Source organism: Bufo gargarizans, unplaced genomic scaffold, assembly GCF_014858855.1.
Source record: "Bufo gargarizans isolate SCDJY-AF-19 unplaced genomic scaffold, ASM1485885v1 fragScaff_scaffold_100_pilon, whole genome shotgun sequence".
NCBI classification, from domain to species: Eukaryota; Metazoa; Chordata; class Amphibia; order Anura; family Bufonidae; genus Bufo; species Bufo gargarizans.
Window position 1 is genome coordinate 27,081 of NW_025334054.1, and position 72,089 is coordinate 99,169.

The 72,089-nt window shown below is 52.2% G+C and overlaps 1 protein-coding gene across 1 annotated transcript; it reads right to left on the reverse strand.

The window, feature by feature from the left end:
• Positions 1–2,204: 2,204 nt before the first annotated feature.
• On the reverse strand, positions 2,205–28,102 carry LOC122922274 (MAP/microtubule affinity-regulating kinase 4-like). The gene is made up of 13 exons (XM_044272833.1): positions 27,786–28,102; positions 23,040–23,237; positions 22,906–22,959; positions 7,009–7,057; positions 6,864–6,929; positions 6,717–6,787; positions 5,061–5,117; positions 4,747–4,983; positions 4,441–4,560; positions 4,258–4,357; positions 3,938–4,047; positions 3,704–3,854; positions 2,205–2,503 (listed from the first exon to the last, which is right to left on the reverse strand). Exons 1-13 carry the CDS (start codon positions 27,825–27,827, stop codon positions 2,205–2,207), a joined length of 1,554 nt encoding a protein of 517 aa, XP_044128768.1. The 5' UTR covers positions 27,828–28,102.
• Between the last annotated feature and the right edge of the window lie 43,987 nt (positions 28,103–72,089).

A 72,089-nucleotide genomic window follows, 5' to 3' on the forward strand; every position in this document is an offset into this window, starting at 1 on the left:
CTTGCAGCGGCATGCTATTCCATCCGGTTTGCGTTTAGTTGGACCATCATTTATTTTTCAACAGGACAATGACCCCAAACACACCTCCAGGCTGTGTAAGGGCTATTTGACCATGAAGGAGAGTGATGGGGTGCTGCGCCAGATGACCTTTCCGGTTCAGGTCCAGTGACTGTGGAGGCCAGGTCATCTGGCGCAGCACCCCATCACTCTCCTTCATGGTCAAATAGCCCTTACACAGCCTGGAGGTGTGTTTGGGGTCATTGTCCTGTTGAAAAATAAATGATGGTCCAACTAAACGCAAACCGGATGGAATAGCATGCCGCTGCAAGATGCTGTGGTAGCCATGCTGGTTCAGTATGCCTTCAATTCTGAATAAATCCCCAACAGTGTCACCAGCAAAGCCCCCCACACCATCACACCTCCTCCTCCATGCTTCACGGTGGGAACCAGGCATGTAGAGTCCATCCGGTCACCTTTTCTGCGTCGCACAAAGACACGGTGGTTGGAACCAAAGATCTCAAATTTGAACTCATCAGACCAAAGCACAGATTTCCACTGGTCTAATGTCCATTCCTTGTGTTCTTTAGCCCAAACAAGTCTCTTCTGCTTGTTGCCCGTCCTTAGCAGTGGTTTCCTAGCAGATCTTCTACCATGAAGGCCTGATTCACACAGTCTCCTCCTAACAGTTGTTCTAGAGATGTGTCTGCTGCTAGATCTCTGGGTGGCATTGACCTGGTCTCTAATCTGAGCTGCTGTTAACCTGCGATTTCTGAGGCTGGTGACTCGGATGAACTTATCCTCCGCAGCAGAGGTGACTCTTGGTCTTCCTTTCCTGGCGCGGTCCGCATGTCAGCCAGTTTCTTTGTGGCGCTTGATGGTTTTTGTGACTGCACTTGGGGACACTTTCAAAGTTTTCCCAATTTTTCGGACTGACCGACCTTCATTTCTTAAAGTAATGATGGCCACTCGGTTTTCTTTACTTAGCTGCTTTTTTCTTGCCATAATCCAAATTCTAACAGTCTATTCAGTAGGACTATCGGCTGTGTATCCACCTGACTTCTCCACAACGCAACTGATGGTCCCAACCCCATTTATAAGGCAAGAAATCCCTCTTATTAAACCTGACAGGGCACACCTGTGAAGTGAAGACCATCTCAGGTGACTACCTCTTGGAGCTCATCAAGAGAATGCCAAGAGTGTGCAAAGCAGTAATCAAAGCAAAAGGTGGCTACTTTGAAGAACCTAGAATATGACAGATTCTCAGTTGTTTCACACTTGTTTGTTATGTATATAATTCCACATGTGATAATTCATAGTTTTGATGCCTTCAGTGTGAATCTACAATTGTCATAGTCATGAAAATAAAGAAAACTCTTTGAATGAGAAGAAGGTGTCCAAACTTTTGGTCTGTACTGTATGTGTGTGTGTATATATATATATATATATATATATATATATATATATATATACTACAGCGGACAGAATACTGTGTATATATACTACAGAGGACAGTATACTGTATATATACTACAGCGGACAGAATACTGTGTATATATACTACAGAGGACAGTATACTGTATATATACTACAGCGGACAGAATACTGTGTATATATACTACAGAGGACAGTATACTGTGTATATATACTACAGAGGACAGTATACTGTATATATTAGAGAGGACAGTATACTGTGTGTATATATACTACAGAGGACAGTATACTGTGTATATACTACAGAGGACAGTATACTGTATATATACTACAGGGGACAGTATACTGTATGTATACTACAGAGGACAGTATACTGTATGTATACTATAGAGGACAGTATATACTGTATACACACACACTACAGAGGACAGTATATACTGTATACACACACTACAGAGGACAGTATATACTGTATACACACACACTACAGAGGACAGTATATACAGTATACACACACTACAGAGGACAGTATATACAGTATACACACACTACAGAGGACAGTATATACTGTGCACATTTCCGATCTGGCAGCACCCTCCTGTAAGATGCAGTTTGGGCGCCAGTGATCCCGAGCGCTCCTGTAGATGTGGACTCCGGTCGCAGCGACGTTTCAGTCCCTCTCGGAACCTTTTTCAAGCCAAGTGAATTACAAAGTGCAGGGTGTGTGTGACAGGTGTGCGTTCACACTGTTTGCGTCTCTCACACACATCCATTCACAGCTGTAACGAGGGGCGCAGAGACATCCGGCAAAAAATATAGCCCCCCCCCCCAACAATAATGGAGCACCATGTGCTTACCGTTGTGGGTGCAACCTCTTTGCGCGGTTCAGGAATCTCTGCCTTGTTGGGGTTGTGGGCATGGCTAACCATGGGGCTGGTGGGCGGGGGAGGCCGGCTACCCCCACTTACAGATCCACTGCCCCTCCTGGGGGCAAGACGCTCCCCAACTGTTCCATCATCAGCTGCCCCAGGAGGGCTGCGCTTGGCTTGGGAGGGAGTGGGCGCAGGGCCACCTGTGGAGGAGAAATGACATCATCAGAAAGTAGGCTCCTCCCACTGACACTTGTTATCTGATTGGTCACCACAGACTAGATCTATACCTGTATATATAAATATATATCTGTACCCCGAGTGTCAGCGTCATTATCCCGTACCCCGAGTGTCAGTGTCATTATCCCGTACCCCGAGTGTCAGTGTCATTATCCCGTACCCCGAGTGTCAGCGTCATTATCCCGTACCCCGAGTGTCAGCGTCATTATCCCGTACCCCGAGTGTCAGCGTCATTATCCCGTACCCCGAGTGTCAGCGTCATTATCCCGTACCCCGAGTGTCAGCGTCATTATCCCGTACCCCGAGTGTCAGCGTCATTATCCCGTACCCCGAGTGTCAGCGTCATTATCCCGTACCCCGAGTGTCAGCGTCATTATCCCGTACCCCGAGTGTCAGCGTCATTATTCCGTACCCCCAGTGTCAGCGTCATTATCCCGTACCCCCAGTGTCAGCGTCATTATCCCGTACCCCCAGTGTCAGCGTCATTATCCCGTACCCCCAGTGTCAGCGTCATTATCCCGTACCCCCAGTGTCAGCGTCATTATCCCGTACCCCCAGTGTCAGCGTCATTATCCTGTACCCCCAGTGTCAGCGTCATTATCCTGTACCCCCAGTGTCAGCGTCATTATCCTGTACCCCCAGTGTCAGCGTCATTATCCTGTACCCCCGAGTGTCAGTCTCCTGTACCCCCGAGTGTCAGTCTCCTGTAACCCCGAGTGTCAGTCTCCTGTAACCCCGAGTGTCAGTCTCCTGTAACCCCGAGTGTCAGTCTCCTGTAACCCCGAGTGTCAGTCTCCTGTAACCCCGAGTGTCAGTCTCCTGTAACCCCGAGTGTCAGTCTCCTGTAACCCCGAGTGTCAGTCTCCTGTAACCCCGAGTGTCAGTCTCCTGTAACCCCGAGTGTCAGTCTCCTGTAACCCCGAGTGTCAGTCTCCTGTAACCCCGAGTGTCAGTCTCCTGTAACCCCGAGTGTCAGTCTCCTGTAACCCCGAGTGTCAGTCTCCTGTAACCCCGAGTGTCAGTCTCCTGTAACCCCGAGTGTCAGTCTCCTGTACCCCGAGTGTCAGTCTCCTGTACCCCGAGTGTCAGTCTCCTGTACCCAGAGTGTCACTACCCAGTACCCCCAGTGCTGAGCGCCTTCCTCTGGGGTGCCCAGGACTCACAGAAGTCGCTGTGCCTCCTCTGCCTCTGGTACCCCCGCTGGTTCTTGCTGTGGGCGGACGATGACTTGCTGGCGCCATTGGTGACATCAGAGGTGACTCGACTGCGAGAGAGGGAGAGCGTGCTGTCTGATCGAGACTCCCCTGCTTCATTCTGCAGGAGACAGAGGGGACATGTCAGCGCCGTCTCATGTGGGAGAGGCAGGAGGCAGCAGCGCAGCCTGTGTCTGGCCTCACCTCAGGTTTCCGCCCCAGCAGCAGGTAGGTGGCCATAACCTCATTGTACTTATTAGAGTTTAAAGCGTCTTTAATCTCCTCCCTGGAATATCCCATCTCCAGCATGACCTCTGAGGAAGACAAGAGACACTGAAGGCTTCCACACACCCCCATGGAAAGTTCTAGAAGTTCAGTGGATGTCGGGGAACCAACAAATCAGCCCACCCAGACAAAGACTTGGGGTTCACTCAGGGGGTCCCCATGTGTCTGAAACAATGATGTCATCACTAAGCAGACATCTGAGACAAGATCATGGGAGGAGTAGTTTGGTGGTATCTCACCGATGCGCTTAGGGTCAGCGTGGTCTTCCTCCGGCTCCTTGTATGGCTTCAGATCGTCACTGTCAAACCCGATATTCATCCATTTGTCATTCATTATTTGCTGAGGAAAAAAAACAAAGAAATTGAGGAGACGGGCAGCTGGACACAGGCGTCTGGGGTGAGAGGCGGCGATTGTGGGGTCACCTCTAGAGTGCAGCGTTTGGTGGGGTTCAGCACCAGAAACCTGCGCAGGACACTCTCACAGTCTGTGCTCATGTAGAAGGGGACTCTGTATTTACCACGAAGAACACGTTCCCTCAGCTCCTGATGAAGAAGAAAATAAATCATCATTTTCTGGTCCAGCAAGACCATCATGTACCCCCAAGGGACAACCATGCACCACCCAAGAGACCACCGAGCCATGCCCCAGGAGACCAATGTCTACCACCCAGGAGACACTGAGCTCCTCCACACTACAGAGTTCCAGGCAGGACCTCATCACAGCCTTACCTTGAGGTTCTGTCCATCAAATGGCAAGGAGCCACTGACCAGAGTGTACAGTATGACCCCCAGGCTCCACACATCCACTTCAGGACCATTGTACCTCTTTCCTTGGAACAATTCAGGAGCCGCATACGGGGGACTCCCACAGAATGTGTCCAGCTTTCCACCAGGAGTAAATTCATTACTGAACCCAAAGTCAGCAATCTTAATATTAGCCTCAGAGTCGAGCAGGAGGTTCTCAGCCTGAAAGAAGAAGCAAGATGGGACCAGAGGGACATCACACAACAGAGAGCAGGCTGTGCGCCATGGAGCCTTCTCACCTTAAGATCCCGGTGGACAATGTTCTTCTGGTGACAGTAGTGAACGGCGGATACAATCTGTAAGGAGAAGAGACATGGTCACCGATCAGAGCGGTCACAGAAGCCTCCTCCCCATACAACTGGGTCTGACTGGGAGGGAAGGAGGCTAGGACTGGGTCTGACTGGGAGGGAAGGAGGCTAGGACTGGGTCTGACTGGGAGGGAAGGAGGCTAGGACTGGGTCTGACTGGGAGGGAAGGAGGCTAGGACTGGGTCTGACTGGGAGGGAAGGAGGCTAGGACTGGGTCTGACTGGGAGGGAAGGAGGCTAGGACTGGGTCTGACTGGGAGGGAAGGAGGCTAGGACTGGGTCTGACTGGGAGGGAAGGAGGCTAGGACTGGGTCTGACTGGGAGGGAAGGAGGCTAGGACTGGGTCTGACTGGGAGGGAAGGAGGCTAGGACTGGGTCTGACTGGGAGGGAAGGAGGCTAGGACTGGGTCTGACTGGGAGGGAAGGAGGCTAGGACTGGGTCTGACTGGGAGGGAAGGAGGCTAGGACTGGGTCTGACTGGGAGGGAAGGAGGCTAGGACTGGGTCTGACTGGGAGGGAAGGAGGCTAGGACTGGGTCTGACTGGGAGGGAAGGAGGCTAGGACTGGGTCTGACTGGGAGGGAAGGAGGCTAGGACTGGGTCTGACTGGGAGGGAAGGAGGCTAGGACTGGGTCTGACTGGGAGGGAAGGAGGCTAGGACTGGGTCTGACTGGGAGGGAAGGAGGCTAGGACTGGGTCTGACTGGGAGGGAAGGAGGCTAGGACTGGGTCTGACTGGGAGGGAAGGAGGCTAGGTCTGGGTCTGACTGGGAGGGAAGGAGGCTAGGACTGGGTCTGACTGGGAGGGAAGGAGGCTAGGACTGGGTCTGACTGGGAGGGAAGGAGGCTAGGACTGGGAGGGAAGGAGGCTAGGACTGGGTCTGACTGGGAGGGAAGGAGGATAGGACTGGGTCTGACTGGGAGGGAAGGAGGATAGGACTGGGTCTGACTGGGAGAGAAGGAGGATAGGACTGGGTCTGACTGGGAGGGAAGGAGGATAGGACTGGGTCTGACTGGGAGGGAAGGAGGATAGGACTGGGTCTGACTGGGAGGGAAGGAGGATAGGACTGGGTCTGACTGGGAGGGAAGGAGGATAGGACTGGGTCTGACTGGGAGGGAAGGAGGATAGGACTGGGTCTGACTGGGAGGGAAGGAGGATAGGACTGGGTCTGACTGGGAGGGAAGGAGGATAGGACTGGGTCTGACTGGGAGGGAAGGAGGATAGGACTGGGTCTGACTGGGAGGGAAGGAGGATAGGACTGGGTCTGACTGGGAGGGAAGGAGGATAGGACTGGGTCTGACTGGGAGGGAAGGAGGATAGGACTGGGTCTGACTGGGAGGGAAGGAGGATAGGACTGGGTCTGACTGGGAGGGAAGGAGGATAGGACTGGGTCTGACTGGGAGGGAAGGAGGATAGGACTGGGTCTGACTGGGAGGGAAGGAGGATAGGACTGGGTCTGACTGGGAGGGAAGGAGGATAGGACTGGGTCTGACTGGGCGAGGAGGGCGGGACTGGAAGAGTTAGCACTAAGCCATATAAACAGTGGTGAGGAGACATGAGGCACGATGGAGCGGGAGGCACGGGCTTACCTGACGGAATTTGGCACGGGCTTCTTTCTCCTTCATCCGCCCGTGAGACACCAGGTAATCAAACACTTCACCTGAGAGTGCAAGAGGATGGTTATATACTGGGGGTGTCTGGAGGGGGTTGGGGTGACATTCAATGAGGGGCTGTACCTCCACTGGCGTACTCCATGATCAGGTAGAGGGTCTTCTCTGTCTCAATCACTTCAAAGAGCTTTACTGTGAGAAAGAGTGAAGACAGTGAGTGGAAGAAATACATGGAGGCTGGAGGCCGCATCTCATCCTCGCGCTGACTCACCAATATTCGGGTGGTTCAGGCCCTTCATGATCCGAACTTCACGGAAAAGCTGAAAAGACACAATTCACATTTATGATGGCTGGACTCCACGTCCATGGTCTCCTAGAAGAGGCCGGACTCCACGTCCATGGTCTCCTAGAAGAGGCCGGACTCCACGTCCATGGTCTCCTAGAAGAGGCCGGACTCCACGTCCATGGTCTCCTAGGAGAGGCCGGACTCCACGTCCATGGTCTCCTAGGAGAGGCCGGACTCCACGTCCATGGTCTCCTAGAAGAGGCCGGACTCCAGAGTGAAACATGGTGAAGGGGGCATCATGTGGGGTCAGGAGTGAAGGGAAGTTGGAACGCAGTAAATACCGGTGGGCGAAAAATACGGTATGTATATGTATATGTATATATATACATACACACACACACATATACATATGTGTGATGTAGATGTGAGACTGTGGAGGAGGTTCACCTTCCAGGAGGACAATGATTCTATAGATACGGCAGAAACTGGACTGAAGGGTCTAATTTATGGGAGCGGCCGAGTCACAGTCCAGACCTCAATCCAATGGAGAATCTATGGCATGAAGACTGCTGGACACAACATCCACCAGAACGGGCACAGATCCCAAGGTCTAGATGTCCTGACCTATAGAGACATCCCCGAGAGACTGCTGGACACAACATCTACCAGAACGGGCACAGATCCCAAGGTCTAGATGTCCTGACCTATAGAGACATCCCCGAGAGACTGCTGGACACAACATCCACCAGAACAGGCACAGATCCCAAGGTCTAGATGTCCTGACCTATAGAGACATCCCCGAGAGACTGCTGGACACAACATCTACCAGAACGGGCACAGATCCCGGGTCTAGATGTCCTGAGCTAAAGAGACATACCCTGAGAGACTTCTGGACACAACATCTACCAGAACAGGCGCAGATCCCGGGGTCTAGATGTCCTGAGCTATAGAGACATACCCTGAGAGACTGCTGGATACAACATCTACCAGAACGGGCGCAGATCCCAGGGTCTAGATGTCCTGAGCTATAGAGACATACTCCAAGAGACTGTTGGAAACGACATCCACCAGAACGGGCACAGATCCTGGGGTCTAGATGTCCTGAGCTATAGAGACTGCTGGACACAACATCTACCAAAACAGGCAAAGATCCCGGGGTCTAGATGTCCTAAGATATATAGACATCCCCGAGAGACTGCTGGGCACAACATCCACCAGAACGGGCACAGATCCCGGGGTCTAGATGTCCTAAGATATATAGACATCCCCGAGAGACTGCTGGACACAACATCCACCAGAACGGGCACAGATCCTGGGGTCTAGATGTCCTGAGCCATAGAGAGACATCCCTGAGAGACTGCTGGACACAACATCTACCAGAACGGGCGCAGGTCCCGGGGTCTAGATGTCCTGAGCTATAGAGACATCCCCGAGAGACTGCTGGACACAACATCTACCAGAACGGGCGCAGATCCCGGGGTCTAGATGTCCAGAGCTATAGCTGTACCCAGAGAGACTGCTGGACACAACATCTACCAGAACGGGCGCAGATCCCGGGGTCTAGATGTCCAGAGCTATAGAGACATACCCTGAGAGACTGCTGGACACAACATCTACCAGAACGGGCGCAGATCCCGGGGTCTAGATGTCCTGAGCTATAGAGACATCCCCGAGAGACTGCTGGACACAACATCTACCAGAACGGGCACAGATCCCGGGTCTAGATGTCCTGAGCTATAGAGACATCCCCGAGAGACTGCTGGACACAACATCTACCAGAACGGGCGCAGGTCCCGGGTTCTAGATGTCTTGAGCTATAGCTGTACCCAGAGAGACTGCTGGACACAACATCTACCAGAACGGGCGCAGATCCCGAGGTCTAGATGTCTTGAGCTATAGCTGTACCCAGAGAGACTGCTGGACACAACATCTACCAGAACGGGCGCAGATCCCGAGGTCTAGATGTCCTGAGCTATAGCTGTACCCAGAGAGACTGCTGGACACAACATCTACCAGAACGGGCGCAGATCCCGGGGTCTAGATGTCCAGAGCTATAGCTGTACCCAGAGAGACTGCTGGAAACAACATCTACCAGAACGGGCGCAGATCCCGAGGTCTAGATGTCCTGAGCTATAGCTGTACCCAGAGAGACTGCTGGACACAACAACATCTACCAGAACGGGCACAGATCCCGAGGTCTAGATGTCCCGAGCTATAGAGACATACCCTGAGAGACTGCTGGACACAACATCTACCAGAACGGGCACAGATCCCGGGGTCTAGATGTTCCGAGCTATAGAGACATACCCCGAGAGACTGCTGGACACAACATCCCCCAGAACGGGCACAGATCCTGGGGTCTAGATGTCCTGAGCTATAGAGACATCCCCGAGAGACTGCTGGACACAACATCTACCAGAACGGGCGCAGATCCCGTGGTCTAGATGTCCCGAGCTATAGAGACATACCCCGAGAGACTGCTGGACACAACATCTACCAGAACGGGCACAGATCCCGAGGTCTAGATGTCCCGAGCTATAGAGACATCCCCGAGAGACTGCTGGACACAACATCCACCAGAACGGGCACAGATCCCGAGGTCTAGATGTCCCGAGCTATAGAGACTGCTGGACACAACATCCACCAGAACGGGCACAGATCCCGAGGTCTAGATGTCCTGAGCTATAGAGACATACCCAGAGAGACTGCTGGACACAACATCTACCAGAACGGGCGCAGATCCCGGGGTCTAGATGTCCAGAGCTATAGCTGTACCCAGAGAGACTGCTGGACACAACATCCACCAGAACGGGCACAGATCCCGAGGTCTAGATGTCCTGAGCTATAGAGACATACCCCGAGAGACTGCTGGACACAACATCTACCAGAACGGGCACAGATCCTGGGGTCTAGATGTCCTGAGCTATAGAGACATACCCCGAGAGACTGCTGGACACAACATCTACCAGAACGGGCACAGATCCTGGGTCTAGATGTCCTGAGCTATAGAGACATCCCCGAGAGACTGCTGGACACAACATCTACCAGAACGTGCACAGATCCCGGGTCTAGATGTCCTGAGCTATAGAGACATCCCCGAGAGACTGCTGGACACAACATCCACCAGAACGGGCGCAGATCCCGGGGTCTAGATGTCCAGAGCTATAGAGACATACCCCGAGAGACTGCTGGACACAACATCTACCAGAACGGGCACAGATCCCGGGTCTAGATGTCCTGAGCTATAGAGACATCCCCGAGAGACTGCTGGACACAACATCTACCAGAACGGGCGCAGGTCCCGGGTTCTAGATGTCTTGAGCTATAGCTGTACCCAGAGAGACTGCTGGACACAACATCTACCAGAACGGGCGCAGATCCCGAGGTCTAGATGTCTTGAGCTATAGCTGTACCCAGAGAGACTGCTGGACACAACATCTACCAGAACGGGCGCAGATCCCGAGGTCTAGATGTCCTGAGCTATAGCTGTACCCAGAGAGACTGCTGGACACAACATCTACCAGAACGGGCGCAGATCCCGGGGTCTAGATGTCCAGAGCTATAGCTGTACCCAGAGAGACTGCTGGAAACAACATCTACCAGAACGGGCGCAGATCCCGAGGTCTAGATGTCCTGAGCTATAGCTGTACCCAGAGAGACTGCTGGACACAACAACATCTACCAGAACGGGCACAGATCCCGAGGTCTAGATGTCCCGAGCTATAGAGACATACCCTGAGAGACTGCTGGACACAACATCTACCAGAACGGGCACAGATCCCGGGGTCTAGATGTTCCGAGCTATAGAGACATACCCCGAGAGACTGCTGGACACAACATCCACCAGAACGGGCACAGATCCTGGGGTCTAGATGTCCTGAGCTATAGAGACATCCCCGAGAGACTGCTGGACACAACATCTACCAGAACGGGCGCAGATCCCGAGGTCTAGATGTCCCGAGCTATAGAGACATACCCCGAGAGACTGCTGGACACAACATCTACCAGAACGGGCACAGATCCCGAGGTCTAGATGTCCCGAGCTATAGAGACATCCCCGAGAGACTGCTGGACACAACATCCACCAGAACGGGCACAGATCCCGAGGTCTAGATGTCCCGAGCTATAGAGACTGCTGGACACAACATCCACCAGAACGGGCACAGATCCCGAGGTCTAGATGTCCTGAGCTATAGAGACATACCCAGAGAGACTGCTGGACACAACATCTACCAGAACGGGCGCAGATCCCGGGGTCTAGATGTCCAGAGCTATAGCTGTACCCAGAGAGACTGCTGGACACAACATCCACCAGAACGGGCACAGATCCCGAGGTCTAGATGTCCTGAGCTATAGAGACATACCCCGAGAGACTGCTGGACACAACATCTACCAGAACGGGCACAGATCCTGGGGTCTAGATGTCCTGAGCTATAGAGACATACCCCGAGAGACTGCTGGACACAACATCTACCAGAACGGGCACAGATCCTGGGTCTAGATGTCCTGAGCTATAGAGACATCCCCGAGAGACTGCTGGACACAACATCTACCAGAACGTGCACAGATCCCGGGTCTAGATGTCCTGAGCTATAGAGACATCCCCGAGAGACTGCTGGACACAACATCCACCAGAACGGGCGCAGATCCCGGGGTCTAGATGTCCTGAGCTATAGAGACATACCCCGAGAGACTGCTGGACACAACATCCACCAGAACGGGCGCAGATCCCGGGGTCTAGATGTCCCGAGCTATAGAGACATACCCCGAGAGACTGCTGGACACAACATCTACCAGAACGGGCACAGATCCCGGGTCTAGATGTCCTGAGCTATAGAGACATCCCCGAGAGACTGCTGGACACAACATCTACCAGAACGTGCACAGATCCCGGGTCTAGATGTCCTGAGCTATAGAGACATCCCCGAGAGACTGCTGGACACAACATCTACCAGAACGGGCACAGATCCCGAGGTCTAGATGTCCTGAGCTATAGAGACATACCCCGAGAGACTGCTGGACACAACATCCACCAGAACGGGCGCAGATCCCGGGGTCTAGATGTCCCGAGCTATAGAGACATACCCTGAGAGACTGCTGGACACAACATCTACCAGAACGGGCGCAGATCCCGGGGTCTAGATGTCCTGAGCTATAGAGACATCACCTGAGAGACTGCTGGACACAACATCTACCAGAACGGGCGCAGATCCCGGGGTCTAGATGTCCCGAGCTATAGAGACATACCCCGAGAGACTGCTGGACACAACATCCACCAGAACGGGCGCAGATCCCGGGGTCTAGATGTCCTGAGCTATAGAGACATCACCTGAGAGACTGCTGGACACAACATCTACCAGAACGGGCGCAGATCCCGGGGTTTAGATGTCCTGAGCTATAGACGTACCCCATTAGACGGCACTGGAACTGCAGCAAAAGGGGTTCAGAAAGTAATTACTTACAGGGCATGAATACTTATGCACATTGAAGTTCTGATATTTTGTCTAAATTACAGTTTTTGTCACCATAATAATACTTGAACCTTCAGCGGTCGACGGTGTGACCTGCTGCAGACCCCAAAATCCATTGAATGCAATAAAACTGAAAACCTCTACGGGGATGAATACTTCCACAAGGCCCTGTGTCAGCGCTCTGAGGCCGTCCTGCTCCTAGGCAGGGAATTTCGGGGGGCTGAGGGTCACCCCACTGCTGTACACGAGACACGAGTCCCGCTCAGACACATCACGAGGTCCCACAATCTGATCACACAGCAGAAGACCGTGACCTTAATGTCCTACAGATCTGGAACACATCCCAGATATTTACCAGTGATGGTCAATAAAGCAGATGAGGTCCGGAACAAGCACACGAGAGACACAGGCCATGAAATTCTGGAGCAGGAAACTTCAGCTACACAACCAGCACCTCCATCATCCACCTGTCAACAGCCTCACAACCAGCACCTCCATCATCCACCTGTCAACAGCCTCACAACCAGCACCTCCATCATCCACCTGTCAACAGCCTCACAACCAGCACCTCCATCATCCACCTGTCAACAGCCTCACAACCAGCACCTCCATCATCCTCCTGCCACCAGCCTCACAACCAGCACCTCCATCATCCTCCTGTCAACAGCCTCACAACCAGCACCTCCATCATCCACCTGTCAACAGCCTCACAACCAGCACCTCCATCATCCACCTGTCAACAGCCTCACAACCAGCACCTCCATCATCCACCTGTCAACAGCCTCACAACCAGCACCTCCATCATCCCCCTGCCACCAGAATCACAACCAGGACCTCCATCATCCTCCTGCCACCAGCACCTCCATCATCCTCCTGCCAACAGCTACACAACCAGCACCTCCATCATCCACCTGTCAACAGCCTCACAACCAGCACCTCCATCATCCACCTGTCAACAGCCTCACAACCAGCACCTCCATCATCCACCTGTCAACAGCCTCACAACCAGCACCTCCATCATCCTCCTGCCACCAGCCTCACAACCAGCACCTCCATCATCCCCCTGCCACCAGAATCACAACCAGGACCTCCATCATCCTCCTGCCACCAGCACCTCCATCATCCTCCTGCCAACAGCTACACAACCAGCACCTCCATCATCCACCTGCCACCAGCATTACAACCAGGACCTCCATCATCCACCTGTCACCAGCACCTCCATCATCTACCTGTCACCAGGCTCACAACCAGCACCTCCATCATCCTCCTGCCACCAGCCTCACAACCAGGACCTCCATCATCCACCTGTCAACAGCCTCACAACCAGCACCTCCAGCATCCTCCTGCCAACAGCCTCACAACCAGCACCTCCATCATCCACCTGTCAACAGCCTCACAACCAGCACCTCCATCATCCACCTGTCAACAGCCTCACAACCAGCACCTCCATCATCCTCCTGCCACCAGAATCACAACCAGGACCTCCATCATCCTCCTGCCACCAGCACCTCCATCATCCTCCTGCCAACAGCTACACAACCAGCACCTCCATCATCCACCTGCCACCAGCATTACAACCAGGACCTCCATCATCCACCTGTCACCAGCACCTCCATCATCTACCTGTCACCAGGCTCACAACCAGCACCTCCATCATCCTCCTGCCACCAGCATCACAACCAGCACCTCCTTCATTCACCTGCCAACAGAATCACAACCAGCACCTCTATCATCGACCTGCCACACTATCAGGACCTCCATTATCCACCTGCCACCAGCTGAAAAAAAAACAGCACCTCCATCATCCACCTGCATCAAAACCAGTATCTCCATCATCCACCTGCTACAAAAACAGAACCTCCATCATCTACCTGTAACCAACATCACACCCAGCACCTCCATCATCCACCAGCAACTAGCAACACAACCAGCACTTCCATCATCTAACTTCCACCAGTAACTCCATAATCCACCTGCTACCAGCTACACAACCACCACCTCCATCATCCACCTGCCATCAGCATCACTACAGCACCTCCATTATCCACCTGTCACCATCAACACTACCAGCACCTCCATCATTTACCTGCCACCAGCCTCACAGCCAGCACCTCCATCATCCAATTGCCACCTGCTATACAACTTGCACCTCCATCATCCATCACCCACCAGCTACACAACCAGCACCTCCATCATCCACCTGTCAACAGCCTCACAACCGGCACCTCCATCATCCACCTGTCAACAGCCTCACAACCAGCACCTCCATCATCCACCTGTCAACAGCCTCACAACCAGCACCTCCATCATCCTCCTGCCAACAGCTACACAAACAGCACCTCCATCATCCACCTGCCACCAGCATTACAACCAGGACCTCCAACATCCACCTGTCACCATCAACACTACCAGCACCTCCATCATTCACTTGCCACCAGCCTCACAACCAGCACCTCCATCATCCAATTGCCACCTGCTACAAAGTCAACACCTCCATCATCCATCACCCACTAGCTACACAACCAGCACCTCCATCATCCACCTGTCACCATCACTACCAGCACCTCCATCATTTACCTGCCACCAGCACCTCCATCATCCAATTGCCACCTGCTACACAACTTGCACCTCCATCATCCATCACCCACCAGCTACACAACTTGCACCTCCATCATCCATCTGTCACCATCCTCACATCCAGAACCTCCATCATCTAACTGCCACCAGAATCACAACCATCACCTCCATCATTCACCTGCCACCAGCCTCATTACCAGCACTTCCATCATTCACCTGTCCCCATAATCACAACCAGCACCTCCATCATCCAATTGCCACCTGCTAAGAGACAACACCTCCATCATCCATCACCCACCAGCTTCTCAACCAGCACCTCCATCATCCACCTGTCACCATCCTCACAACCAGAACCTCCATCATCTAACTAGCACCAGCCTCACATCCTGCACCTCCATCATCCACCTGTCACCCGCATCACTACCAGCACCTCCATCATCCACCTGTCACCAGCATTACTACCAGAACCTCCATCATTCACCTGTCACCAGCCTTACAACCAGCACCTCCATCATCCACCTGTCACCATCCTCACAACCAGAACCTCCATCATCTAACTAGCACCAGCCTCACATCCTGCACCTCCAACATCCACCTGTCACCCGCATCACTACCAGCACCTCCATCATCCACCTGTCACCAGCATTACTACCAGAACCTCCATCATTCACCTGTCACCAGCCTTACAACCAGCACCTCCATCATCCACCTGTCACCATCCTCACAACCAGAACCTCCATCATCTAACTAGCACCAGCCTCACATCCTGCACCTCCATCATCCACCTGTCACCCGCATCACTACCAGCACCTCCATCATCCACCTGTCACCAGCATCACTACCAGCACATCCATCAACCACCTGTCACGGTGGGGAGTAGGGGGGAAACGCCTACCGAAAAACGATAGAGAGCGGGAACAGAAACTAGGTCTGGACACTGGAGACAGGGAGCAGGTCACCTCCTAATGCCACCCTAATCCTATCCCTGACTCCTAACACTATGAGCAAACCCAGAAGGTAGGAGGGCTCATACACAGGAACCTTGGGCCCTACTAACCCTAAAGATACCTGGAAGTAATGTCAGGACTAGGAACGACCTGTTCCTTCCCAGATGAGTGAACAAGCACCTCCCTAAGGCCTAGTTACCAGCGACAACAAACTTACTGTCCTAGAGCGGGTCCACCTGACCCGTAGCACCTTACACCACGCTCACATAGAGAGATGACAGTGACAAGCAAACTGGATCAGCAGGTAAGAGTCCAGTGTCAAGAATAACCACTGACACAAGAACATCGGGATACTTGGTCACTTACCTGCTGCTGGAAGGCAGACGAGCAGTCCACACCACAACAAACTGGAAACCATGACTATGTACTGGAACCAAAACACCAAACAGGACACAGTACAAACACAGGATCCAGCACATTGGTAACTGCCCGGACCCCCCTGCGGACAGGATGAAAGGCGGCCCCCGGCAGAGCTGCTCACTGACTTGTGAGCTACACAACCTCCATCATCCACCTGCCACCAGCATCTCCATCATTCACCTGCCACCAGCTACACAACCACTACCTCCATCATCCACCTGTCACCAGATACACAACCAGTACATCCACCTGCCACCAGCTACACAACCACTACCTCCATCATCCACCTGTCACCAGATACACAACCAGTACATCTATCATCCACCTGCCACCAGCTACACAACCACTACCTCCATCATCCACCTGTCACCAGATACACAACCAGTACATCCATCATCCACCTGCCACCAGCTACACAACCAGTACCTCCATCATCCACCTGCCACCAGCTACACAACCAGTACCTCCATCATCCACCTGCCACCAGCTACACAACCAATACCTCCATCATTTACCTGCCACCAGCTACACAACCAGTACCTCCATCATCCACCTGCCACCAGCCTCACAACCAGTACATCTATCATCCACCTGCCACCAGCTACACAACCACTACCTCCATCATCCACCTGTCACCAGATACACAACCAGTACATCCATCATCCACCTGCCACCAGCTACACAACCAGTACCTCCATCATCCACCTGCCACCAGCTACACAACCAGTACCTCCATCATCCACCTGCCACCAGCTACACAACCAATACCTCCATCATTTACCTGCCACCAGCTACACAACCAGTACCTCCATCATCCACCTGCCACCAGCTACACAACCAATACCTCCATCATCCACCTGCCACCAGCTACACAACCAATACCTCCATCATTTACCTGCCACCAGCTACACAACCAGTACCTCCATCATCCACCTGCCACCAGCCTCACAACCACTACCTCTATCATCCAATTGCCACCAGCTACACAACCACTACCTCCATCATCCACCTGCCACCAGCCTCACAACCAGCACCTCCATCATCCACCTGCCACCAGCCTCACAACCAGCACCTCCATCATCCACCTGCCACCAGCCTCACAACCAGCACCTCCATCATCCACCTGCCACCAGCCTCACAACCAGCACCTCCATCATCCACCTGCCACCAGCCTCACAACCAGCACCTCCATCATCCACCTGCCACCAGCCTCACAACCAGCACCTCCATCATCCACCTGCCGCCCGTGTTATGATGAACTCGTCTTGTATGTATTTGATATTTTGTAATCTTTATTATGTTCTATAATCTCCTTTTTTATGGCCCAAGTCACTTCGGGCCCTCGGCCTGGGACGCCGGGCGCACACCCTCGCCCTCTCAGCTAACGTCTGGGCACTCACAGGCCGTTACCCCTGAGGATGCCTCTGACGTAGGCCCAGATACATGTCCGGGGTCAGACTACCGCTCGCTATCCTCTGCGGGTAGCCTTCTTGATGCTACATTATTATTTATGACTTTTTCTTTTTTTTGCCATTTAATTGGACTTTAAATTCTCTCGGACGGCACGTGTCTGTGGACCTCGGTGGGCTCCGTGTCGGTCTCGCCTATACCGCCACATGGTTCACTCCATACTGTCTTTACAGTGCATGTCCGTCCTGTCCAATAAACGGGCTTTACCGATTATCTCCGGGACGTGCGTCTCATGGCGGTTTTCTCGGCTCTCTGGCTTCTTGGTTGTTTATCCTCATTGAGATAACATTGGGGGGCTCCAGACGGAGGCCTCTGGGGTCTCCATCGTGTGGACAACCAGTGGGAACCCGCTGCTGCGCCTTTTACCCGTATATCAGGTTCCAGGAATTCTATAGGTTCTGATTGGCTGGTGCACCCGGGCGCCGTCCACATACCCAGGAGGCGGTCACACCTGGTGCCAAACCTCAGCCTCCACCGCACACACAGGCGACACGATGGAGCGCCACGTCTGTCCTAGAGAACATTAGCAACAGCTGGGGGGCCACATGCAGGGGCCCGAGAGCCACATCTAGTTGATGCGCTAGAGAAACATCATTAACGATGACTGCAGGACGGTCTGGGAGAAATGGACCTGTACAGTCTCTACAGGCTTCTATAGGTCTCCTGTACGGTCTCTACAGGCTTCTATAGGTCTCCTGTACGGTCTCTACAGGCTTCTATAGGGCAGTCGTCTCCTGTACAGTCTCTACAGGCTTCTATAGGTCTCCTGTACGGTCTCTACAGGCTTCTATAGGTCTCCTGTACGGTCTCTACAGGCTTCTATAGGGCAGCCGTCTCCTGTACGGTCTCTACAGGCTTCTATAGGGCAGCCGTCTCCTGTACGGTCTCTACAGGCTTCTATAGGGCAGTCGTCTCCTGTACGGTCTCTACAGGCTTCTATAGGGCAGTCGTCTCCTGTACGGTCTCTACAGGCTTCTATAGGGCAGTCGTCTCCTGTACGGTCTCTACAGGCTTCTATAGGGCAGTCGTCTCCTGCACGGTCTCTACAGGCTTCTATAGGTCTCCTGTACGGTCTCTACAGGCTTCTATAGGGCAGCCGTCTCCTGTACAGTCTCTACAGGCTTCTATAGGGCAGCCGTCTCCTGTACGGTCTCTACAGGCTTCTATAGGGCAGCCGTCTCCTGTACGGTCTCTACAGGCTTCTATAGGGCAGCCGTCTCCTGTACGGTCTCTACAGGCTTCTATAGGGCAGCCGTCTCCTGTACGGTCTCTACAGGCTTCTATAGGGCAGCCGTCTCCTGTACGGTCTCTACAGGCTTCTATAGGGCAGCCGTCTCCTGTACGGTCTCTACAGGCTTCTATAGGGCAGCCGTCTCCTGTACGGTAGCTATAGGGCAGTCGTCTCCTGTACAGTCTCTACAGGCTTCTATAGGGCAGCCGTCTCCTGTACGGTAGCTATAGGGCAGTCGTCTCCTGTACGGTCTCTACAGGCTTCTATAGGGCAGTCGTCTCCTGTATGGTCTCTACAGGCTTCTATAGGGCAGTCGTCTCCTGTACGGTCCTCTACAGGCTTCTATAGGGCAGCCGTCTCCTGTACGGTAGCTATAGGGCAGTCGTCTCCTGTACGGTCTCTACAGGCTTCTATAGGGCAGTCGTCTCCTGTATGGTCTCTACAGGCTTCTATAGGGCAGCCGTCTCCTGTACGGTCTCTACAGGCTTCTATAGGGCAGCCGTCTCCTGTACGGTAGCTATAGGGCAGTCGTCTCCTGTACGGTCTCTACAGGCTTCTATAGGGCAGTCGTCTCCTGTATGGTCTCTACAGGCTTCTATAGGGCAGTCGTCTCCTGTACAGTCTCTACAGGCTTCTATAGGGCAGTCGTCTCCTGTACAGTCTCTACAGGCTTCTATAGGTCTCCTGTACGGTCTCTACAGGCTTCTATAGGGCAGTCGTCTCCTGTATGGTAGCTATAGTATCTATGTTCTAGACATCAGCGCGGTATATGTTTGCCTCCCTCAGGCTGCAGTGTGAACAGTATCTTGCCCGTCTGGTCAGTGTCCCGACGAGGGGCAGCAGCAGGACCCTCCACCTTGGCTCACCCCTCTGGGCGTTATATTACCCCCCCCCCCCCCCCCCCCCCGGGGCAGCCGTCTCCTGTATGGTCTCTACAGGCTTCTATAGGGCAGCCGTCTCCTGTACGGTCTCTACAGGCTTCTATAGGGCAGCCGTCTCCTGTACGGTCTCTACAGGCTTCTATAGGGCAGTCGTCTCCTGTATGGTCTCTACAGGCTTCTATAGGGCAGTCGTCTCCTGTATGGTCTCTACAGGCTTCTATAGGGCAGTCGTCTCCTGTACGGTCTCTACAGGCTTCTATAGGTCTCCTGTACGGTCTCTACAGGCTTCTATAGGGCAGTCGTCTCCTGTATGGTAGCTATAGTATCTATGTTCTAGACATCAGCGCGGTATATGTTTGCCTCCCTCAGGCTGCAGTGTGAACAGTATCTTGCCCGTCTGGTCAGTGTCCCGACGAGGGGCAGCAGCAGGACCCTCCACCTTGGCTCACCCCTCTGGGCGTTATATTACCCCCCCCCCCCCCCCCCCGGGGCAGTCGTCTCCTGTACGGTCTCTACAGGCTTCTATAGGGCAGTCGTCTCCTGCACGGTCTCTACAGGCTTCTATAGGTCTCCTGTACGATCTCTACCGGCTTCTATAGGGCAGCCGTCTCCTGTACAGTCTCTACAGGCTTCTATAGGGCAGCCGTCTCCTGTACGGTCTCTACAGGCTTCTATAGGGCAGTCGTCTCCTGTACGGTCTCTACAGGCTTCTATAGGGCAGCCGTCTCCTGTACGGTAGCTATAGGGCAGTCGTCTCCTGTACGGTCTCTACAGGCTTCTATAGGGCAGTCGTCTCCTGTACAGTCTCTACAGGCTTCTATAGGGCAGTCGTCTCCTGTATGGTAGCTATAGTATCTATGTTCTAGACATCAGCGCGGTATATGTTTGCCTCCCTCAGGCTGCAGTGTGAACAGTATCTTGCCCGTCTGGTCAGTGTCCCGACGAGGGGCAGCAGCAGGACCCTCCACCTTGGCTCACCCCTCTGGGCGTTATATTACCCCCCCCCCCCCCCCCCCCCCCGGGGCAGCCGTCTCCTGTACGGTAGCTATAGGGCAGTCGTCTCCTGTACGGTCTCTACAGGCTTCTATAGGGCAGTCGTCTCCTGTATGGTCTCTACAGGCTTCTATAGGGCAGCCGTCTCCTGTACGGTCTCTACAGGCTTCTATAGGGCAGTCGTCTCCTGTACAGTCTCTACAGGCTTCTATAGGGCAGTCGTCTCCTGTACAGTCTCTACAGGCTTCTATAGGGCAGTCGTCTCCTGTACAGTCTCTACAGGCTTCTATAGGGCAGTCGTCTCCTGTACAGTCTCTACAGGCTTCTATAGGGCAGTCGTCTCCTGTACAGTCTCTACAGGCTTCTATAGGTCTCCTGTACGGTCTCTACAGGCTTCTATAGGGCAGCCGTCTCCTGTACGGTAGCTATAGGGCAGTCGTCTCCTGTACGGTCTCTACAGGCTTCTATAGGGCAGTCGTCTCCTGTATGGTCTCTACAGGCTTCTATAGGGCAGTCGTCTCCTGTACAGTCTCTACAGGCTTCTATAGGGCAGTCGTCTCCTGTACAGTCTCTACAGGCTTCTATAGGGCAGTCGTCTCCTGTACAGTCTCTACAGGCTTCTATAGGGCAGTCGTCTCCTGTACAGTCTCTACAGGCTTCTATAGGTCTCCTGTACGGTCTCTACAGGCTTCTATAGGGCAGTCGTCTCCTGTATGGTAGCTATAGTATCTATGTTCTAGACATCAGCGCGGTATATGTTTGCCTCCCTCAGGCTGCAGTGTGAACAGTATCTTGCCCGTCTGGTCAGTGTCCCGACGAGGGGCAGCAGCAGGACCCTCCACCTTGGCTCACCCCTCTGGGCGTTATATTACCCCCCCCCCCCCCCGGGGCAGCCGTCTCCTGTATGGTCTCTACAGGCTTCTATAGGGCAGCCGTCTCCTGTACGGTCTCTACAGGCTTCTATAGGGCAGCCGTCTCCTGTACGGTAGCTATAGGGCAGTCGTCTCCTGTACGGTCTCTACAGGCTTCTATAGGGCAGTCGTCTCCTGTATGGTCTCTACAGGCTTCTATAGGGCAGTCGTCTCCTGTATGGTCTCTACAGGCTTCTATAGGGCAGTCGTCTCCTGTACGGTCTCTACAGGCTTCTATAGGTCTCCTGTACGGTCTCTACAGGCTTCTATAGGGCAGTCGTCTCCTGTATGGTAGCTATAGTATCTATGTTCTAGACATCAGCGCGGTATATGTTTGCCTCCCTCAGGCTGCAGTGTGAACAGTATCTTGCCCGTCTGGTCAGTGTCCCGACGAGGGGCAGCAGCAGGACCCACCACCTTGGCTCACCCCTCTGGGCGTTATATTACCCCCCCCCCCCCCCCCCCCCGGGGCAGTCGTCTCCTGTACGGTCTCTACAGGCTTCTATAGGGCAGTCGTCTCCTGCACGGTCTCTACAGGCTTCTATAGGTCTCCTGTACGATCTCTACCGGCTTCTATAGGGCAGCCGTCTCCTGTACAGTCTCTACAGGCTTCTATAGGGCAGCCGTCTCCTGTACGGTCTCTACAGGCTTCTATAGGGCAGCCGTCTCCTGTACGGTAGCTATAGGGCAGTCGTCTCCTGTACGGTCTCTACAGGCTTCTATAGGGCAGTCGTCTCCTGTACAGTCTCTACAGGCTTCTATAGGGCAGTCGTCTCCTGTATGGTAGCTATAGTATCTATGTTCTAGACATCAGCGCGGTATATGTTTGCCTCCCTCAGGCTGCAGTGTGAACAGTATCTTGCCCGTCTGGTCAGTGTCCCGACGAGGGGCAGCAGCAGGACCCTCCACCTTGGCTCACCCCTCTGGGCGTTATATTACCCCCCCCCCTCCCCCCCGGGGCCACCAGCGCACATGTCTCACCTTTTGGAGGCTGCTGGGGTTCAGCTGAGTTTTATCAATTATCTTTATAGCGACCTGAAAGTGAGAAAAGAGGACGCATGATGAGTGACACGCTAAGCACACGTGTAGACTGCCGCACACGCCAGGACTCTCACCTCTCTCCCGGTTAGGACATGTCTTCCCAGCTTCACTTTAGCAAAGTTTCCCTTCCCAATGGTCCTCAGGAGCCTGTAATTGCCCACATGTGGCTCATCGGGGGCGGAGCTCCGGGACCGGGCTCCTGGGGGGCGGGACGGCCAAGAGACAGAGGAGGAGGAGGTGGTTGAGCCTTTTTCGGAGCGGGCAGAGCCAGTCTGAAAGAGATATAAGGCGTTAGGTGCGTGGGGGCCACAGCGTTGTGCCCAGCATGAGGGCCCCTGAGCAGGCATCGCCGGCCTCCATCCACCCCGTGTGGAATAAGCCCCCCGCTCTAATTAAAGGAACAGGTGCCGCTATTCCCTGCATCGGTAAAAACATCCAGGACCACAAAACGCCAACTGGGAACCAGCAACATCTGTGATCACACCCACAAAGTGACACCCTGGGGCGAGCAATCACTGACACCCACAATGTGACCCCCCGGGGCCAGAGCAATCACTGGCACCCACAATGTGACCCCCCGGGGCCAGAGCAATCACTGACACCCACAATGTGACCCCCCGGGGCCAGAGCAATCACTGACACCCACAATGTGACCCCCCGGGGCCAGAGCAATCACTGGCACCCACAATGTGACCCCCCGGGGCCAGAGCAATCACTGACACCCACAATGTGACCCCCCCGGGGCCAGAGCAATCACCGACACCCACAATGTGACACCCCGGGGCCAGAGCAATCACCGACACCCACAATGTGACACCCCGGGGCCAGAGCAATCACCGACACCCACAATGTGACCCCCCGGGGCCAGAGCAATCACTGACACCCACAAAGTGACACCCTGGGGCCAGAGCAATCACTGACACCCACAATGTGACACCCCGGGGCCAGAGCAATCACTGACACCCACAAAGTGACACCCTGGGGCGAGCAATCACTGACACCCACAATGTGACCCCCCGGGGCCAGAGCAATCACTGACACCCACAATGTGACCCCCCGGGGCCAGAGCAATCACTGACACCCACAATGTGACCCCCCGGGGCCAGAGCAATCACTGACACCCACAATGTGACCTCCCGGGGCCAGAGCAATCACTGACACCCACAATGTGACCCCCCGGGGCCAGAGCAATCACTGACACCCACAATGTGACCCCCCCGGGGCCAGAGCAATCACTGACACCCACAATGTGACCCCCCCGGGGCCAGAGCAATCACTGACACCCACAATGTGACCTCCCGGGGCCAGAGCAATCACTGACACCCACAATGTGACCCCCCGGGGCCAGAGCAATCACTGACACCCACAATGTGACCCCCCGGGGCCAGAGCAATCACTGACACCCACAATGTGACCCCCCCGGGGCCAGAGCAATCACTGACACCCACAATGTGACCCCCCCGGGGCCAGAGCAATCACTGACACCCACAATGTGACCCCCCGGGGCCAGAGCAATCACTGGCACCCACAATGTGACCCCCCGGGGCCAGAGCAATCACTGACACCCACAATGTGACCCCCCGGGGCCAGAGCAATCACTGACACCCACAAAGTGACACCCCGGGGCCAGAGCAATCACTGACACCCACAATGTGACCCCCCAGGGCCAGAGCAATCACTGACACCCACAATGTGACCCCCCCGGGGCCAGAGCAATCACTGACACCCACAATGTGACCCCCCAGGACGAGAGACCTCCCCAACACCCAGAATGTGACACCCCGGAATGAGAGACCTCCCCGACACCCAGAATGTGACACGCCGGGACGAGAGACCTCCCCAACACCAAGAATGTGACACCCCGAGACGAGAGACCTCAGCAACACCAAGAATGTGACACCCCGAGACGAGAGACCTCAGCAACAGTGACACCCCGGAACAAGAGACCTCCCCGACACCCAGAATGTGACACCCCGGGACAAGAGACCTCCCCGACACCCAGAATGTGACACCCCGAGACGAGAGACCTCCCCGACAACCAGAATGTGACACCCCGAGACGAGAGCCCTCAGCAACACCAAGAATGTGACACCCCGAGACGAGAGACCTCAGCAACAGTGACACCCCGGAACAAGAGACCTCCCCGACACCCAGAATGTGACACCCCGGAACAAGAGACCTCCCCGACACCCAGAATGTGACACCCCGGGACAAGAGACCTCCCCGACACCCAGAATGTGACACCCCGAGACGAGAGACCTCCCCGACACCCAGAATGTAACACCCACGAGACAAGAGACCTCCCCAACACCCAGAATGTGACACCCCGAGACGAGAGACCACCCCGACACCCAGAATGTGACACCCCGAGACGAGAGACCTCCCCAACACCAAGAATGTGACACCCCAAGACGAGAGACCTCAGCAACACCAAGAATGTGACACCCCGAGACGAGAGACCTCAGCAACAGTGACACCCCGGAACAAGAGACCTCCCCGACACCCAGAATGTGACACCCCGGGACAAGAGACCTCCCCGACACCCAGAATGTGACACCCCGAGACGAGAGACCTCCCCGACAACCAGAATGTGACACCCCGAGACGAGAGCCCTCAGCAACACCCAGAATGTGACACCCCGGGATGAGAGACCTCCCCAACACCCAGAATGTGACACCCCGGGACGAGAGACCTCCCCAACACCCAGAATGTGACACCCCGGGACGAGAGACCTCAGCAACAGTGACACCCCGGAACGAGAGACCTCCCCAACACCCAGAATGTGACACCCCGGGACGAGAGACCTCCCCGACACCCATGAGACGAGAGACCTCCCCGACACCCAGAATGTGACACCCCGGGACGAGAGACCTCCCCGACACCCAGAATGTGACACCCCGGGACGAGAGACCTCCCCGACACCCAGAATGTGACACCCCGGGACGAGAGACCTCACTGACACGCACAATGTGACACCCTGGGACGAGAGACCTCAGCAACAGTGACACCCCGGAACGAGAGACCTCCCCGACACCCACAATGTGACACCCCGAGACGAGAGACCTCCCGACACCCAGAATGTGACACCCCGGAACGAGAGACCTCTCCAACACACAGAATGTGACACCCTGGAACGAGAGACCTCCCCGACACCCAGAATGTGACACCCGAGACGAGAGACCTCCCCGACACCCAGAATGTGACACCCCGGGACGAGAGACCTCCCCGACACCCAGAATGTGACACCCCGGGACGAGAGACCTCAGCAACAGTGACACCCCGGAACGAGAGACCTCCCCGACACCCAGAATGTGACACCCCGAGACGAGAGACCTCCCCGACACCCAGAATGTGACACCCCGGAACGAGAGACCTCCCCAACACCCAGAATGTGACACCCCGGAATGAGAGACCTCCCCGACACCCAGAGACGAGAGACCTCCTCGACCCCCAGAATGTGACACCCCGGGACGAGAGACCTCCCCGACACCCAGAGACGAGAGACCTCCTCGACCCCCAGAATGTGACACCCCGGGACGAGAGACCTCCCCGATACCCAGAATGTGACACCCCGAGACGAGAGACCTCCCCGACACCCAGAATGTGACACCCCGGGAAGAGAGACCTCCCCGACACCCAGAATGTGACACCCCGAGACGAGAGACCTCCCCGAAACCCAGAATGTGACACCCCGGGACGAGAGACCTCCCCGACACGCAGAATGTGACACCCCGGGACGAGAGACCTCCCCGACACCCAGAATGTGACACCCACGAGACGAGAGACCTCCCCGACACCCAGAATGTGACACCCCGGGACGAGAGACCTCCCCGACACCCAGAATGTGACACCCTGAGACGAGAGACCTCAGCAACACCCAGAATGTGACACCCTGGGACGAGAGACCTCCCCGACACCCAGAATGTGACACCCCCGAGACGAGAGACCTCCCCGACACCCAGAATGTGACACCCCCAAGACGAGAGACCTCCCCGACACCCAGAATGCGACACCCCCAAGACGAGAGACCTCCCCGACCCCCAGAATGCGACACCCCGGGACGAGAGACCTCAGCAACACCCAGAATGTGACACCCCGGGACGAGAGACCTCCCAGACACCCAGAATGTGACACCCCGAGACGAGAGACCTCCCGACACTCAGAATGTGACCCCCCGAGACAAGAGACCTCAGCAACACCCAGAATGTGACACTCCGGTACGAGAGACCTCCCCGACACCCAGAATGTGACACCCCGAGACGAGAGACCTCAGCGACACCCAGAATGTGACACTCTGGAACGAGAGACCTCCCCGACACCCAGAATGTGACACCCCGGAATGAGAGACCTCCCCGACACCCAGAGACGAGAGACCTCCTCGACCCCCAGAATGTGACACCCCGGGACGAGAGACCTTCCCCGACACCCAGAATGTGACACCCACGAGACGAGAGACCTCCCCGACACCCAGAATGTGACACCCCGGGACGAGAGACCTCCCCGACACCCAGAATGTGACACCCCGGGACGAGAGACCTTCCCCGACACCCAGAATGTGACACCCACGAGACGAGAGACCTCCCCGACACCCAGAATGTGACACCCCGGGACGAGAGACCTCCCCGACACCCAGAATGTGACACCCCGGGACGAGAGACCTCAGCGACACCCAGAATGTGACACTCCGGGGTGAGAGACCTCCCCGACACCCAGAATGTGACACCCTGGGACGAGAGACCTTCCCCGACACCCAGAATGTGACACTCACGAGACGAGAGACCTCCCCGACACCCAGAATGTGACCCCCCCGGAGCACTCACCGAGTCATTGATCCTCTCGCTGCCGGTGGACGCACGAGACATGGTCAGGCCGCAGGGTCTCACAGCATTCCTCTGCACTCCAGGGGGGGCTGAGAGCAGGATGGGGTGAGGATGAGCAGGATGAGGGGAGGATGGGGGTGGTCTTCTCTCACCAGCAGGGCGCTCTCCCCATCATCCGCTCAGGCCCTGCAGTCTTTTCATGTCTCTGTCAGGGATGTCTCTGAGGCCTGAGCTCTCCTTCCTGAACACTCAGTCCCTGGCTGTCTCTAGATGTCTCTCCATGGTGCCCTGGCAGCTGTCTCTCTGGGCGGGGTGAGCTGCCCCCTCCCCCTCCTGCCTCTTAAACAGACAGTCCCACACATCACTGACAATGAATGAGAGGCCGGAGAGGAGGAGGCGAGGCGAGGCACAGGAGGGGTTAATGCGTCTGTAGATGGGCCCTGGCACAGGAGGGGTTAATGCGTCTGTACCTGGGCCCTGGCACAGGAGGGGTTAATGCGTCTGTACCTGGGCCCTGGCACAGGAGGGGTTAATGCGTCTGTAGATGGGCCCTGGCACAGGAGGGGTTAATGCGTCTGTACCTGGGCCCTGGCACAGGAGGGGTTAATGCGTCTGTACCTGGGCCCTGGCACAGGAGGGGTTAATGCGTCTGTAGATGGGCCCTGGCACAGGAGGGGTTAATGCGTCTGTAGGTGGGCCCTGGCACAGGAGGGGTTAATGCGTCTGTACGTGGGCCCTGGCACAGGAGGGGTTAATGCGTCTGTACGTGGGTCCTGGCACAGGAGGGGTTAATGAGGTGCATTTGGTCACGTGAAGTTATCATTAAGTGGGAGGTGCTAAAGAGTTTGGGTCTGTGATTGGTGAACTGAGAGTCTTAGCGACAACCTTTGACCCAATCAACGGCAGGAGGCGGGACTAAATAATTCCAAAACTAGTGAGTGACATCTCCTGGCTCCGCCCACAGGGAGGGGTTATGTTTGAATATATATAAACCTCATGGTACCGGCCGCAAGGAGGGCGGCAGAAGATCCGGTAATTGGGAAAGAGGGAGCAGTGCGGGAGATACCATGAGAGAGCGGGCAGGGGGGGTGCAAGGAGCGCCGGGAAAGAGGGAGCAGTGCGGGAGATACCATGAGAGAACGGGCAGGGGGGGTGCAAGGAGCGCGGCAGAGCCAGGAAAGAGGGAGCAGTGCGGGAGATACCACCATGAGAGAACGGGCAGGGGGGTGCAAGGAGCGCCGGGAAAGAGGGAGCAGTGCGGGAGATACCATGAGAGAGCGGGCGGGGGGTGCAAGGAGCGCGGCAGATCCAGGAAAGAGGGAGCAGTGCTGGAGATACCATGAGAGAACGGGCAGGGGGGTGCAAGCAGTGCGGGAGATACCATGAGAGAACGGGCAGGGGGGTGCAAGGAGCGCGGCAGACCCAGGAAAGAGGGAGCAGTGCGGGAGATACCATGAGAGAACGGGCAGGGGGGTGCAAGGAGCGCGGCAGATCCGGGAAAGAGGGAGCAGTGCGGGAGATACCATGAGAGAACGGGCAGGGGGTGCAAGGAGCGCGGCAGATCCAGGAAAGAGGGAGCAGTGCAGGAGATACCATGAGAGAGCGGGCAGGGGGGTGCAAGGAGCGCAGCAGATCCAGGAAAGAGGGAGCAGTGCGGGAGATACCACCATGAGAGAGCGGGCAGGGGGGGTGCAAGGAGCGCCGGGAAAGAGGGAGCAGTGCGGGAGATACCATGAGAGAACGGGCAGGGGGTGCAAGGAGCGCGGCAGATCCAGGAAAGAGGGAGCAGTGCGGGAGATACCATGAGAGAGCGGGCAGGGGGGTGCAAGGAGCGCGGCAGATCCAGGAAAGAGGGAGCAGTGCGGGAGATACCATGAGAGAACGGGCAGGGGGGTGCAAGGAGCGCGGCAGATCCAGGAAAGAGGGAGCAGTGCTGGAGATACCATGAGAGAACGGGCAGGGGGGTGCAAGCAGTGCGGGAGATACCATGAGAGAACGGGCAGGGGGGGTGCAAGGAGCGCGGCAGATCCAGGAAAGAGGGAGCAGTGCTGGAGATACCATGAGAGAACGGGCAGGGGGGGTGCAAGGAGCGCGGCAGATCCAGGAAAGAGGGAGCAGTGCGGGAGATACCATGAGAGAACGGGCAGGGGGTGCAAGGAGCGCCGGGAAAGAGGGAGCAGTGCAGGAGATACCATGAGAGAACGGGCAGGGGGTGCAAGGAGCGCGGCAGATCCGGGAAAGAGGGAGCAGTGCGGGAGATACCATGAGAGAACGGGCAGGGGGGTGCAAGGAGCGCGGCAGATCCGGGAAAGAGGGAGCAGTGCGGGAGATACCATGAGAGAACGGGCAGGGGGTGCAAGGAGCGCGGCAGAGCCAGGAAAGAGGGAGCAGTGCGGGAGATACCATGAGAGAACGGGCAGGGGGGTGCAAGGAGCGCGGCAGAGCCGGGGAAGAGAGAGCAGTGCGGGAGATACCATGAGAGAGCGGGGCGCAGGGCCCCCTGGGGAGGTGTGATCGTCTGGTCACCGCCATTTCCTGTGTATAAGGGAGCATTCACACGACCATGTTGGTTTTGCGGTCCGCAAATCACGGATCTGTGTGTTCCGTATGTCTTCAGTTATCTTTCCGCTCCGTAAGTACGTATAACACGGACGTGGTGCTTCCGTGTGTCATCCGTTTTTCACGGTCCGCAAAAAACTGAAATGGGGTTTCCTAGAATGTTTTCAGTCCAGGGGTCTGCAAAAAACGGATGACATACGGATGCATATCGGACCGCAATTTGTGACCAAGTATAGGACATGTTCTAAAATAAAAGGAACAGACAGCACACGGATGACAATGAAAGGCATTCTGCCATAGAAATGAATGGGTCCGTGCATTGTCCGCGAAAAATTGCAGAACGGACGCGGAAGAAAAACACGGTTGTGTGAATGCTCCCTAAATGGTACAGTCTGCCGTATCTCCTGCTGTCCCGCGTGTGGTACAGTGTGCCGTATCTCCTGTCCCGCGTGTGGTACAGTCTGCCGTATCTCCTCCTGTCCCGCGTGTGGTACAGTCTGCCGTATCTCCTCCTGTCCCGCGTGTGGTACAGTGTGCCGTATCTCCTGCTGTCCCGCGTGTGGTACAGTCTGCCGTATCTCCTCCTGTCCCGTGTGTGGTTCAGTCTGCCGTATCTCCTGCTGTCCCGCGTGTGGTACAGTGTGCCGTATCTCCTGTCCCGCGTGTGGTACAGTGTGCCGTATCTCCTGCTGTCCCGCGTGTGGTACAGTCTGCCGTATCTCCTGCTGTCCCGCGTGTGGTACAGTGTGCCGTATCTCCTGCTGTCCCGCGTGTGGTACAGTGTGCCGTATCTCTTCCTGTCCCGCGTGTGGTACAGTGTGCCGTATCTCCTGCTGTCCCGCGTGTGGTACAGTGTGCCGTATCTCCTGCTGTCCCGCGTGTGGTACAGTGTGCCGTATCTCCTCCTGTCCCGCGTGTGGTACAGTCTGCCGTATCTCCTGCTGTCCCGCGTGTGGTACAGTGTGCCGTATCTCCTGCTGTCCCGCGTGTGGTACAGTGTGCCGTATCTCCTCCTGTCCCGCGTGTGGTACAGTGTGCCGTATCTCCTGTCCCGCGTGTGGTACAGTCTGCCGTATCTCCTGCTGTTCCGCGTGTGGTACAGTGTGCCGTATCTCCTGTCCCGCGTGTGGTACAGTCTGCCGTATCTCCTGCTGTCCCGCGTGTGGTACAGTGTGCCGTATCTCCTCCTGTCCCGCGTGTGGTACAGTCTGCCGTATCTCCTGCTGTCCCGCGTGTGGTACAGTGTGCCGTATCTCCTGCTGTCCCGCGTGTGGTACAGTGTGCCGTATCTCCTGCTGTCCCGCGTGTGGTACAGTGTGCCGTATCTCCTGTCCCGCGTGTGGTACAGTCTGCCGTATCTCCTCCTGTCCCGCGTGTGGTACAGTCTGCCGTATCTCCTCCTGTCCCGCGTGTGGTACAGTGTGCCGTATCTCCTGCTGTCCCGCGTGTGTACAGTCTGCCGTATCTCCTGCTGTCCCGCGTGTGGTACAGTCCTGCCGTATCTCCTGTCCCGCGTGTGGTACAGTCTGCCGTATCTCCTCCTGTCCCGCGTGTGGTACAGTCTGCCGTATCTCCTGCTGTCCCGCGTGTGGTACAGTCTGCCGTATCTCTTCCTGTCCCGCGTGTGGTACAGTGTGCCGTATCTCCTCCTGTCCCGCGTGTGGTACAGTCTGCCGTATCTCCTGTCCCGCGTGTGGTACAGTCTGCCGTATCTCCTGTCCCGCGTGTGGTACAGTCTGCCGTATCTCCTGCTGTCCCGCGTGTGGTACAGTGTGCCGTATCTCCTCCTGTCCCGCGTGTGGTACAGTGTGCCGTATCTCCTGCTGTCCCGCGTGTGGTACAGTCTGCCGTATCTCCTCATGTCCCGCGTGTGGTACAGTCTGCCGTATCTCCTCCTGTCCCGCGTGTGGTACAGTCTGCCGTATCTCCTGCTGTCCCGCGTGTGGTACAGTGTGCCGTATCTCCTCCTGTCCCGCGTGTGGTACAGTCTGCCGTATCTCCTCCTGTCCCGCGTGTGGTACAGTCTGCCGTATCTCCTCCTGTCCCGCGTGTGGTTCAGTCTGCCGTATCTCCTCCTGTCCCGCGTGTGGTACAGTGTGCCGTATCTCCTCCTGTCCCGCGTGTGGTACAGTGTGCCGTATCTCCTCCTGTCCCGCGTGTGGTACAGTGTGCCGTATCTCCTCCTGTCCCGCGTGTGGTACAGTGTGCCGTATCTCCTCCTGTCCCGCGTGTGGTACAGTGTGCCGTATCTCCTCCTGTCCCGCGTGTGGTACAGTGTGCCGTATCTCCTCCTGTCCCGCGTGTGGTACAGTGTGCCGTATCTCCTCCTGTCCCGCGTGTGGTTCAGTCTGCCGTATCTCCTCCTGTCCCGCGTGTGGTACAGTGTGCCGTATCTCCTCCTGTCCCGCGTGTGGTACAGTGTGCCGTATCTCTTCCTGTCCCGCGTGTGGTACAGTGTGCCGTATCTCTTGCTGTCCCGCGTGTGGTACAGTGTGCCGTATCTCCTCCTGTCCCGCGTGTGGTACAGTGTGCCGTATCTCCTCCTGTCCCGCGTGTGGTACAGTCTGCCGTATCTCCTGCTGTCCCGCGTGTGGTACAGTCTGCCGTATCTCCTGCTGTCCCGCGTGTGGTACAGTGTGCCGTATCTCCTGCTGTCCCGCGTGTGGTACAGTCTGCCGTATCTCCTGTCCCGCATGTGGTACAGTCTGCCGTATCTCCTCCTGTCCCGCGTGTGGTACAGTCTGCCGTATCTCCTGTCCCGCGTGTGGTACAGTGTGCCGTATCTCCTCCTGTCCCGCGTGTGGTACAGTGTGCCGTATCTCCTCCTGTCCCGCGTGTGGTACAGTGTGCCGTATCTCCTCCTGTCCCGCGTGTGGTACAGTGTGCCGTATCTCCTCCTGTCCCGCGTGTGGTACAGTGTGCCGTATCTCCTCCTGTCCCGCGTGTGGTACAGTGTGCCGTATCTCCTCCTGTCCCGCGTGTGGTACAGTCTGCCGTATCTCCTCCTGTCCCGCGTGTGGTACAGTCTGCCGTATCTCCTGCTGTCCCGCGTGTGGTTCAGTCTGCCGTATCTCCTCCTGTCCCGCGTGTGGTTACAGTCTGCCGTATCTCCTCCTGTCCCGCGTGTGGTACAGTCTGCCGTATCTCCTCCTGTCCCGCGTGTGGTACAGTCTGCCGTATCTCCTCCTGTCCCGCGTGTGGTACAGTCTGCCGTATCTCCTCCTGTCCCGCGTGTGGTACAGTCTGCCGTATCTCCTCCTGTCCCGCGTGTGGTACAGTCTGCCGTATCTCCTCCTGTCCCGCGTGTGGTACAGTCTGCCGTATCTCCTCCTGTCCCGCGTGTGGTACAGTCTGCCGTATCTCCTCCTGTCCCGCGTGTGGTTCAGTCTGCCGTATCTCCTCCTGTCCCGCGTGTGGTACAGTCTGCCGTATCTCCTCCTGTCCCGCGTGTGGTACAGTCTGCCGTATCTCCTCCTGTCCCGCGTGTGGTACAGTCTGCCGTATCTCCTCCTGTCCCGCGTGTGGTTCAGTCTGCCGTATCTCCTCCTGTCCCGCGTGTGGTACAGTGTGCCGTATCTCCTCCTGTCCCGCGTGTGGTACAGTCTGCCGTATCTCCTCCTGTCCCGTGTGTGGTTCAGTCTGCCGTATGTCCTCCTGTCCCGCGTGTGGTACAGTCTGCTGTATCTCCTCCTGTCCCGCGTGTGGTACAGTCTGCTGTATCTCCTCCTGTCCCGCGTGTGGTACAGTGTGCCGTATGTCAGAGCAGGGAGCGTCATCGGAGCAGGGAGCGTCATTGGAGCGTCAGCAGAGCGGGGAGCAGGGAGCGTCAGCAGAGCGGGGAGCAGGGAGCGTCAGCAGAGCGGGGAGCAGGGAGCGTCAGCAGAGCGGGGAGCAGGGAGTGTCACCAGTGCAGGGAGCGTCAGAACAGCGGGGAGCAGGGAGTGTCAGCAGTGCAGGGAGCGTCAGCAGAGCAGGAGCAGTCGGTCATAGGAGAGAGGCGGCGAGGGCAGCAGTCAGTCATAGGTGAGAGGCGGCGAGGGCAGCAGTCAGTCATAGGAGAGAGGCGGCGAGGGCAGCAGTCAGTCATAGGTGAGAGGCGGCGAGGGCAGCAGTCAGTCATAGGAGAGGGGCGGCAGTCGGTAGACGGATCCGTTATATATTTTTTCACATTTTTACCGGTCTGCGCATGTGTCATAGGAGAGAGGCGGCGAGGGCAGCAGTCGGTCATAGGAGAGAGGCGGCGAGGGCAGCAGTCAGTCAGGAGAGAGGCGGCGAGGGCAGCAGTCGGTCATAGGAGAGAGGCGGCGAGGGCAGCAGTCGGTCATAGGAGAGAGGCGGCGAGGGCAGCAGTCAGTCATAGGAGAGAGGCGGCGAGGGCAGCAGTCAGTCATAGGAGAGAGGCAGCGAGGGCAGCAGTCAGTCATAGGAGAGAGGCGGCGAGGGCAGCAGTCAGTCAGGAGAGAGGCGGCGAGGGCAGCAGTCGGTCATAGGAGAGAGGCGGCGAGGGCAGCAGTCGGTCATAGGAGAGAGGCGGCAAGGGCAGTAGTCGGTCATAGGAGAGAGGCGGCAAGGGCAGCAGTCGGTCATAGGAGAGAGGCGGCGAGGGCAGCAGTCGGTCATAGGAGAGAGGCGGCGAGGGCAGCAGTCAGTCATAGGAGAGAGGCGGCGAGGGCAGCAGTCAGTCATAGGAGAGAGGCGGCGAGGGCAGCAGTCAGTCATAGGAGAGAGGCGGCGAGGGCAGCAGTCAGTCATAGGAGAGAGGCGGCGAGGGCAGCAGTCGGTCATAGGAGAGAGGCGGTGAGGGCAGCAGTCGGTCATAGGAGAGAGGCGGTGAGGGCAGCAGTCAGTCATAGGTGAGAGGCGGCGAGGGCAGCAGTCAGTCATAGGAGAGAGGCGGCGAGGGCAGCAGTCGGTCATAGGAGAGAGGCGGTGAGGGCAGCAGTCAGTCATAGGAGAGAGGCAGCAAGGGCAGCAGTCAGTCATAGGAGAGAGGCGGCGAGGGCAGCAGTCAGTCATAGGTGAGAGGCGGCGAGGGCAGCAGTCAGTCATAGGAGAGGGGCGGCAGTCGGTAATGGGAGAGGGGCGGCAGTCGGTAGACGGATCCGTTATATATTTTTTCACATTTTTACTGGTCTGCGCATGTGCAGACCGGAAGGACTGATCCGGCATTGCGGTATTTTTAATGGCAGATCCGACACTAATACGTTTAGATGTAAATTAATGCAGCAGTCGGTCATAGGAGAGAGGCGGCGAGGGCAGCAGTCGGTCATAGGAGAGAGGCGGCGAGGGCAGCAGTCAGTCATAGGTGAGAGGCGGCGAGGGCAGCAGTCAGTCATAGGAGAGAGGCGGCGAGGGCAGCAGTCAGTCATAGGAGAGAGGCGGCGAGGGCAGCAGTCAGTCATAGGAGAGAGGCGGCGAGGGCAGCAGTCGGTCATAGGAGAGAGGCGGCGAGGGCAGCAGTCAGTCATAGGTGAGAGGCGGCGAGGGCAGCAGTCAGTCATAGGAGAGGGGCGGCGAGGGCAGCAGTCAGTCATAGGAGAGGGGCGGCGAGGGCAGCAGTCAGTCATAGGAGAGAGGCGGCGAGGGCAGCAGTCGGTCATAGGAGAGAGGCGGCGAGGGCAGCAGTCAGTCATAGGAGAGAGGCGGCGAGGGCAGCAGTCGGTCATAGGAGAGAGGCGGCGAGGGCAGCAGTCAGTCATAGGTGAGAGGCGGCGAGGGCAGCAGTCAGTCATAGGAGAGGGGCGGCGAGGGCAGCAGTCAGTCATAGGAGAGGGGCGGCGAGTGCAGCAGTCAGTCATAGGAGAGAGGCGGCGAGGGCAGCAGTCGGTCATAGGAGAGAGGCGGCGAGGGCAGCAGTCAGTCATAGGTGAGAGGCGGCGAGGGCAGCAGTCATTCATAGGAGAGAGGCGGCGAGGGCAGCAGTCAGTCATAGGTGAGAGGCGGCGAGGGCAGCAGTCAGTCATAGGAGAGGGGCGGCAGTCGGTAGACGGATCCGTTATATATTTTTTCACATTTTTACCGGTCTGCGCATGTGTCATAGGAGAGAGGCGGCGAGGGCAGCAGTCGGTCATAGGAGAGAGGCGGCGAGGGCAGCAGTCAGTCAGGAGAGAGGCGGCGAGGGCAGCAGTCGGTCATAGGAGAGAGGCGGTGAGGGCAGCAGTCAGTCATAGGTGAGAGGCGGCGAGGGCAGCAGTCAGTCATAGGAGAGAGGCGGCGAGGGCAGCAGTCAGTCATAGGAGAGAGGCGGCGAGGGCAGCAGTCGGTCATAGGAGAGAGGCGGCGAGGGCAGCAGTCGGTCATAGGAGAGAGGCGGCGAGGGCAGCAGTCAGTCAGGAGAGAGGCGGCGAGGGCAGCAGTCAGTCATAGGAGAGAGGCGGCGAGGGCAGCAGTCAGTCATAGGAGAGAGGCGGCGAGGGCAGCAGTCGGTCATAGGAGAGAGGCGGTGAGGGCAGCAGTCGGTCATAGGAGAGAGGCGGTGAGGGCAGCAGTCAGTCATAGGAGAGAGGCAGCAAGGGCAGCAGTCAGTCATAGGAGAGAGGCGGCGAGGGCAGCAGTCAGTCATAGGTGAGAGGCGGCGAGGGCAGCAGTCAGTCATAGGAGAGGGGCGGCAGTCGGTAGACGGATCCGTTATATATTTTTTCACATTTTTACTGGTCTGCGCATGTGCAGACCGGAAGGACTGATCCGGCATTGCGGTATTTTTAATGGCAGATCCGACACTAATACGTTTAGATGTAAATTAATGCTGATTCCGGCAACTGATCTGGAATTTTGGACGGCGGTAATATTGTAGCGCGCTGCGGCTTTAGACTGCACTGAAGACGTCCTGATCGGATCGCTCTCCATTCAGAATGCCTGGGGATAGGCCTGATCAGTTATTTTCCGGTACTGAGCCCCTGAGACGGAACTCGGTGCCGGAGAAGAATAGCGCTGGTGTGACTGCACCTTCTACTCCAGTGTGAATAAACACCGCTGTTTGATTCAAGGACTGTGCACTGTGCCTCCATGCTGCATCCGCGAGTCCTAACTGCCAGAGCGGATCCCCACCGTTTAGAGTGTAACACCCCATGTGACGGCAGATCCGGGAGCGTGAAACCCCCCCACCATCTGGCTTCTGTCATTCCGTCTAACTACCTTTGTTGAAAATGCCCCCAAAAAAGGGCGGATCAACATGGAACTAATACTAAGAGGCGTTCAGCCGGGGGCGCTGTACCGGAATTAAATACCTGACGCCTCGTCCTCTCCAACCCTGAGAGTGATGCAGGGAGAGGGTAGACGCCGGTGTGGAGGGGAAAGGTGGTTCTGAGCCCAAAATGGCGAAGAAGGAAATCCTTTATGCGGTTAGATGTACCAGGGGGGGGATTGAAACAGATGTGACACTGGATGAGCCGATTGTTACCGGTGGGGAATTCACTAACCAAATTGGGGAAAGAGTTAATGTATCTAGAACAAATCGACGCACTTATGGAGAACAAGTTAACAGACGTGGAAGATCGCGCAAGAAGAAAGAATCTAAGATGGGTGGGAATACCGGAGGGAAAGGAAGGTTCGGACCGTGGCTGCTTCATGGGAAGGTGGATAATGGAGACCACGTAGAGTCCCCACTCAACGGAGAAAACCGAGGGAATATCCTACAACGATATTGACCGAGTTTGTATCCTACGGAGAACGTGAGGCGGTCTGGGAAGAGGTTAAAGCCTCTGAGACGTTCCAGATTGATGGGACCCAAATAAGAGAGAACCCGGATGTCTCGGGGGCTACTAGCGCTCTAAGAAAAAGTTCTAATGAGGCGGGTGAAATACAGTTTGGTTTTTCCATCTACACTTCGTGTGGTAGCTCGGGATACAATTCTATGCAAGTCCCTAAAGAAGCAGATTTAAAGGGCCTGCGTGAAAAGTAATAGCATATTATGGAGGCGGGGGAGGTGCACGGAGTATCTGTATGTTAATGGGGCTCTCTGTATAGCAAATGGATACAGTGGATGTAAAAAGTCTACACGCCCCTGTATGTGTCCTCTATCTATATATAGAGATAATTAGTCCAAACAATCACAGGGCGGCACTCCCAGCTTCAGATGATGTAGGGGCCAGCGTATTGACCTTGGTCCTAAGGTCCAGATATTCCTTGGCTTGGGAATGGCTGTGTGAGAGCTGAAACGTTGCCTTTATCAACATGTGTTGAATAAATATCACAGGAGTGCTGCGTTATACTTATTTACACACACACCGTGGATATAAAAAGTCTACATGCCCCTGTTAAAATGTCAGGTTTCTGTGATATAAAAAAATGAGACAAAGAGAAATCATTTCAGAACGTTTCCCACCTTTAATGTGACCTATAAACTGCACAACTCAATGGAAAAGAAACTGAGATCCTTTAGGTGGAGGGAAGAAAACATATATCAGCATGGCACATTGGGACTCTTCTTTGCAGAAACCCTCCAAATCTGTCAGATTGCGAGGGCATCTCCTGGGCACGGCCCTCTTCAGATCACCCCACAGATTGCGAGGGCATCTCCTGGGCACAGCCCTCTTCAGATCACCCCACAGATTGCGAGGGCATCTCCTGGGCACGGCCCTCTTCAGATCACCCCCACAGATTGCGAGGGCATCTCCTGGGCATGGCCCTCTTCAGATCACTCCACAGATTGTGAGGGCCTCTCCTGGGCACGGCCCTCTTCAGATCACCCCACAGATTGCGAGGGCATCTCCTGGGCACAGCCCTCTTCAGATCACTCCACAGATTGTGAGGGCCTCTCCTGGGCACGGCCCTCTTCAGATCACCCCACAGATTGCGAGGGCATCTCCTGGGCACAGCCCTCTTCAGATCAACCCACAGATTGCGAGGGCATCTCCTGGGCATGGCCCTCTTCAGATCACCCCACAGATTGCGAGGGCATCTCCTGGGCACAGCCCTCTTCAGATCAACCCACAGATTGCGAGGGCATCTCCTGGGCATGGCCCTCTTCAGATCACCCCACAGATTGTCAATCGGATTCAGGTCTGGGCTCTGGCTGGGCCATTCCAAAACTTTCATCTTCTTCTGGTGAAGCCATTCCTTGGTTGATTTGGATGTCTGCTTTGGGTCGTTGTCATGTTCAGCTTTCTAGCAGAAGCCTGAAGGTTTTGTGCCAATATTGACCGGTATTTGGAACTGTTCAGAATTCCCTCCAGCTTAACTAAGGCCCCAGTTCCAGCTGAAGAAGACCAGCCCCTTGGCATGATGCTGCCACCACCATGCTTCACTGTGGGGCTGGGGTTCTTCTGGTGATGGGCAGTGTTGTTTTTGGGCCAAACATATCTTTTGGAATTATGGCCAAAAAGTTCCACCTTGGTTTCATCAGACCATAACACCTTTTCCCACTTGCTTTTGGGAGCCTTCAGAGGTGTTTTTGCAGAATGTCGCCCGGCTTGGGTGTTTTTCTTGGTAAGAAGAGGCTTTCATCTTGCCCCTCTGCCCCATAGCCCAGACATATGAAGAATACGGGAGATTGTTGTCCCATGGACCACACGGCCAGGACTGGCCAGAGATTCCTGCAGCTCCTGTAATGTTGCTGTCGGCCTCTTGGTCGCCTCCCAGACCAGTTTTCTTTTCATCAGTTTTGGAGGGACGTCCAGTTCTTGGTGATGTCACTGTTGGGCCATATTTCCTCCACTTGATGATGACGGTCTCCACTGTGTTCCATGGTATATCTAATGCCTTGGAAATTCTTTTGTCCCCTTTTCCTGACTGATACCTTCTAACACTGAGACCCCTCTGATGCTTTGGAAGCTCTCTGTGGACCGTGGCTTCTGCTGTGGGATGCGACTAAGAACATTTCAGGAAAGACCAACTAGAGCAGCGGAGCTTTGTCTGGGGTTAATCAGAGGCCCTTTACATGATGGCCGGTGTCTGCTGACTGCTATCTAACAGGATTGTAGATGTGATTGCTGAATTCTGAACACAGCTACAGCCCCAGTTATAAGAGGGTGTGCACACTTATGCAACCACAGTATTTTTTTTCCCTCCACCTAAAAGATTTCAGTTTGTTTTTCAATTGAGTGGTACAGTTTATAGGTCACATTAAGGCTCCATTCACACGTCCGTACTGTGTTTTGCAGGTCTGTGAATCCACAAAACACGGACACCGGCAATGTGTGTTACGCATTTTGCGGACCGCACATTGTCGGCACTAATAGAATATGCCTATTCTTGTCTGCAATTGTGGACAGGAATAGGACATGTTCTATTTTTTATTTTTTCGGGAACGGAAATGCGGACCCGGAAGTGCGGGTCTGCTTTTCCGGAGCCGGACCGCACATCGTGCAGCCTCACATAAATAAACGGGTCCGCCATTCCGTTCTGCAAATTGCGGACGTGTGAGTGGACCCTAAAGGTGGAAAAAGTTCTGAAATTATTACATCTCATTTTATTACATCACAGAAACCTGACATTTTAACAGGGGCGTGTAGACTTTTTATATCCACTGTGGGTGTGTACACCATCTCCGTATAAACCTGCGGTACTTTATGATTTCTAGAACTATGACGGTAAGACGAGATACTTTTGTCAGCGGGTGGACCCAAGCATTGACCGTCGTCTAAGGGTAAACCTTTACATCCTAATACTAATTTTGCTCGGTCGTTAGACTTTTGGCATTTATGCAACCCTGAAGAAAAGGTATTTTCCTGCAACTCAAAGACGCCCGACTCCTGGGCGAGGATAGACGTGATCCTAGGTAATGGGAAGCTACTCGAGAATAAATATAGATTAAAGGGAACCTGCCCTGAACTGTATGCTGACCTCACGTGGGGCCATGTGAAGTAGTGACGGACATGCTGATGTCAGCGCTGTGTCGCTCGGGAGCTAAAAGTAAGTGGTGGCCGAGAACCAACATCATTGCAGTCCAGGCCTTGAGAAGAGTCCACTCCACCTGAGAAGAGTCCTGGTTATTATAATCTCCGTCCATCTGCTGATGATTGGCAGATCTCTCCTAGGGAGAAGCCTTGGTAGAAGACTGTCGGCCATCAGCAAGGAGAGCAGGACTTCATGAATATCCAGGACTCTTCTCAGGAGGCCGGGGCTCTTCTCCAGGCCCAGCCTGCAATGTTTGTCATGTTGGTTCTTGGCAACCACTTGCTTTTAAGTTAGAATTGACCGACTGCTGAAATCCATTCACTTGTATGTGTATGAGCAGCGGACAGTTGATGACGGGTTCCCTTTAAGTACGTCCCTATGTGCCTGTCTGTGGATCACTGTGCAATTGTAATGGAGCTTGGGTCCCCGAAAAAACAGAACTTTAAAGAGGACCTTTCATTACGATAAAAAAAATCTAAACCAAGTATGCTGACCTGGAGAGCGGCGCCCGGGGATCTCCCTGCACTTACCGTTATCTCCGGGCGCCGCTCCGTTCTCCCGGTATAGGCTCCGGTATCATCAGGTTTTCGGCTCAACCGGATGGAGCCTGCTCTTGTTCTCCTGGCCTCTCAGGCTATGAAATGAGCGCTGCAGCCTGGGAGAAGGAGACGCCCAGGAGAACAAGAGCAGGGTTGAGACGAAAATCTGACGACACCGGGAGAGCGGAGCGGCGCCCGGGGATAACGGTAAGTGCAGGGGGGCCCTGGGCGCCGCTCTCCATGTCTGTAAGTTTAGATGTTTTATCGTAATTAAAGGTCCTGGTTTAATTTGTTAAATGATATGAATTGTGTTAAGGAGGAACTGAATAGAGATTCTGCTAAAAGACACAGGGCCAAAGTTATCACGACGCTCACTCCACTGTCACATGTGGCTAAATCAGATTTATGATTGGCCCTTTAAGACTGTAATAAATGTGGTTTGACAGCAGCAGTTTATCCGTCAGTAAGCAGCTTTACAAAAGTCGCATGTTCTATTAAAAAGTCTCATAAGATAAGCATGGTCCTCACTGGAGTGAAGTTGCGACTTTTTAAATAGTCCCAGTTTTAGCGTTTGGGACTTTTTCACCCCATTATTCTGACCTGAGCTAATGATAAATCTGGCCCAATGGATTTGGGACGCTGCGAAGGCATTCCTGGGGGGAAAGCATGGAATCAATTGGGGGAAAAGAAATGATAGAACTCGAAATTAACAGATGCTCAAAAATTATGTGCAGAGGACCCTCATTAGAAAAAAATAAACAAAATGGTTAAAAAAACAAATGGAAAAAACGCCAACATTGCTGTTCTTCAAGGGGAAAAAGTGGGTAAAATTTTGGCAAATATAATCACTAATCAACAAGAAAAAATAATAGTGAACAAATGGTTAAATCCTCGGAACAGATTAGTTCTGTATTTAGTAAATACTTTGAAACACTGTGTAAATCTAAAATTAGCTACAAAAAGGGAGAGTTGGGCCATTTCTTGGATGCTGTTCCCTTCGGGAAGCTTGATGCGGTTCATAGGATCCAGTCGGATGAATGGGAGAGCCCTGAATTCAACTGAAGAGAAGGCACTGGGAGGGGACGGGCTTCCATTGGCAGTATATAAGGAATTTAGTTCAGTCCTTCTCCCAGAATTATTGGAGACACTTATTGGGGCCAAAATGTCCCAAAAGTTGCCTGAATCAATGGAAGAAGCCACTGTAGGATTTATTCCCAAAGCTGAAATGAACCCGTTGAAACCAGAGTCGTATAGACCAGGCATGCTCAACCTGAGGCCCTCCAGCTGTTGCAAAACTGCAACTCCCAGCATGCCCAAACAGCCCGCAGGTATCAGCCTACAGCAGGGCATTGTGGGAGTTGTAGTTTTACAACAGCTGAAGGGCCACAGGTTGAGGATGCCTGAGCCAAGGTATTGGTGGATAGGTTAACAAAAGTAATAAAAACAATAATAAACCAGGATCAAACAGGGTTTATTCCTGGGAGTTTGATATATTCCAATATTAGAGGATTATTTATGAATTGTCACTGCCAGATCTCTGAGAAGTTCTGACAGACGTTCTTCAGTACCTCCTGCATGATGTTCTTTTGTTTTGGTTTCGCTTTGATATCTCTTCTCCCTCTACCAGCTGTCATCTATTAGCGGTGATTGCCCACCTTTATATGCCCTCCCATACTGCCTCACTTTGCGGTTTATACTACTTCCTGGATTGTGCCTCACTGCTAGAAGTTTGCTACTGCTGGTTTCTCAGATAAGTCTATCCCTTTATTTGTGTTTTCCTGTTGGCTTGATTCTAGGTGACCCTGACTCCGTCCATATTTAGTGCAGGGAGCCAGTGGTCGTGTCCCCTCACTATTATAGGGTTTTCAGGTGTCACTCAGTCTAGGTACGTGGACATGCAACTTTCTATCACATAGATCTTTGCATGGGCTGAGCAGTCAGGAAGAGCTCTAGGGCTCACCCTTTTGTTCCTTAGTTTGGGATCAAGTCAGTCGGATCTTTATTTGGTACTTCTTGTTTTCTGCAACACCATCCGTGACATGAATATAGAAGCAAATAAAGATGGTAAAGCTATATTCTCACTAGAGGCAGTCAAAGCTTTGATTGTATAGAGTGGCATCGTTTGTGCGAGGCGCTGAGCCACGTTGGGTTTGGGGCGTCTTTTATAGGTTGGATCAAATTGATTTATCTAAATCCAAGAGCGAGGGGGCGGTGAATGGGGTGGCGTCCCTGCCAGGCAGAGATGTCCCCTATGACCGCTGCTCTTCACAATTGCAATAGAGCCATTGGCGATGATTACTAGAGAGAATGAAGATATTAAGGGATTTCAATATGGTAATAATGCTTTATGTGGATGATATCTTGCTGTTTTTGGCAAATATAGATGAGGAGATCCAAAGTGATGAATATAATTGAGAGATTTGGATATTTTTCGGGAGACTCAAAATTAATTGGAAAAGTCTCACTTGATGTTATTAGGGGATGAGGTAGGTGACTTGGTGGCTAGGGAAAGTCATTTTAGGTATTTGGGTGTAAACATCGCAAGGAATCTGACGGACTACGTTAGGCTGAATGTATACCCTCGTCTGGAAGAGGCTACCCCGATCCATGATGGGTCGCATTAACATGACAAGTGATGTGCTCCAGTGCGGTCACCAAGGAAGAGGTCGCTTGTTTGGATAGGTTAATGAGGGATTTTATTTGGAAAGAGTTGACTCCAAGGATAAGGTTGGAGAGGGGGGGGGGGGGGGGGGGGGCGCTTCCAAATTGGTTTATATATTTTTGGTTGCACAATTAGGGTTTCTGAATGGGGGTAATATTTCACCTATTTTGTCTTGGCACTTAAAGAAATTGGGATGGAAAGAGAATCCGTTGAGGATGATGGAGGTATTGGAGTCGGGAATATTGGGCAGTACAAATACTGACAACTATCTTTTTGAATTGATGGATCATGTCATGAGAGAGATTAAAAAAATGATGGACATTAAAGGATATATAGATTTCACTCCTATATGGAAAAATATTAATTTGTGAGAAATCCAGAAAATTAAACACTATGTAAATTGGGAAAATAAAGGTATTCGTTTGTTGGGTCAATTGTTTGATGGGGATTTATTAAAAGATTTTGAAACATAAAAAAAATAAATTAATTTGGAGTCCTGAATAAAGAATTTTTCAGATATCTACACTTAAGAGAGGCAATGAACTCGCCGCTAGCAGACCCCCAGAAATATAAAATGGCTCCTATGGAGAATATCAAATAATTTTTTAATAATAAAAAGGTAAAAGGCGCGATTCCAAGAAGATATAGGTTATTGACGAAAGTTAAACCAAGTAAGACCAATATAGTGGCAAAAGAAAAATGGGCTAAAGATATGGTGGGACTATCGGAGGAGCAATGGGTGGATGTACGAAGAAGTAGGTCTATGGTTTCAATGAGGCCTCACATGGGGTTTCTCCGTTTTTCTTCATCCATAGTATATATCAGTGATGTTTGGCACTCCAGCTGTGGTGAAACTACAACTCCCAGCATGCTCCGTTTATTTCTATAGAGTTCTGAGAGCAGCCAAGTGCAAGGGGGGCATCTTGGGAGTTGTAGTTTTACCACAGCTGGAGTGCTAGGCTTGGCCATCACTGGTCTATATATCGATCTACACTGCTTACAAAGATGGGTGTAAAGTCCACAGATGAGTGCCCTCGATGCGTGGGGAGCAAGCTGGCCTATTCCATCTGGTATGGAGATGCCCCAAATTGTATCTTTAATAATAAGCGATGGGCGTACCGCTAGAGGGGGTCATTGGTTCGCATACTGGGAGGGTTGATGCGTCTGCAGATCTCACCATGGGATAAACAAACCCTCTGTAAATGATTGTTTCACGTTCGACTCCTCAGTGTTCGAGCGGAGGAGAGCGGTGGACCCTATTATAAAGATGGAGAAAATAATTTCTGAGAATAGGGGGAAGGGGGCTCTTTTTTTCAAATTGTGGAGCTCTTGGTTGATTAATAGTTTATATTTTTTTTCTCTCTCTCTCCCGGGTAGGTTGGGGTGGGTTATTAATATAGGATGGACTATATATTATACTTGTTTGAGATTTTATATCTGTATCTTCTATTTGAATAATAAAGATGATTTAGAGATAATAATAATTATGTAACACTTCTGCACCTTGCTACTGTCTTTATTGGTCTAACCTCATGTCATCTTATGCATTTATTCCAGGTCCTCCACACTGTGCATTTCTAATGTTATGTAACTGTTCATGTAATGTACCTGGTTCACCAGCAAGTGGCAGCAGACATGGCAGATCTATATTCCATTCTAACCCCCCCCCCCCCCCCCCTTCCCCTGGAGAGAGGTGGGAGAGTCCTACTTCCTGTAGGAAGGGTGGGGTCCAGTTCTAGTTAGTCTAGCTTACCCCCGGCTAGGAGAAGGGTGTGCAGGGCATATCTCTGCTGGCCGTGCCCACGCTAGCCAGAGCATCTTAAGCTATGGAGGCCAAAGCTTAGAAACCTCAGGAGCCAGCGTACAGAAGAAACTAAGTTATACAGCCAGCCTGTCAGAGAGAAACGGATATAGCAGAGTGGAGTTTGCCTGCCCGTTTCATGCTAAAGCCTGCTGGATACAAACTACAAATTGGCGTGGTATTAACTCCTTAAGGAAACAGCCTTATTTCACCTTAAAGGGATTCTGTCATGACATTTTAGGCCTATAACCTAAACATATGGCCAGGTCCGTACTAATAACCTGAATCCAAAACTGTCCTTATTAAATCTGCCTGCGGCTCCATTAGCACATAAAACAGGTTTCTATAACCTATAATTCGCCTACCTAAGGTGCCCAAGGGGACGTCGCTTCATACAGGGTGCCCGGCTGAGCCCATCTCTGTCTGGTGCCCAGCGCCACCTTCCTCACCTCAGCGCCGCCTCCGCAATCGTCCGGTCCCTCTGCCAGATCCTGCGTGTGCACACTAGGCATAACCTGGGGGACCGGACGATTGCGGAGGCGGCGCTGAGGTAAGGAAGGTGGCGATTTCAACTGGGAAGGCGGCGCTGGGCAGCAGACAGAGATTGGCTCAGTCGAGCACCCTGTATGAAGCGACGTCCCCTTGGGCACCTTAGGTAGGTGAATGACAGGTTATAAAAACCTGTTTTATGTGCTAATGGAGCCACAGGCAGATTTAATAATGACAGTTTCGGATTCAGGTTATTGGTACAGACCTCGTGCAATGAAGTAAAGGATCCCAGCAGACGTGACTTGGATGCTTATAAAGGTTTATTGTCAAAGTAACACTGACGCGTTTCGGCTATATTAGCCTTTTTCAACAGAATATCCATCATACAGCACAGGTTTATATACACCTATAATGCCAGGGATAGGGTGCCGCCCCGTGACATCAGACCCCAAAAGGGGGTGGTACATGGGAGGTAACCAAAGAGTAACAGAAAATATATTTTGTATATAACAAAAGAAAACCATATAACGGCAACACTACGTGTTATATTATATATTATAGATACCATCTCAGATGAGAGATTGTTCAATGAGTAGATGATGTCTAAAAAATAATAATAATAATGATATAATTAGATCACCGGATTAGACAGTAATAATGCATTGATTGACATGGGATCCTAGATATGTGTGATTTCATAGTCCCTATTCAGACCTCTAGGGTGTAGGGTCTCTAGGGTGTGGATCCAATAGGCCTCTCGGCGTAGTAATAGCTTCTTCACATCACCTCCCCTTCGCGGTCTCATTACCCGTTCTATCACCTGAAATTTTAATTGAGCAACAGTGTGTTTGCATTTTTCAAAGTGGGAGGGAATCGGAAGCAATAGGTTCTTAGTCCTAATGGTGGACTTGTGCTTCCCAATGCGGTCTCTAAGCGTTTGCATGGTCTCACCAATATATAATAGCCCACAAGGACATTTAATTAGGTACACTACATTAGTAGACTCACTGGGTATGTTCGTCCAGTATGTGGGTGGTAGATATTGGATCCCTTGATTATATTGAGCACTGGAAGCAGTGCAGGCAGGGAACGTGCCCTTCCGCTGTGTAGCTAGTACGCTCTGCTTGAGTGCGCCTCTAGGGCTCCCCACATCAGCGCGCACTAACTTGTCTCTATAACTCGGGTTTTTCTTACCACCCTTTTAATCATAAACTAGACAATATTGTGAGGAAGCACTGGTCTCTGTTGGGAAGAGCATACCCTCAGATTGAAGAATTCAAAAATCCCCCGCTTATTTGTAATAAGAAAAACCCGCGTTATAGAGACAAGTTAGTGCGCGCTGATGTGGGGAGCCCTAGAGGCGCACTCAAGCAGAGCGTACTAGCTACACAGCGGAAGGGCACGTTCCCCTGCCTGCACTGCTTCCAGTGCTCAATATAATCAAGGGATCCAATATTCATCACCCACATACTGGACGAACATACCCAGTGAGTCTACTAATGTAGTGTACCTAATTAAATGTCCTTGTGGGCTATTATATATTGGTCAGACCATGCAAACGCTTAGAGACCGCATTGGGAAGCACAAGTCCACCATTAGGACTAAGAACCTATTGCTTCCGATTCCCTCCCACTTTGAAAAATGCAAACACACTGTTGCTCAATTAAAATTTCAGGTGATAGAACGGGTAGTGAGACCACGAAGGGGAGGTGATGTGAAGAAGCTATTACTACGCCGAGAGGCCTATTGGATCCACACCCTAGAGACCCTACACCCTAGAGGTCTGAATAGGGACTATGAAATCACACATATCTAGGATCCCATGTCAATCAATGCATTATTACTGTCTAATCCGGTGATCTAATTATATCATTATTATTATTATTTTTTAGACATCATCTACTCATTGAAGAATCTCTCATCTGAGATGGTATCTATAATATATAATATAACACGTAGTGTTGCCGTTATATGGTTTTCTTTTGTTATATACAAAATATATTTTCTGTTACTCTTTGGTTACCTCCCAGGTACCACCCCCTTTTGGGGTCTGATGTCACGGGGCGGCACCCTATCCCTGGCATTATAGGTGTATATAAACCTGTGCTGTGTGATGGATATTCTGTTGAAAAAGGCTAATATAGCCGAAACGCGTCAGTGTTACTTTGACAATAAACCTTTTATAAGCATCCAAGTCACGTCTGCTGGGATCCTTTACTTCATTGCCCGTGGAAATTGATCCTGATCCCGCGCGGCGTGCATCAAGCGAGTGCTGACCAGCTTCTTTCACTAATTGGTACAGACCTGGCCAAATGTTTAGGTTATAGGTGACAGAATCCCTTTAGGGACCAGGCCATTTTTTGCAAATCTGACCAGTGTCACTTTAAGTGGTGATAACTTTAACGTTTTGACTTCTCCAGGCCGTTCTGAGATTGTTTTTTCATCACATATTGTACTTCATGACACTGGTAAAACCCTAACCCAAAAATAATTATTTATTTATTTAAAAAAATACCAAATTTACCCAAAATTTGTAAAAAAATTGCTAATTTCCAAGTTTCAATTTCTCTACTTCTATAATACATAGTAATACCTACCAAAATAGTTATTACTTTACATTCCCCGTATGTCTACTTCATGTTTGGATCATTTTGGGGATGTTACAAGGCTTTGAAGTTTAGAAGCAAATCTTGAAATTTTTAAAAACCCAATTTTCCATAGCATCATCACGACGGCACAAGGAGATTGACCCCTGACCTCTGTAGGGGCAGGAACAGAGAGGTTAAATACCCCCCTGCCACCACAAACACCAGTGTTTTCCTGTCCCTACAGAGGACAGGGCAGAGAAAGGTCTCCCTGTATACAGAGAGATGAAGCTAAGGAACCAGGATGTTTTTGTTTTTACCTTGGAATCGCTGGCATCCTGCATGGTGTCCCCCTGCCCTCCCGCGGTCCCAGTACTAACGCTGGGCAGGGGTGTGTGGGGTATATACTCGTTCCGGTTGATCCGGGGCCTGATCCCACGGCGACGACTCCCTCCTGAGGCTTCAGCAGAGTTGCGCGCCGGCGCCAGTGGCGCATATGTCTGACGTCACTTCCACCGACATAGGCGGCGTCCGGCCCGGCTTAAGACCGAGGCCTGGACACTCAGTGGATGCTCCTGAGGAATCGGGGAGCCCTCACCTATCCCGGCGCTGAAGAGGGTGAAAAGCATCTGGCCACAATGTCTGGGGCAGAGGATCCCCTAGAGAGCCCGAACCAACGCTGCCACCATCAGTGAGTCCCCTCTGGGGGCATTATTGCTTGGTCAGGGAGTCTGCTAATCCCCCCTCTCCTACAGTGAGAAAAAAAGGGGGGGAGAGTTTTGTTCCCCCAGTCTAAGAATACTATGGGTCTCCTCTCCATGCCTAGTGAGGTCCCCCCGCCTTTGTGGAGCAAATCTTTCATGTGGAGTTCTCCTCAGCTCTGCCCCCCCCCCCCTTTTATTTTTTGCCATTCCTTCTGATCATTCCCTTATAGCTACCTTCTCCTCCTTTTAGGTGTCTAAAGAAACCAAAAAAAAGATCGAGATCCCTCAGATGTATCTCCTGTAGTGGCAAACTTCCTGACAATTATCCCAAGAAGCTGTGCAAAAATTGTATATCTAATATTGTACGTGACAAAGCACCCTCTCTGAAGGAAGAACTTAAATCTATGATACAGGAGGAAATTCGTTCATCTCTAGCCCACCTATCTGCTAATCCCCCCGATTTACCGCAACCCAAGAGAAAGCGTGTTAGATCACCTTCCCTTTGGACGAGAGCGTCCACTCAGCCAGGTCATGGGAAGAGGGGGAAAGAGTCTCTGATTCGGACTCGGTAGATAGTGATCGTAGATACTATTTTTCTATGGACGATATGTCCGACCTATTAAGAGCGGTCAGATCCATAATGGGGGTGGAGGAAGTACAACGTACCCATTCCGTGCAGGAAGAGATGTTTGGGGGATTGAGAATTTAAAAAACATGCGTGTTTCCCATCAACGAAAGTATTGAAGATATGGTTCTAGAAGAATGGGCAGACCTTGAAAGACGTCTGGGAGTCTCTTCTGCTTCATTTAAAAATAGATTACTATTTGATCCTGAGGAGCCCATGATTTTCAACGAGATCCCCATGATATATGTTCAGGTTGCTAAAGTGAACAAAAAGACATCCCTTCCATTTGAGGATGCCTCCCAACTCAAAGATTCTATGGATCGCAAAGCCGACAGCCTCCTCAGGAAGTTATGGGAGGCTGCCATGTTTAATATTAAAACTAACATTGCGGCTACCTCAGTCTCTAAATCCATGTTTCTCTGGCTGGGAGAATTAGAAGACCATATAAAAAATAAAACATCCAGAAAAGAAATCCTCAGTTCCCTTCCTCTTTTAAAATTCTGCCACGGCCTTCCTGGGGGATGCTTCGGCCGAGTCGGTCCGATTCTCCGCCAGAGATGCGGCACTTTCCAACTCGGCCAGACGCGCACTTTGGATGAAATGCTGGTCTGGGGACAAGACTTCAAAATTGAAACTTTGCTCTATACCCTTTTCCGGGGAATATGCTTTCGGCCCAGTCCTAGATAATATTTTAGAGAAAGCCGCGGACGAAAAGAAAGGATTTCCAGAAAATCGTCCAGTTAGGCGCCGATTTCCCTTTCGCTCTTCCTCAGGTCTAGAGAAAAGCTACAGGGGGAAAGGGAAGTCGGGGCGCTGGAGTTACCCCAAAGGGGGAAGAGGAAGGGATCAATCCTCCTCCCACCAGAACTCATCCAACAAGCAATGATGCCGGAGTGGGGGAAGACTCAAAATTCCTGGAGACATGGGAATCTATTTCCCAAAATCCCTGGGTCTCCACAATAGTCGGTACAGGCTATCAAATAGAGTGGTCTTCAAAACCCCCAAACAAATTTTCACTGACACGATTTCAACCCAACCTTTGGCAGGGAGTCCAGAATCTTCATCAGATGAATGTAATCTCCCCAGTTCCACCTCCAGAAAGAGGCCGGGGATACTATTCAACATTATTCCTAATCAAGAAAAAAGAAGGCACATTCCGAACAATCATAAACCTGAAACCCTTAAACAAGTTTATTCTTTACTGGAAATTCAGGATGGAAACTCTTGCATCTACGATAGCACTTTTAAGCAAAGATGTCTTCATGTGTACAATAGATCTGCGAGACGCTTATTACCATATTCCTATTCACGCCGATTCACAGAGTTTTCTCCGATTTGCAATCCAGGATGTAACGGGAAAGGGACTTATGGTAGTTCCCTACTTGGACGACTTTATTCTGATCAGCAAAGATCTCAATCAGATCAACTCAAATCTGAAATATTTTCTCTCCATCCTAAACAACCTCGGGTGGATTGTGAACGAAAACAAGTCCGTCCTCACCCCCTTGAGAAAAGTTTGATTTTTAGTCATGATTCTGGACTCCCAAAGGCAAGCGGTATTCCTACCCCAAGACAAGATATTGATCCTTCAGCAAAAAATCAAATCCTTTCAGAAAAGAAGGTCATGCTCCATCAGAGAGGCAATGAGTCTGCTAGGTCTGTTAACATCCTGTAATTCGGCAGTTCTCTGGTGCCAGATTTACTTCAGACCTCTTCAGTCTTGGATCCTGGGTGCCTGGAACAGGTGTCAATCCTCTATGAATTGTCAAGTGATCCCACCAATCTGGGTACTTCAGACTCTAAATTGGTGGAAAAACCGCTAAAACTTATCCAAGGGAGCTCCCTGGCAGAAAACTCCCCTAATGCAAGTAGTAAAGGACACAAGTCTGTCCGGCTGGGGCACAAAGGTAGGGGATCATCTCTTTCAAGGCACCTAGCCACAATCGATCAGGGAACTAAGAGCAGTTTGGGAAGCATTGAAGGCAGCAGAGGGAATACTATGTCTTCACCATATAAAAGTGCTATCAGACAACACTACTGCCATCGCCTATCTCTCTCATCAAGGGGGAACGCGGTCAACAACTGCTGACAACAACAAAAAAATCATGGAGCAGAAAGTGGCCTCCGTCTCTTAAAGTTTATCTGAAAGGAACGCTGAATCGGGAAGCGGATTTCCTCAGCCTCCACAGGATCGATCATATATAATGGTCCCTAAGCTCAGAGACATTCAGGTTAGTGGTAGAAAAGTGGGGGATGCCCGACGTGGATCTATTCGCCACCAGGGTAAACTCAAAGGTGGAGACATTCTGTTTCTTAAACCCCAGGGACAGACCTCATGCCTTGGACGCCTTTGCTATCCGTTGGCATTGGGAACTATGCTATGCCTTCCCTCCACTTCCCTTATGCCTTCCCTCCACGTCGTGATGATGCTATGGAAAAAACAGAATTAGTCTTACCGGTAATTCTGTTTCCATGAGATCATCACGACGGCACGTTATTCCCTCCCTACATATAGTTCTAAATTTTAACTTTGGAGGATCTACAGAAGGTATGAAGCAATACCTTTTTCACTGTTTGTCACCACCGGGTTACTCTGTGTGATTTTGGAAACGCTGGGGTTGGTGGTGGGAGGGGGGTATTTAACCTTTCTCTGTTCCTGCCCCTACAGAGGTCAGGGGTCAATCTCCTTGTATACCGTCATGATGATCTCAATGTCATGAAACGGCCCTGAGCGCGCCGTCCAGCGGGCCACGTGACTAATAACTCAGACAATTTGAGAGACCATTTTCCTTCCTTTTATATTTCGGTTGTGCGTTTAAGTGTATGGACATCTTATTTCGTGCTAGATTTGGTTACTGGTGTTGTGCTTTTAAATGTATTCTCTTTTCCCTTTGTTGTAAGGATTGGAATGGCCTGGTGGAAATGCAATTGTATGCTAATTACTGTGTACCTCACCTCTCCAGGGCTGTAAGAAGGCCATCTGTATGCAAATCCGATGGTCTGATTCCAGCCTGGACATGTCTAGGGTTACATAAGGCTTGCAGTGTGTGTATAAATGCATGTGTCCAAGACCCTAAATAAATCAGTCAGTCCCTGTTTCAAGTCATACAGCATCGTCTGGTGAGTGATTCCAGGGCGCCACACATTGTACAAAGAAGGCCGGGCCACTCGGCAGTCGGGCTGATCTCCACCGTGGGTGCCCCATCCCCTCCGCAGACGTCCGAGACATCACCAACCAGGGGGTCAGATAGGAGCAGGACCGCAGGCGGACATCCCATTCCGTCACACTCATGGAAACAGAATTACCGGTAAGACTAATTGTGTTTTTTTTAGGGACCAGTTCAGGTCTGAAGTCACTTTGTGAGGCTTATATAATAGAAACCACCCAAAAATGACCCAATTCTAGAAACTACACCCCTCAAGCTATTCAAAACTGATTTTATAAACGTTAACCCTTTAGGTGTTCCACAAGAGTTAATGGCAAATGGAGATAAAATTTTAGAATTTTTGTTTTACAAATTTTCAATTTTAACCCATTTTTTCCACTAACAAAGCAAGGGTTAACAGCCAAACAAGACTGTGTCTTTATTGCCCTGACTCTGCCGTTTACAGAAACACCCCATATCTGGCCGTAAACTACTGTACGGGCACACGGCAGGGCGCAGAAGGAAAGGAACGCTGTATGGTTTTTGGAAGGCAGATTTCTCTGGACTGGTTTATTTACACCATGTCCCATTTGAAGCCCCCCTGATGCACCCCTAGAGTAGAAACTCCATAAAAGTGACCCCATCTAAGAAACTACACCCCTCAAGGTATTCAAAACTGCTATTCAAAACTATGAACTTTGTTAACCCTTTAGGTGTTGCACAAGAGTTAATGGCAAATGTAGATAAAATTTCAGAATTTCATTTTTTTGCCAAATTTTCCATTTCAACAATTTTTTTTCCACTAACAAAGCAAGGGTTAACAGCCAAACAAGACTGTATCTTTCTTGCCCTGACCGTTTACAGAAACACCCAATATGTGGTTTTTGGAGGGCTGATTTTTATGGACCGGTTTATTTACACCATGTCCTGTTTCAACCCCCCTGATGCACCCCTGGAGTCGAAACTCCCTAAAAGTGACCCCATTTTGGAAACTACGGGATAAGGGGGCAGTTTTGTTGGGACTATTTTAGGGTAAATATGATTTTTAGTTGCTCTATATTACACTTTTGTGAGGTAAGGTTACCCAAAATTTTAATTCTGAAATTTCATCTCCATTTGCCATTAACTGTTGAGGAACACCTAAAGGGTTAATAAAGTTTGTATAATCAGTTTTGAATACCTTGAGGGGTGTCGTTTCTTAGATGGGGTCACTTTTAGGGACATGGTGTCAATAAAAAAGGCCATCAAAATCGGCCTTCCAGAAACCGTGTCGGTCCTTTCCTTTTGCGGCCTCCCTTTTACTGATACAGCAGTTTACGACCACAAATGTGGTGTTTCTGTAAACTGCAGTATCAGGGTAATAAATATTACATTACCAGAAAAAACGGATTTAAATGGAAAAGTGCCAAAAATAGCAGTTTTTTTTTTGGGGGGGGGGCAGTGTTAATCTGGGGGGTTAGGTCATGAGGTATTTTTATAGAGGAGATTCTTACGGACGCGGCGATACCTAATAAGTCAACTTTTCTACAATTATTTAGGTTTTAGACTTTATTATACTTTTTGATACAATTTTTTTTTGTATCTCTAAAGTCTGAGTCTTTTTTGTTAGTTTTTTAGCTGATTATCTTATGTGGGGGCTCATTTTTTACGGGATGAGTGGACGGTTTTATTGGCACTATTTTGGGGGCTATATGACTTTTCGATCGCTTGATATTAATATTTTTGTTATGTAAGGTGACAAAAAAGTTCTTTTTTTGCACCATTTTTTATTTTATTTTTTGGACCATGTTCATCTGGGGGGTTAGGTCATGGGGTATTTTTATAGAGGAGATTATTACCGACGTGGCGATACCTAATTTGGATACTTTTTTAAAATTATTTTCATTTTTACAAAAAATGTTGTGGTGTCTCAAGTCTGAAAACCAGTTTTTTATCTGATGTCAGTGCTAAATTGGGATATAAATTTAGTACTCCATGGAAGTGTGGTACTCCCTGAAGCAACCAATAATGCAGAGGCCCGGATGATCGGGGCACGTATCACACTGAGTAGTGGTGTCCTTCCATATCCCCCTCCTGTGACACACTCTGCACCTTTTTTGGGTTCGTCCCGGTAACGGATCTCCTAGCGCCCTGACCGGGTACCTCCGTCGATAGATGCTCCTAGTGCTTCCCAAGGACTCCAAGCACTCCACTTGACACCGTAAGCGCTGCAGACCCCACGAACCGCCGAAGCTTGGTGGAGGTCTCACCGTCTCCTACCCACCCTGGACCTACGACAAGGCTCCAGTGGGTGAACCTCTCCTACAGCCAGAGAGCAGGAACAGCTCTTACAAGAGCTAGTAGTAAAGCCAGGGGAGTATAGCAAATCTTCAGCGTATAGCAATCCCCCAGTGTCGATCAGTTACCCAAACACCAGCCTCAACATGGTGACGGGTAAAACAGGCACACTTTATTGAGGGCTACCCGCCCGTATTTATGCAGGTCCCCATCTGGTGGCCACGCCCCTAGGGGACCAGAAGGAAGACTGTGACACAGGACAGATATGCAGCAATTCAGGATACACAGACACAACACATCCCCGCAATGCATCATGGTTTCCTCCTCTCTGCCCTGCAGACACCCGAGGAGCAATCCAATTATCTCTCAGGACAAAGGTAAATCGCCAATACACATGTGGAGACAACAGGACAGGAATCACCACCCAAACACACAATGGCACACCCCCACAGCAAACACAGACATTTAACATATCCCCAGATAGCTCAAGTCTGAGTGCATATCATTAGGTGAATGGCACTCAGAATACACAAATACAATAATATTAGCTATCTGGGTGCCCTCACATAACATGCAATACAATTCCAAAGACAGAAAAATACATGAACTTATATAACTATGCCACTATTGCATACAACCGGTGCATACAACATGGGACCGTAATCGCATGGTAAGAGGCTGACAAGTAGTCCTCTCCAAGCACTCGTGGCAACCTCAAAAGAGGGGAGTTTGTCACAGTCCCTTTTTTCCAGTATGGGGGACCAAACCTGGAAAGTGTTGGCCAGGGACGATTCGGGCGCCTCCTGCTCCTGAAGTGCTCTTTCCCGGTCCGTAAAGATCAGGTCCTTGAGGACTGCCTCATAGAACTGGAGGAATGTCCCTGTGTTGCCAGCGCTCCGGGACAGCACAAAAGAGTTGTACATGGCAACCTGTACCAAGAAGACCACAACTTTTTTGTACCATGCCCGGGTTTTGCGCATGGCGTTATATGGCTTGAGGACTTGATCAGTGAGATCAACTCCTCCCATATACCGATTGTAGTCAACGATACAATCGGGCTTGAGGACCGTTGCCGTGGTACCTCGCACAGGGACAGGGGTGATGCCGTTACCATGAATTGTGGACAGTACAAGGACATCCCTCTTGTCCTTTATACCTGACCAGCAACAGGTAAGGGCATGGGTCTCACCCCTGGGGATAGGTACCTGGAGGGGGTGGGCAGGGAGGCCTCGCTGATTTTTCCGCACGGTCCCACAAGCGAACGTGGATCTGGAACAAGGGGATACTGGTATAAAAGTTATCCACGCACAGGTGGTAACCCTTATCTAGCAGTGGGTGCATAAGGTCCCACACAAGTTTCCCGGTAACACCCAGAGTGGGGGGACTTTCTGGGGGTTCAATACGGGAATCTCGCCCCTCGTACACACGAAACTTGTAAGTGTACCCTGAGGTACTCTCACAAAGTTTGTATAGCTTCACGCCATACCTCCCCCGCTTAGAGGGAACATACTGGCGGATAATGAGTCTCCCCTTGAACGCAATGAGAGACTCATCAACCGCGACCTCTCTTCCAGGTACTGTACAAATTTGGCCCCAAAGTGATCGATGACCGGCCGTATCTTATACAGACGGTCATAGGCAGGATCACCTTGGGGAGGATATGCTGCATTATCAGCATAATGCAGGCATTTCCGGATGGCCTCAAACCGGGGACGTGTCATGGCCGTACTGTAGAGTGGGGTCTGGTAGAGAACGTCCCCACTCCAGTACAGCCTGACACTAGGTTTCTTGACTAGGCCCATATGCAGCACGAGGCCCCAAAATGTCCTCATCTCGGCTGCACTGACCGGCGTCCAGACACCGGGCCTGGCCAAAAAGGAGCCCGGGTGTTGAGCAATGAACTGTGGGGCGTACAGATTTGTCTGCTCCAACATCAGATTCACAAATGGGTTACTGAAAAAAAAAAAAACCAAAAAAGTCATATTCAGTAAACCCCACTGTGGGAATCTGGATTCCTGATTGGCCTACAAAATCCGGAATCTCGGGCTCAAATCGCTCTGGGGTACACCAGACAGGTTCACCGGCAGGGGGCTCCCGGGATTTAACTGGTGGGCCAGGAAACCAGTACGAGCCCCAGAGCTGCTCGTACTAGTGTGGGCCACAGGGTCCCTAGCATGGCGGTGGGGTGTGCGATGCGCTACGAGTGCCGGCAACAGTCAGCGTAAATTGTGTGGGGGGGCAAGCGGCAGAACCCCTGGGGGATCTAGGGTCACACTGTGCTGTGGACCCCAGACACCCTACTTAGCGTGATGCAAGAAAACCATTTTCACACTAACTTTCCCTTTATTATCCCTGCCTAGCCCAACCTTTCCCTATACTTTCCCTAATTACCTGCTGATCAGATGGGGCACAGATTGGGTCCTGGGGCAAGGATGGGCGCTGGGGCACAGATGGGGTGATGCTGGCTCAGATCACACGTGCACTGCAGCGCTCCTCTCTCCTCGGGCTCCGGACACACAAGGAGGAGGAGAGGAGCGCTGCTATGATTTGAATCTCCCGCCGGCCCGCCCACCTACCAATCAGAGGCGATCCTGAGAGGTGATGTCAGGATGGTGATTGGTGGGGTAAAAACACACCACCGATCACCATCCCGTTCCGGGTTATCGGGTCCTCAGAGATCCGATAACCCGGAAACGCAGCAAACCGCAGGTTTGAATTGACCTGCGGTTTGCTGTGATCGCCTACACGATTTGAGCAGGCATCGGGTTCCGATCACCGCCCGCCAGTGATCGAAAATACACAGGGCGTACAGGGACACGCCCTGTGTCCGGAAGAGGTTAAAAAGCAGGAAGTGCTTAACCCCATATGCAGTGGTGCATCTATATAGGGGGGCAAATCCTGCACTTGCCTGCAGCGGACCACAAGTACCACAATGGACATCCTACACAGGATACCAAATGTGTGGATGTGATAAACATTAAAAGTAATATAACACAGTCAGGTGCACTCTGCGGTCTTACTAACCCTCATACTGGTGTAAAATTGAGAGTTAGCCAACATATCCTGCTTGGAGGACATGTCTGTGCCCGGGCACCGCGCCAATGTTTCTCAAGTAGCTCGGGACCTAACGCTAAACCTACCTGAGCCGTATGGGCAATACCAGGAGCCAGTGGGTGAATTACAGGAGCGCAAGGTCCGACTCAAAGCCGTCTCCCAGTAACCTCCAGCATGTGACCATGCATACAGTGGGAGGAGGCCGAGAGCTCTGAGCCCCACCGAGACTGGCGGATACAGCCCGGGCCTCACATGTGCCCCAGAATGCTGCCTGTGGATGGAAATACAGGCACATTCAGACTAGGAGTTTCTACACCTCCAAAAAATACAAACTACAAATTGGCGTGGCATTAAAAAGCAGGAAGTGCTCAACCCCATATGCAGTGGTGCATCTATACTGGGGGGCAGATCCTGCACTTAAAGCCTGCTGGAACCAAGACAAAGCCTGTAAACCGTTTTGGAGAAACGTTTATTCAAGTAAAGCTGCGATTGAACTTCATCTCAAGGTTTGGACTCAAGTTATTCTTTTATCCCTCAATAATTCCCCCTATTTATTGCTTTGGTGCCAAATAAAGGCGTATCCAGGTAGGAGCACCTTTACACATGTAAAGAGACATTTTAAGCCGCACTATACCACTCGGCATTCCTACACCTGGGTCGCGTTATAGAGGGCCCTAGGGGGAGGTGCCCATTGCAATCACACCTCATACAATCCCTGTCTTTCTTACATAGGACCCCCACCCCCTCATATCTGTCCAGAACGATGCCCCCTGTGCCCAGCCTCTGATGAGGAGACCTCCATGTTCTGCCTGGAGACCTCAATGTCTCTCTCCTCGGGGACATCTTCATCAGCAGGCCCCCTGGACATTCTGGCTGCAGACATCCTCACCTTCTCCTAAAACCTGGAACCTCCCAGGAGAGATCTCCACAGCAGGTGATCCTGGCCTCTGAATGGTTGTGTGTTTGTTTGCGTGGTTCCTGCTCAGATGACACAGTCTTTCTTTTTACCACTTGAAATACCTCCTCAGTGGTCGACTCTATGGTTTCTGCAGGTGGTACTGGAACCTTGATGTTTGGAAGGGGCCTCTCCAGTTGTCTCACTGGATGTCTCCATACTGGTGGTTTCTATAATAGCACTGGATCCTTGCTCAGAGGAGACCTCACTAGCTGCTCCAGATGTCTCTGTAGATGCTTCCACTGCTGACAGGTGTCACTTGCTGACCTATTTATTTCTGCGCGGTCACCTACACATTCTGTCTGTGGCTCCACCAAGGCTGGATCATGGTGCTCAGGGAACTCAGATTCAGTTCTTGCAGACAATTCGGGGAAATCTTCCACATTAGATGGATCTGTGCTGCTTTTATTGTGCTGCCCAAGCGGGCATTCATGTAAAGTCTGTCCATATTCGACACATTCCGTGCAGGTCTCTTTCGTATGATCCAACCATCTGCACATTGAGCATTTCACATGCAGGAAGGTATAGGCCACGTGTCTGCCCCACATCTATGGCACAGTTATGGCTGCTCAGGATAGTAGCAGATCCCCCTGTCAGATCCCAGGTAGAAGACATGAGGACAGGTGTCTGGTGACTCCATGGTTCTGCATCAGCTGGACTCTTACTTTGTAGCCTTCATTCTAGATTCCTTCTTCATCATAAATCTTATAAGGTGAATCGAGGACCAAACATTTCCTTCTCATCCAGTACAATATGTCTGCTGGCGCCACCACCTTGGACTGGAGAATTGTCACCTCTGTGGTCAGAGGTTTGGACAACTGGAGAACCTCCAGATTTTTCCTGATTTCATAATGTTTGGTAGAATTACATTTTTCCCAGAACAGGTCCAGGATCCTGGTGGCTGGGACATGGATCAGCGCATAAATCTTAGACGCATCCAATCCCATAAAGTTTTTCAGCAGATTGCGGCCTATGAACTGCCTTGTGGGGGCGTCTTGCTCTGGGCCGGTGTACTGGATCCGTACTGCATTCCTCCTCTGGGGTGTGGGGTTTGCAGATCTTGTCACATTGGAGAATAGTCTCGGGTCTGGCAGTGTTTGTCTCAGTTTGGCCCCTGGCAGCTGGGCTCTGGTGCTGGACTTCTCTATGACTGATGGTGACTGCTCGGTGACCTCCATGTTGTCTCTGGGGTCTGTCAGTGTTTGGCTCAGTTTGGCCCCTGGCTGCTGGGTGCTGGTGCTCTCCTTCTCTGTGGCAGATGGTAACTGCTCGGTGACCTCCATGTTGTTTCTGGAGTCTGGGTCAGTGTGGCCCCTGGCTGATGGGCTCTAGTGCTGGCCTTCTTTGTGGCTGATGGTGATGTCACGGTCCCTCAAATGAGTGATGTCAGGAAATCAAGGAGATTGGCTGAGCGTGGAGGAATCTAACAGCCTCCTTGATTTCTCTTGATTCAGTGTTGATAGGGTTAATGACCACTTCCTGTTTCTCAGCTGTTGCTCAGTAGTCATCACTTCTACCCTTTATAGTCTCACCCCACCCTTCTGACTATGTGGTAGATAACTTCATTTGGGTTTGGCTGAGCTAGGTGTGAGGTCGTCTCTGGTGTTCCTGTTCGTCCGTCTCTACAGAAGTTAAGTGTCGCGTTTGTTTGTATTTGTTATATTCCCTGTTGTTGTATCTGGGCCTGAGACAGAGACTTTGATTCGTCCATCTGGGGAGGAATGGGTTGTCTCTGGTCCTAACCTTTTCCAGGGCCTTATAGGGATATAAAGGCCTAGGTATCCTGCATATGAATATTCCTACTTTCAAGGTCTTCATATTGATAGGTAGTCAGGACCCGGATTAGGGTTGTCTAGGAGGTGACCTGTTTTTTTCCTAGTTTCCAGGCCCAGTTACTGTTCCCCTTCCCTCCTGAGTTTTTCCCCACACTGATCGTGACATTATCTACCGCCAAATAAACCGCCATTTCCGTTCAGGTCAGTGCAGCTATGGATCCTATGTCTGCACTGGTCGAACAGCTGCAGGGACTGTCTTTGGAGGTAGCTGACCTCCGCGCGACAGTCTTACAGATTGAGAGACCACAGGCGGCTGGTTCTGATGGTGGGTACCAGGTTTGCCCTGAACCTTCCGGACAGATTTTCTGGGGGTAGTGACAATTTCATTCGGTTCAGGGTGTCGTGTAAGTTGTACTTTAAGTTGTGTCCATTGTCTTCTGGGGATGAGTGTCAACCTGTGGCTATGATCATTTATTTGCTTAAGGATGATGCACAGTCTTGGGCTTTTTCTCTGCCGATCGGATCACCATCCCTCCAGTCGGTAGATACATTTTTTAGAGCCTTGGGTCTTATTTACGATGACCCAGATCGGATGTATCAGGCTGAGACCAAGTTACGTGGTTTACGGCAGGGAGAACGCTCCGCGGAAATCTATTGCTCTGAATTTAGGAGATGGGCTACGGATACGGAGTGGAACGATCCAGCTCTCTGTAGCCAATTCTGTCAGGGTCTATCTGAGAGTCTGCAGGACACATTGGCCTTTCATGAAAAAACTGAGTCATTGGAAGCAGCCATGTCCCTTTCTGTATGTCTGGATAGACGCCTGAGGGGGAGATCTAGGGGTCCTGGGACTGCTGGTAAGAGCTCTGGTCATATGAAGGGAGTCTGTTTTTGCTGTGGAAAGAAGGGACATTTCATGAATATTTGTCTGTACATTCAGCGTCAAGGTGTAAACAAAACAAAAAGTCCCCAAATTACTATTGGTGGTGTGGGTTGGGAGCAAGAAAACTTACTTTTGTCATTTACTGGTAGTACCCGATTTCTCCTGTCTGCCGAGGTGGCACTAGAGTCCAAAACTGTGGAAATCAAGGTATTTATCAACAGTAAGGCTGGGGTTAACCTGCTCGATGGACAGTTCGTTCGTATTCACGGGTTGACTACTAGTGCACTAGAGAAAAGTATTTCTGTCTTTGCAATTGGTTCTGCACCTCTTACCCAAAAATGTCTGTCGCAGGAAGTGAATGACATCCATTTAAGAGTGGGTCTCGTGTTATGTTGGAGGGTCTGCCTGCTCCGATGGTTTGGGGTTTACCATGGTTAAGCAAACATAACCCGACCATCGACTGGAAAGCGAAACAGATTCTCGATTGGAGTGATTTTTCCATGGACAACTGCCTTTATGCGTCTTTCTCTGTGGTCACCACTAAAACTGTGCCCTCATTCATTTCCAAATTTTCTGATGTGTTTTCTGAGAGTGGTAACCAGGAGTTACCCGCGCATCGGGAGTATGATTGTCCCGTCAATCTTATTCCCGGAGCTAAACTGCCCAAATCTCGGTTGTATAATCTTTCGGAGTCCGAAAGAAAGGCCATGCGAGAGAATATCACCGAGAGATTGGCGAAGGGACATATCAGACCATCCAAATCCCTAGTGGCTGCTGGGTTGTTCTTTGTAAAAAAAAATTATTGTATCCTTAGGCCATGTCTGGACTTCCGTGAGCTCAACCGTATTTCTGTCCGTGATCCTTACCCCCTTCCTTTGATTCTGGATTTGTTTAGTCCGATTGTTAGTGCCAAGGTGTTCTCTAAATTGGATCTGAGGGGGGCATATAATCTGGTAAGGATCAGGGAGGGGGAAGAGTGGAAGACCGCATTTAATACCCATGAGGGTCATTTTAAAAACCTGGTTATGCCCTTTGGGTTAACCAATGCTTCAGCAGTTTTCGAACACTTTATCAATGACATCTTTCATCATCTGGTGGGCAGGTTTGTTGTTGTATCTCTGGATGACATACTAATTTATTCTCCAGACATGGAGACTCATCAGGATCATGTGAGACAGGTGTTACAGATCCTAAGAGAATAAGTTGTGTGCAAAGATGGAAAAGTGTGTTTTTGCTGTTCAGGAAGTGCAATGCCTGGGTTACCTGCTCTCACCCTTAGGTTTTCTCAGATGGATCCCGAGAAAGTCTGTGCGGTGTTTGACTGGGATCGACCCGAAAATCTGAAAGCGCTTATGCGGTTTTTGGGATTCACCAACTACTACCGTAAATTAATCGTGAAATATATTAGTCTGTGGTGAAACCTTTAACAGACATGACTAGGAAGGGGGTTGATTTCTCTGTTTGGTCTGAGGCGGCATTACAAGCCTTTTCTGCTGTGAAAGAATTTTTTGCTTCAGCCCCTATTCTGGTGCAACCGGACGTGTCTCGGCCATTCATTGTAGAGGTTGACGCATCCAAGGTTGGGATGGGAGCAGTTTTGTCGCAAGGTCCTTCACCTAGGAAATAGCGCCCATGTGCTTTTTTCTCTAAAATACTTTCGAGTGCTGAAAGAAATTCTGACGTGGGTAATAGTGAAATGCTGGCCATTAAGTTGGCTTTTGAAGAATGGCGCCATTGGTTGGAAGGAACAATTCATCCTATTACGGTAATTACTGATAACAAAAATCTGGCTTACCTTCAGTCGGCTAAACGACTGAATCCAAGGCAGATATAACTTCATTGTCACCTACCGCCCTGGGGTTAAGAACGTCAAGGCGGAAGCTTTGTCGCACAGCTTTCCTAGTGGTGGGGGGGGGGGGGGGGTTATTCTAAAGATCCTAGTCCTATTTTGTCTGAAGGGGTAGTCATATCTGCCCTATATCCTGATCTTAAGGCTAAGGTGTTATAGGCCCAAGAGGATGCACCAGACTCTTGTCCTCCAGGGAAATAGTTCCTTCAGACTTGCGTCATAAGGTATTTGAGGAACATCACTGTACTGTGCTTGCTGGACACCCTGGGAGTAGATCCACTGTTGATCTCATCTCGCACAGATTTTGGTGGCCGGGGCTGCGTAAGTGTGTTGAGGACTGTGTCAGCCTGTTGTACCTGTGCTCATGCTAAGGTGACACATACTCGGCCTTCTGGATCTCTTCTTCCATTACCCATCCCGTCCAGACCTTGGACGCATTTGTCCATGGACTTTATAACGGAATTACCGAATTCTTCGGGAAAAAACGTGATCCTGGTGGTAGTTGATCGGTTTAGTAAAATGGCACATTTTATAGCATTGCCGGCTCTACCTAATACCAAGACTCTTGCACAGGTGTTTGTCGATAACATTGTGAGACTACATGGCATTCCCTCTGATGTGGTGTCTGATCAGTTTGTTTCCAGATTCTGGAGAGCGTTCTGTACTCGGCTGAGGGTACAATTGTCCTTTTCTTTGGCTTTTCACCTTAAGTCAAACAGACAGACGTAATGCACTAATCAGAATCTGGAGACTTACTTGAGATGTTTTGTTTCGGAGAACCAGGAGGAGTGGTCTTAATTCTTGTCTTTATTTGAGTTTGCCAATAATCACCGTAGATGGGAGTCCACTGATAAGTCGCCGTTTTCTGGGGCATATGGATTCCATCCGCAGTTTGGCACATTTTCTGGTTCTCAAACTTCCGGCATTCCTGAGGAGGAAAGAATTTCCTCTTCTTCTTTGTCTTTGATTTGGCAGAAAATTCTAAATAACCTGAAAAAGATGGGCAACAGATATAAGCGTGCGGCTGACAGGAGACGCATGAGTGGTCCGGACCTGAGAGTGGGTGATTCTGTGTGGTTGTCTACAAGAAACATTAAGCTTAAGGCACCTTCTTGGAAGTTGGGTCCAAGATTTATTGGTCCATATAAGATCACTGCCATTGTTAACCCTGTAGCCTGCCGTCTTGAACTTCCTCAGGCTTTGAAAATTCATAACGTATTTAATAAGTCGTTGAAATAATGTGTCGAACCTGTTGAGCCGTCCTCCTTGCCTCCCGCTCCTGTCATAGTGTACGGCAGTTTAGACTTTCAAATCAGCAGCATTGTAGACTCCTGAGTTCTCCGTAGATCCCTCAAGTATCTCGTCCACTGGAAGGGTTACGGACCAGAGGAGAGGATGTGGGATCCAGTGGCCGATGTTAATGCGAATCGTCAGGTGAAGGCCTTTCACAGGGCACATCCTGATAAGGTCGTTCCTGGGTGCCCGGAGGTCACCTGTAGAAGGGGGGGGGGTACTGTCATGGTCCCTCAGGTGACTGATGTCAGGAAATCAAGGAGATTGGCTGAGCGTGGAGGAATCTAACAGCCTCCTTGATTTCTCTTGATTCAGTGTTGATAGGGTTAATGAACACTTCCCCTTTCTCAGCTGTTGCTCACTGGTCATCACTTCTACCTTTATAGTCTCACCCCACCCCTCTGACTATGCGGTGGATAGCTTAATTTGGGTTTGGCTGAGCTGGTGTGAGGTCGTCTCTGGTGTTCCTGCTCGTCTGTCTCTACAGAAGTTAAGAGTCGCATTTGTGCTTTTTATATTTCCTGTTTGTATGTGGGCCTGAGACAGACTTCCATTCGTCCATCTGGGGAGGAATGGGTTGTCTCTGGTCCTAACCTTTTCCAGGGCCTTATAGGGATATAAAGGCCTAGGTATCCTGCATATGACTATTCCTACCTTCAAGGTCTATTCATATTGATAGATACTTAAGGCCCAGATTAGGGTTGTCTAGGAGGTGACCTGTTTCTTCCCTAATTTCCAGGCCCAATTATTGTTCCCCTTCCCTCCTGTGTTCAGTGTGGAGTTTTCCCCCACACTGATCGTGACAGGTGATGGCTTGGTGACCTCCATGTAGTCTCTGGGGTCTGGAAGTGTTTGGCTGCTGGGCTCTGGTGCTGGCCTTCTCTGATGTGACGGCTCTATGACCTCCATGTTGTCTCTGAGGTCTGGCAGTGTTTGGCTCAGTGTGGCCCCTGGCTGCTGGGCTCTAAAGCTGGCCTGCTCTGATGGTGACGGCTCGGTGACCTCCATGTAGTCTCTGGGGTCTGGCAGTGTTTGGGTCAGCATGGCCCCTTACTGCTGGGCTCTGGAGCTGGCCTTCTCTGATGGTGACGGCTCGGTGACCTCCATGTTGTTTCTGGGGTCTGGCAGTGTCTGGGTCAGTGTGACCCCTGGCTGCTGGGCTCTGGAGCTGACCTTCTCTGATGGTGACGGCTCGGTGACCTCCATGTTGTTTCTGGGGTCCGTGGACTGCTGTGGGTCAAGGATAGGTCTATTGGGAACGGCTTCAGTGTCTGGGACTGGTATTACTGGGATGACTGGAGACAAGGCCAGGCTGTTAGGCCCCTTTTACACGAATTTTCCGTGTGGGTGCGATGCGTGATGTGAACACATTGCACCCGCACTGAATCCTGACCCATTTCAATCCGTCTGTGTACATGAGTGGGTTTTTTTATGCATCAGGTCTGCGTTGCATCGAAAACACAGCATGTTCTATATTCTATATTTCAGCTTCAGTGAAAAACGCGTTGCATCCGGAAGCAAGTGCGGACGCCATGCGTTTTTCACTAATGGTTGCGAGGAGATGTTTGTAAACCTTCAGCATTGCATCCGTGCGGAAAAAACTCAACACAATCACAGACAAAACTGACTCAACTGCAAAATGGTGCGAGTTTCACTGAACGCATCCGGAGCTAATCCGCCCCGCTCGTGTGTAAGAGGCCTTACTGACTGCAGGGTCTGCACAGGTGTCAGTTGTCAGGGTCATTAACTCCTTATCTGGATCATAGTTTAACCCCATTTGTGCTGGGTCTTGCTGACTATGAGGGTCCGTCTCTCTCTCTCTCTGTAGGGCCTGTCTCTCTGTGGAGTCTGTCTGTCTGTCTCTCTCTGGAGATCTGCAGTCTTTCTTCTCTATGACTTTCTCAGTGACTTTTCTCCTCAGTCACAGCCGCGTCTTCCCCCGATCACCAGACTTACAGGAACAACCGTCCTCAGCGCCATAACGTAGGCCCAGCTCCAGACCAGGGGCTCGCCTGGAGGCATCAGCCCAGCTCCAGGCCCGGGGCTCGCCTGGAGGCATCAGCCCAGCTCCAGACCAGGGGCTCGCCTGGAGGCATCAGCCCAGCTCCAGACTCAGGGCTCGCCTGGAGGCATCAGCCCAGCTCCAGACCCGGAGCTCGTCTCGAGGCATCAGCCCAGCTCCAGACCCGGGGCTCGCCTGGAGGCATCAGCCCAGCTCCAGACTCAGTGCTCGCCTGGAGGCATCAGCCCAGCTCCAGACCCGGAGCTCGTCTCGAGGCATCAGCCCAGCTCCAGACCCGGGGCTCGTCTGGAGGCATCAGCCCAGCTCCAGACTCAGTGCTCGCCTGGAGGCATCAGCCCAGCTCCAGACCCGGAGCTCGTCTCGAGGCATCAGCCCAGCTCCAGACCCGGGGCTCGCCTGGAGGCATCAGCCCAGCTCCAGACCCGGGGCTCGTCTGGAGGCATCAGCCCAGCTCTAGACCAAGGGCTCGCCTGGAGGCATCAGCCCAGCTCTAGACCAAGGGCTCGCCTGGAGGCATCAGCCCAGCTCCAGACTCAGGGCTCGCCTGGAGGCATCAGCCCAGCTCCAGACTCAGGGCTCGCCTGGAGGCATCAGCCCAGCTCCAGACCCGGAGCTCGTCTCGAGGCATCAGCCCAGCTCCAAACCCGGGGCTCGCCTGGAGGCATCAGCCCAGCTCCAGACCCGGGGCTCGTCTGAAAGCATCAGCCCAGCTCTAGACCAAGGGCTCGCATGGAGGCATCAGCCCAGCTCCAGACTCAGGGCTCGCCTGGAGGCATCAGCCCAGTTCCAGACCCGGGGGCTCACCTGGAGGCATCAGCCCAGTTCCAGACCCGGGGGCTCACCTGGAGGCATCAGCCCAGCTCCAGACCCGGAGCTCGTCTGGAGGCATCAGCCCAGCTCCAGACCAGGGGCTCGCCTGGAGGTCTAGTGTCCCACTAGGTAAAGGTGGGCACTGCAAAGGTTAATGTGTTGCATTGCATTAAATGTCATGTGCATGTTTTTCCCTGTATTATCTGGGTGTCAGGCCTGTCAGGGTGTAGTTTAGCCTCCCAGACGTTAGAGGGAGCTGGAGAGCCCTAGTTACATATAGGAAGGCCCAGACAGGGAAGTGTTAGTTCATTCCAGGGGACTAGAGGAGTCACCTCGTCCACCTGAAGCTCCTGAGGCTAGGATCAGCTCAGTAGAGACACCCCAGTGGCAGGATCCAACCTCCTGGGAGAAACCCACAGTTATTCACCTTATAGGAGGAGGCGACCCAGGGTAAGTTACGTATCCCTGATAGAAAGTATAGCAAGAATATAATACCTGAGGAAGGAAGTAACCAAGGATATAAGCCACCCTTTTAGGCATCTGGGCCTTGGGAGATATAAAGCCAGAGCAGGAGTTCTAGAAAGGACACTGTACATTGATTCTGAGAAAGGTACAACCTGCTGCTGAGTGCTTGTAAAGTTTACCCTCTACGTATCTTGCATGACTATTGCCTGCCATATTGTGAATAAGCCCCTTTGTGGAACTGTAATACAAAGACTGTACTACTACCTGCTGTACAAAGTTGGATTGTCCAGTAAAGTTTACGTTTGGTTCACTATATACGTGTGTACCTTCATCATTCCAACCACCCACCGGCGTGCCACCGGCCAAAGGCACTGGCGTCACGAATACCACAGGGACCTTGCCCCAGGCACACAAAATACCTGTAACATCCAGGGCACCTCATCCACCATCAGGCCTGGTCCCTATCTACAGAGCGTGCCCCAGAGGAACCGTGTCTACCTCTCCTTCACTGCCACGCGCCTGCCCAGGGTTCTTCAAATATAGTGAGTACCCTCGATTGCCCATAACTGTGACCTCACTTCGTCATACCCTGCAGGTCTGGCGTGTTGCATAAATTGGCGTCACGAACAGGATCCGAATATTCCTGCGCCATAGCGGATTTAAAAACTGTGTGCTGAAAATTGTCTTAAAGTGACATGCCCCAATTGTTTTATTGAAAATTGCTGGGCCAAAGTGAACTGTAATATTTGCGGTGTGAAAATTGCATTGTATGGACTGTTTTCTGCTTATTTAAGTCACCGCTTGCTGTCAGTGAATAGACAGCCATATTGCCTATTTAACCTGATTGGATTACAAGTGCGCCTCGTGGAGCTGTTTGGCGCGAAAAAGAGGACTTTGGCGCGAAAAGAATCAGGCGGAGCCATCGCCCAGCCAACCAGGAAGAAGAACCCCGCCTACCTGAGTCCCGGAGCTACGAGAGGCCGCGCCCACCTGCTGACGCGGTACACAGGACGTCCCGACACCCGGAGCTGCGCATCTCGCGAGACTTGGAGCGAGCACCACCGGAGTGAGTACCGACTTTAAAAACTTTTACCGGCCTCTCCGCTTACCTGTCCGGAAGCTCCCCGACCCCTGCCAAGGCACCGGAGGGATCCCCGCTAGTAGTGAAAGACTTGTCTGAAAAAAGTTAAAGTTACTGCCATAGCCGCTCCGGTCCGCTCCGCTACATTTAAAGGGCCATACCCACCTAGCAACGCCATGTCCGCGGTCGAGGAAATCGCACAGGCAGCCCCAGTCGTGCCTGCTGAAGCACCTGCAGCCGACTCTGGGCCCCTGCCGCCGCGGCACCGCCCAGCCTGATGCCGCTAACCATGCCGTACTATTTCGGGGCCCCCTGGTTCCCACGTTATTCAGGGGAAGCCCACAAGTTAAAAGACTTCAGGGAGCAGATACTGGCTCTGTTCCGGCTTTATCCCATCAATGCTGAGCAGCAAATGGAGATCCTCTTAGCTCAATTAGAAGGGGCTGCCCACAGGGAAGTCATGTCATGGCCCCGTTCTGAGAAAAATAGCCTGGAACAGATCTTTGAACGTTTGGGCACCACGTTTGAAGCCAGAACGGTGTCAGAAGTTAAAATGCGTTTCTTCAGCAGAAAGCAGCAGCCTGGAGAGTCGCTCCGTGATTTCGCCCTGTCCTTACAGGAGACGCTGAGAGCTGTAGTCCAAGTGGATCCTAAAGAAGCTGAGGACCAGGACCGGACTCTTAGAGAGCAATTCATTGCAGGCATAAGTACTGAACATTTAAAGGGCCAGCTACGGATGTTGTCAGCTCAACACCCTCACTGTACATTCCTGGATTTTAAAGAATTGGCCATCAGCATACTGGGCCAGAACCCTGCTCCAGGGCCAGCAACCTTCCCTGAACCCCAGGCTTGTCAGCCAAAGACTATTAATGTGGGGTCTGCAGGAGTCGGTCAGGCCACCCAAGCTCCAGTCACAGATGTGGTGGCCGCATTAATGGAGCAGGTGAACTATCTTACTCTAAGTCTAGAGAAGGTGTGCAAAAAGATAGAGGAGTGGGAGAGACCATTGCTACTAGAAGATAAGGATCCTCTTCCTCCAAGGCTCCCACCTGCATATGGAGATGTGTATCCAAAAGAGCCTGATGGGCGACTGAAGTACCGGCCCAGAAGTAGAAAACAGCCTGTCTGCCACCACTGCAAGAAATATGGACATACCGAATCAATGTGCTGGCAGTTACAACGGGCAACCCCTGAGGCAGAGGACCGCCCCTCGGGAGGTAGAACAGAAGGTCCAAAGGATCCAAACTGGATGCCTAAGTATGTCGGGTCCCGTCCGAAAATTAATATATGTATCAACGGGATACCCTTTGAAGCCCTGTTGGACACCGGGTCACAGGTCACCACCATTCAACGGCCTGCCTTTGACAAGTTCTGGGATCCAAGTCTCCTCGCCCAGCCACCAGAGTCCTGGCTAGATATCATCGCTAGCAACGGTAAGCCAGTGAAAGTGCATGGGTATTGGGAACCTACTCTTCAGGTGGGAGAAGCCACCCTGCCACAGCAAGGCGTGATTGTGGTACAAGCCGGAGGTAAAGGAGGACACCCTGTGATCTTAGGGACTAATGTTCTTAAAAATTGTTACTCCGAAGTGCTTGAAGCATTGAACCAAACCATATCATCCGCCTCACCTGCTTCCAGAAGAGTTATTCAGAAAACTATTAGCGTGCTGTGCGCTCAACAAAGGTTCGCCAACAAGAAAGGAGAAATTTGCACTGTCCGGATCCGGGATAACCGGCCGGTGGTTTTGCCTCCAAATTCCCAGATCATCCTGTGGTGCCGTGCTGTATTAGGGATCCAGGGCCAGGACTATCAAGCCCTAGTGGAACCTATTCCTATTAAGGATCATCCTTTCGTACGGACAGCCAAGAGCCTGGTGACCGTGTCTCAAGGTAA

Excerpts from the sequence above, each read along its gene's own strand:
- LOC122922274 (XM_044272833.1), bottom strand. The coding sequence starts at position 27,827 with ATGTCTCGTGCGTCCACCGGCAGCGAGAGGATCAATGACTCG. Across the intron at positions 23,238-27,785 it reads GCGAGAGGATCAATGACTCG|ACTGGCTCTGCCCGCTCCGA; the intron begins GTGAGTGCTCCG and ends TATCTCTTTCAG. Across the intron at positions 7,058-22,905 it reads ACCCCAGCAGCCTCCAAAAG|CTTTTCCGTGAAGTTCGGAT; the intron begins GTGAGACATGTG and ends GTGTCTTTTCAG.